Raw genomic sequence first — 68,103 nt, 5'->3', positions numbered from 1 at the left:
ACCACAAAACATCATCAATGTCCCACTCGATTTGTAGCGAGAACCTTGAGGACCTCGTCGGTCCCGAATGACTACTTGAATCCTCACACCTCTTCAATGAAGATGATTGCTTGGAACTGCCAGGGCGCTGGCAATGTGACTTTTTGCAACCATGCCTACGAACTTCATCGTCGGCATCACCCACAAATTTTGATCATTGTAGAGCGTCGTATTGCAGAGGAGCGGGCTCAAGCGGTCATTGATACCTTTCCCTACACTTAGTCTCAGAGGGTGGACCCTATTGGCTTCTCCGGGGGTATTTGGCTATTATGGAATAAGAGTACCTCCTTCAAAGTGGAAATTCTCACGCATAGTGAGTATACTTTGCATGCGCTTGTGAAGGTATTTTCTCTATCTTTAACTTTTTTACTTACTGCTATGTATGCGTCACCTAATTTTGCTAAACGAAAAAGCTTTTGGGACTATTTAGAAAATCTTGCTATAGTTGTCTCCTTACCTTGGGTTTTATTGGGCGACTTTAATGATATGATTTCTGAGGACGAAAAAATGGGAGGCTTACCTTTAAATAGAAATAGAATGGCTACTTTTAAAAACTGTATGGATAAGTGTGGCCTCATGGGTCTCGGTTTCCAGAAGCCTCGGTTTACGTGGACCAATAAAAGCCCAGTTTGGAATTGCACTAGAAAAGAACAGTTGGATAAAGGTTTAGGAAGTGCTGAGTCGAAAATGCTTTTTTCAACAACGTAAATTCACCATCTTCTTAGGGTTAAACCTAACCATTGTCCCATTTTGCTTATTATGGATCCCTTAGAGCAGAAATCCCTCAAGCCTTTTCGTTTTGAGTAGATGTGGCTTACCAATCTGTCCTGCCCCTCCTTAATAGAAGAGGGCTGGAAGGCTTCAGAGGAGATTCCGTCTGCTTTCTCCTCGCTCTCTAGGTTCCCTTGCCGTCTAGAGTTTTTAATAGATCAAATTTGCACCTAGAATAAATCCCACTTCGATAATTTGTTCTAGCGCAAAAATCCTCTTTTAGCATAACTTCGGGGTCTCCAACTAGCTTTAACCACCAAACCTTCAGCTTTTTATATTCTTTGAAGCATTAGCTGACCCAAGAATATAACACCATTCTCCATCAAGAATACTTATATTGGCAACTTAAATCTCGAATCATGTGGCTCAATTATGGAGATGCCAACACCAAATTTTTTCACCTTAAAACTCTTTCAACGTTGTAGCCAATCACGGGTAGTTACCTTAAAAGATGCCACGGGGTTGTGGCTTATCGGGGAACCATTACTTATGCATATTAATGATGCTTTCAAAAAGTTGTTCCAAGCTACTTCTGAGTATAGGCGCTCCCCTCTTAGGTGCGAGCCACATTATTGTAAAAATAGTCCTTTCTTAGATCATGCCCAGTCTTTGTCCAGTATCCCCCAACCTGGAGAGATTTTTAGGACTATTAGGGACCTCCCTCCCTTTAAGGCTCCTAGGCCGAATGGATTTCACGCTCTCTTTTTTCAGAAAAATTGGCACATTTTGGGCTAGAGTGTGATCCAAATTATTCAAGATATTTTTGAGCAGCTCCAGATTTCGCCAACATGGGGCCAAATAAATTTGGTCCTTATCCCAAAAGTAGCTCATCCTGAATTGATTACCTAGTTTTGTCCTATTAGTTTGTGTAACACTCTTTACAAGTTGGTGTCTCGAATTATAGTACAACGCCTCAAACCCTATATTGCTGAGATTATAAATCCTTGTCAAGTTGGTTTTGTGCTGTTCAAACATAGCTAAAAACACGGCTAAAACTTGCTAAGTTGTTCAAACACAACTAAAATCGTCATTCAAACATGACTCAATAAAAAGCTGTTCAAACACAGCTAAAAAATGTTAAGCTGTTCAAACATAGATAAAAAAAAATACTAAGTTATTCAAACACAACTAAGATCGTCATTCAAACACGACTCAATAAAAAGCTGTTCAAACACAGCTAAAAAATGTTAAGTTGTTCAAACACAACCAACATCATCATTTAAACATGACTCAATAAAAAGCTGTTCAAATACAGCTAAAAAAAAATGTTAAGTTGTTCAAACACAACCAACATCGTCATATAAACATGACTTGACAAAAAGTTGTTCAAACACAGCTAAAATACTAGATTGTTCCAAACGGAATCGGAATTGCCATTCAAACACAACTAAAGAAGAAGAGATGTTCTAATACAAGCTAAGTATAAAGAGTTGTTTCAACACAACTAGCATCGTCATAAAAGGTTGTCCAAACATAACCCAGCGTAAAAGGAGTTGTTTGCTACGACTAAAAGCACAAGGTCCCCAAACCTATCTGTCATTGTCAAAGAGATTGTTTAATTGCCCAAAACAATGGGCCTAAAAAAGAAATATTGTTCTTGCCTTACAAAAAAAGAAGGGGAAAAGAAAGAAGAACCGGAAGAAAGGAAAAACATAAAAATTACTGCTTATCAGGGACAAGATCTGTAGGGGCTGTAGTTGTGGTCTCTTCCATTACCTCAACAGCATCTGTGACTCCGTCCGTCACATTCTCTGCCATAACCTTGGAGGGACAATCAGCCAAAAGCTCCTTCTCAACCTCATCCATAACCAGACCAGAAAGGTCTAAGTCAGGGTGATGCTTTGCCATCCACTTCCTAAGAAGGTCAAAGCCCTCCACGTAGTACCCACATAGCTCATCAGAGTACTCGTCAGAGTCCTTGAACTCCTCTACTGTCATGGCCTTTCTACAACTTCAACCCCAGATCACCAATCTGCTTGTCCTTTAGCTTGCAGAAGTCCTTCTCTACCTGTAGGCTCTTCTTCGAGACTACCACACGCTCCTTGTCATTTTAAGCTTCAACAATGAGAATGACAACCTTGTTCTTGAACATCTCATTCTCACCAGATAGAGACTTGATCACAGGCTCAAACATGGCCACCTTCTTCTCTAAGTCCAAGAGTTTTCTAGAGATGAACAAAGACTCCCCCAAAACCTATGAAAAATTTTCCTTAGCAGAAGTAAAGTGAAGGAAAAGAAGAAGTAAAAATAACCTACGGGGCATACCTACACAAGCTTTTGAATGTGAGATGACATCACCTTACTGGAAGACTTTGCCATCAGAGGACTTAGGTCATCCAAAGAAAGCACCTCATGAGCCTTCAAAGCTATTGCGTCAGTATCATCCCAAAAGGTAGGAAGAAAAGATTTACAACCAACCTTCTTCTTCTTCTTCCTAACCTTCTCTCTAGCAAAGGTGATCACCTCCAATGACGAAGTGGAAGAGGTAGGGCGCTTGGTAGGCGAATGGGTAGGAAGAGGTGTTACCACAGGGTCTTTCTTAGAAATTGTCACCTGTCTTTTTCTTGGACTGAGGACCACTGACGATGCCGCCCTTGGCCTTCTTATCTTAGCCTCAACTAATTTTCGCTTACTAAACCTAGTTGTCATTCCTAGAAGGAAGAAGACAACATGTAAAAAAAATAAAAAATAAAAAATAAAAAATAAAAAATAAAAAATAAAAAATAAAAAAAGGGAAGGAAAAAGAGTGAAGAAGACAACATGTAAAAAAAATAAAAAATAAAAAATAAAAAATAAAAAATAAAAAATAAAAAATAAAAAAAGGGAAGGAAAAAGAGAAGGAAAAAAAAAGCTCGATATTTCAAAAAGGGAGAGGAGTGATTATTCTTTTTCAAAACTTCCAAATTCTTCTGAACCTTAGTAGATGGTTTTAGACCCAAAAAATGAAGAAATAAAGATTGGATGAGATGAGCTCGTCAAAATCCTTGACGGACTCCAAATATTCCTTTACTTTTTTAGCACAACGCTGATGCCTCTTCTTCGGATGAGGATGTTGAGAAACTGCAAACAAAAACACAAGTATGTCATATACCATTGTCACTCATAAAAGAAAAGAAAAACAACAGAAAGACGAGAAAGACGCACTAGACATGGGAACTACCCAACTACGAAAAAAACTTGGGGACTTCGTCCAGGTGCACACCAGGGACGAATTTCCAACCACTTCCAGAAACAAAAAAGAATTTTTTCTTCCAATTTTGGAGAGATGATGGGTAAGCGAGTGTTAACCACTGTTTTAAAAACCGGACCGGACCGACTGGTTCAACCGGGAACCGGGGGCCAATCCGGTCTGGTTAAAAGCTCCAAAACCGATCAATAACCGGTCAACAACCAGAAAACCGGCCAAAAACCGGTCAAAAACTGGGGTTGAACCGGAAATTATAAAAAAAAAACAGTTCTATGACCGGTTCGGTTTTTAAAACTATGGTGTTAACATAGAAGCCCTATCCTATGGCTTAAACTCATAATAGCCAAGGTCCTTCGATTTCCTCAGATGATAAAAATGGAGGAATTCATCCCTCTTGATGACATCACCATCATTGGCGGACATCCACACCACCATGCAAGAGATGATGATCTGCTAAGAGTTGGGCACTAATTGTGTTGGAGCAAGGTGCAAATAAGAAAAAAGTTCCCTAACAAAAGGATGAACAGGAAATGAAGTTCACTAATAAAATCGGCTTCGTAAAAACAAAATTCATCAGCATATGAGTGACAGGTTCTCTTTGTCACTTGGGATCCTAATCTTTACCGAATCAGGGAACTGAAACATATCATTGATCTGATGCTCGTCCTTTCTCGTAAAGGAACACGAGATATTCTAGGTTTTATAAGGGGTTGAAGGAAAAGTAGCTTTCGAAATCACAAGATCATCAAACGAGGATAACCCCATCTCCAGGTCACTAGACCTAACCTCAGACATTTTTAAGGACCTAGCTACCTTAGTGAAGTGGGAAACTAAAGGGAATACTAAAGAAAGAACAAGCTCGTATGGATAGTCCTCCCTCACGAAGAGACTGACCCAATCGAGACACCCTTCCTCCACAGACTCAAGTAAACAACCTAGACGAGCGAAAAGAAAAGCTATTGAAGGACAATCTAACCTAATAGAAGAATAATCTACCATGAAAGAATAGGAAAAAAAGTAGGAGCATGAAGAACTTACCAGGGAACACAGGACAGAGAAAGGAAGCTTAAAGGAGAAACAAACCTTAGGAGGAAAACTAAACAAGGAAAAAATGCAAAAGAAAGGAAACTGGAGGGAAAAATGCAAAATAATTGGCCAAACATGCACAGGAAAACCAAGAAACGTCTGCATGTCAAACGCATCCTGACCGTACACGTGGCACCTAACTGCTCAGACATCAAGTCGTCATAAATGTGCAGTACATGAAATGTGAAGCGTCAGATGGATTTGTTCTTATCTCGTCTAACAGACGACAATTCGAACAAAGGGGTAGTTGATAAGTAAAAAATTTATGGTCATCACTACGCGAAGATCACCATTTACCTAGAGAAGACGTTTCGCATTTAATACGATCATTGGTGAAGAAACGTAATGGACGGAGCAACGGTCATAGACTGAGTGATGTGCATGAAATATATACAATAAAGTACTCACATATCAACATATTTAGCCTTACTTTTATGTTATTTTGTGACTGATTATATAATACCTTTGTATTGCAGATAACAAGGGTTTTACATGCAAAGTGGGGCTAGGCCAATTGAATTAAGCCAACTTACATCCAGCCAGGCATAAATTCAAGAGAAGATCAACCCAATTAAATTTAAGTCCAATTGGAGTAAGGAATCAAAGGAAATTTGCACCAAATCCAAGTCCAATTCGGATTAGGATTCCAGCCTACACATCAGTTAGTATTTTTGGCATAACTTTCGGCTCAGATGTCCAATCGAGATGATTCAAGTTGGGATGGAAAGTTAACTTAAAGGGCTACAACTTTGTAGTTACCAGGAGCCCGAATTATGACATTAAGTGGGCCTAAATAGTCGGTTAAGTAAAGCCTAAAAATCTAAGATTTTCTCCAAACGGGAATTCAACTTGTAATAGGATTTCTTGACCTATTTAAAGGCTTTTTAGGGAAAAATTCAGGGAGGCTAGTACTAGGGTTGAGATGCAAAACAGGAAATTGGAGCAAGAGGCAGTGCCGCATGTGGCTTCTCTGTAACTTTTCTCCATTATAGCATTGTGACTATTTCTTTCTTTATTTTATTTTTCTCGTTTAATGTTTAGTATTTTATTCTTTTGTTTTATTTCAATTACCATGAGTAGCTAAATTTATAATTAGGGTTAAGGATGAAACCTTGTTAAGGATTACTAGTAATATTTATGTAATTTAATTTTTCCCACAATAGTTGTTCTTTAATGATTTAAATTGTTCTTGCTTCATATTAATTGACTAAGATGAGATTCTAGATATGAATTTAATCATGTTTTTCTCATGATTTAGGATTTGTCTTAGTTAATTGAATGCTTAGTTTATTAATTCTTGATTATAAAATTGGATATCACTTGTGATTTGTTTGGCTACGGATACAATTGATGATTTGGTTTTATACTTAAGAAGCGAAGAAGAACATGCTTTAGATTTTTAAACATAAGTTTTAATGATGACATTTTCCATGATAGCAAGATTGATTTCTAGATTATCATGCAATGGTTGGGAAAAATTAATGATCATAAATATATGTTGATATGACTTACAAGGCGGATTCCAAAACCTTAATTCCTTTCCTTTGATTGTCTACATCTTTTTATTGCTTTATTTATTTATTTATTTTTGCTTAGTTTAACTATTTGCTTAATTTTATTATTTGCTTAGTTTATTTAATTTCAAAATAACCAATTTTTATTAAACTAGATTAGAATTAATTTGGTTAAGGTTTGATTAATTTTCCTACGTTCATTCAAGTCCCTGTGGGTTCGACCTCGTTCTTGTCAAACTATACTTCGGTACGGTTCGTACACTTGCAAGTATTTTAAAATTTTACAACACTGAGCTATGAACTTAAGACAAAGATTCTATAACACACTAGTCATTGAGTACAAATGCAGTGATTCATCGCCCATTGATTAGGCACTCAGCTATAAAAGAGAAAGCACCAGAAACCCAAGGTACGCCCAATTACGCACAAATACTGTACGAAAATCACTCTCTAGTTTGTTTCTCTTAAAAATCTTTCTCTCTTACTGACTTAGGCATCGGAGGCGGTTTGGCTAACGCCACATCGGCGTGTTACTCTTCCACCCAGTTCATTTTGTAGATTTTCTTCCAACAGAGACGACCCCTATAACAGCTTCGTCCATCTGCTATGACGAGGAGCTCAACTGCTGATTTTTTGCATCATCACAAATCCAAACCCACAGTGGACTCTAAACTAAATCCACTCAAGACTCACTTACCTCCATCATTATATATTGCCACTACATCGTGTATTGCATCATCAAGACCTGGAATATCTCATCAACTCATGTAACAAAGTCAAGATTGTTGTTGATATATAGAGGCGTCAATCACTGCGTCAAAAGAGTTTATCTTGTTTGGTCTGTTCAACTCTCTCTCATGTGCTTGATATTGTCGTGGGTTTGTGGATTGTAGATGAGTGGATCAGTTTTCGTTTGTGATTTAGGTTGATGGAAATCAGATTGTTTAAATTTTATTTCTTCCCATCCCACCCCCTAAAATTTTGGTTTTAGAACATTTTTTCTTTATTTGGGTTTTCAAGTACATTGAATAGCTTAGACTAAGAGGGTCTTTGTGTATTTTTGTATTTCAACTTATTCACTAGTGGAGTGGTCTTGGCTTGGAGGGCCGCAAAGAGGTTTTTATGTTGAGTTCTTCAGTTTTCTATTTCATTAACACATCGGGTGTTATCTTGGTTTGCATTCTCTCTACCTTCTGCCCTTTAGCTTAATTGGATTGTGGAATTATAGTTATCCATACAATTGTTGAGTGCTTTGGTTGACTAATTGGTTAATGATGTAATTTTTCTTTAATGAAATTTTAGGGGGTCTAAAACAATATCAAATTTATTAGGTTGGCAGTTGCAATAGATGTCATGCATGGAGTTTGAGAACAATCTCATACAATTCATAAGTATTTATCCATGATTAAATAACCATTCTGAAGAAGCAAACAACGATATTAAACACTTCTAATGAAAGCAAATACATGAAAAGGAAGCAATTATATAGGTTGGCCTGACATTAATATGAAGGACTGATTTCTCCCTTTGGAACAGAATCAAGATCCTAATGGAAACTTTGATACGGATTGTTCAGCGTAGCAACATTGCTTGGACGTGAGAATACAACCTACAGTGTAGACATAAACCAAATATTTTTGAGATATATGACTAAGTATGTGCCACAGCGTTTTCAAGATAGATGCAAGTTCATAAGTCAATAATAATAGCAATTTGCCTAAGTGGAAGATGTGTGGTTTCATGAGTGAATATATTTATCCAATGGTAAGCTTTTATACAATTTAGCAATTTTTAACCACTAAGTGTGCATTTGGAATGCACTAAAAGCGTGCATTTTTGTGTTTTGCTGAAAAATGATAGGTCCCATGCACTGTTCACGGGACCTGCAAGTACGGAATTCAACATATTTTACTTTAAAACTAGGTTTTACGGTACTATTCACACATTTAAAAATTATTTTGCTACAGCATTTTCAATTTTCAATTTTCAGCAATAAGCGGTATTCAAACAAACCCTTAAACTCTTAAATAAAACTACGACTAATGAAAATGTGTGGCATTTTTTATTGATAAACTCTTCAAATCTAGTCTTTATCATTGAGATAATAAAATGGAAATTTTCTTCTTAAAAAATCAGAGGAAGATTCACAAAGTTTCCTAAATATGAGTTCATTTAGAATTCAATTGTGACACATTATTATTATTTAAGTTTCCCCATAATCTTAGTTAATTACAAATATACCTTCATATAATTAAAAGTTATAAAATCAATTTATATATTTAATAACAAATGAACATTAGAAAAAAATCATAAAAAATAAAAATAAAAAAAAAAAATTAAACATAAAATTGGATTGTTAAAATTAAATTGAAAAATAAGAAATAGTTGCGAAGCATTAAAGTTACGACAACATCTAAAACGTTTTTCTATGCATCTTGATGGGTTTTAAAACTTTGCATAACATCCAACCCAAAAAGTAATTTATTTTTTTATACGTTTATATGTGATTTTATAATAATATTTTAATGTTACATAAAATTAAACTCAATTAGAATTGGTTTTGTACGTGGGAGATGAAGGTTTATTTATTTATTTTTCTTTTTAAGTGAGGGAAAGGATGATTGTCCCTCCCGGCCAACTCCACCTATAATTATGGTGTCAATAGTGGTAAGAGGAGTGAAGGGAAGAAATGAAAGTGGTGGTGGGAGGCGTGAGGGGGGGGGGGGGGGGGGGGGGGTGGCAATGATGATGTGGAGAGTGGAGATAGGGAGAGGGGGAGAGGTGGTGGTGCTACTGGTATAAGCAGTGTAGAGGAGGAGATTGATGTTGGGAAATTAGGGAAAAAATAGTGGCAACAATTAAACATATTGTGGGAGGGAGGTGGTAGTGATAGTGGTGTGAAGTGTGCAGGGAGATGATGGTGCTGGTGATGTAGAGGAGAGGGTGAGAGAGATGAGGACGAGGCACATGCTTGTTCTAGAAAATAGTACTTTAGGCTTGAAGCATGAGCCATTTTTTACAAATTTTATATAATTTCTTGTTGATCATGAAAATTATTTCTATTAACTATTTTAGTTTGAATCAAATTTTTTTTATATAAATATTTTCTTAAAAAATACTTTGGTAAATGGCAGTTCACGTTGAAAGAAAAAGTAGCTTTAGTTAAACTTTACATGAATCTTAGCAAAATTCTACGAGTCATTATGTTCTTTTAATTATAGCATAATATCACTGTAGGCAAGAAACATACCTGATAATTTCCAAGTGTACGTGACTTAAAACCAGCTGCAGAATAATCAAAGTAATATTCCCACGTTCGTATGAACTTGTCGTCAAATCCAAGAGCAAGAATTTTGCTGAACACAGAAATTAAAGCCCCCGCATCAATTTTATATATATATATATATATAAAATAAAATAAAAATAAAAAACCATGCAGTTAGCTTGATATCATGATCAGTTTTGTAAAGTGCGTACAATAATCATAAATTTTCCATGTTCCCCATAAAAAGCTTCTTCCTTTTCTATTTTCTATAAAGTAACAAAAATATGTGCATGTCCTAATCTTCAACCTGTTACTAGAACGGCCGTTTTGCACTTTCGAATTTGCCTTACTTTGCAGAAAGAAATTGTAAATGCTCTGGGATGGCTATGTTTCTTTAGCATATAAAAAATTCTAAGCATGTCTCGGGTGGAAGGCTAATGGAACACGAGAGTGCATGATAACAACAAAGGGTATTTGTTAGGTTCTAAAGATTTAGAATTTCATGTATTTAGAACTTTAATGTGTATTATTAGCAAACCATGATCAAAACAAGTTATTTAGTCTTGTTTAGACTTGCTCAAAGTAGTGTTGTTTATGTAAAGTTGGAATCGAGCTGATGTAGAATTCACTGTGCATCTCAGCCTGGCTCAATTGATCAAAACTTAGGCTCGATCAATCGAAATTCGGGCAGATGCGTTTTTTTTGCAGAATTTCCAATTCAGCCATAATTCCTAAAACGTTTAGAGTTTTATGTTTTTGCCTTAGATATATAAGGCAAACCCTAGCCACGTTTTGGAGGTTCCTCATATTGCTGTTTGTGTGAATCTCTTGTGAGATCTGTGAGAAGCTTTCCTTCACACAAGCTTAGAATTATCAAGGAGGAGATTTCTTCAAGAACTTGATGATCATTCAGTTGTTGCCATAAGATCTTAAAGATACACAAGCAGAAGTGCTTATACTTGCTGGAGAATCCAAGAAAGAAGGAGTCCGTAGATTCGGAACTTGCATGTAGTCGTGTCAGTAAGTTCTACTAGTGGGTAGTAATAAGAAATCAAGCGTGGGAGCTTGTAAGTCTTATTGTATGAACTTCGATGCTTTCAAGATAATGGATTCAAGTTTACCATGAGAATAGCTAGGTTAAATCAGTCCCAGGTTTTTTACCGGTTTGGTTTTCCGGGGTCATCATATCTTTGTGTTATTTATATTTCCGTTGTTATATACTTGATATGATTGTTTGATTGTAATAACCTAGATTTGCATAATTTGACTAAATTAAACACTTGGCTAATTAACTATGTTAATCCGGTTATGTTAAGAGGTGTAAAAACTGTTCAGTATTGTTAAAATATTAAGAGCCCAAATCTCTTATATATCTTATGCCAAATTGATAATATATTTTTTCTGCAAATAAAGTACCTAACTGAAAAACTTATGTTTTTTTTCGCTAGTCTAACCACAACTTGGTGAAGAAATTATTTTAGTATTAGGAGGTGTCTTTCTTTGAGACAAGAGAAGTAAGAGAATAACATGATATATTAACTGTATTCTTACCTCTGATTGTCCATAAAATTTTTTCTCCACCATTTGAGTGTTTGACAGTAATGAATCCCTATGTTCTCCGCGTGCTCCACGCTACACTTACAAAACTTTGAATTAATTTTCTAGAGAAAAATAGTTTAACCAAATAATAAAATAATACCAGAGTCTGGATGCGTTAGCCATGGCTGATGTTATCCTGCTTAATGAAGGTAGGCATCCACCAGGAAATATATATTCCTTTATAAAATCCGAACTTCGCCTGTACTCGTCGTAACGTTGGTCTGGTATTGATGTGAACTAAACAAGGCAACTTCAATGGTTAGCAATATATTTAAACTAAACAAATAGAAGAGTTATAAAGACCAAGACGTTATAAAGACCAAGACATTATAATAAAAACTGGGAAAAAGCTATATATATATATATATAGGACATCATTTGTTTAATTACCTGCAGAACAAAAAGCCCGTCTTCTGCTAATAATGATTCACAGCAACCAAAAAACTCTTCCATATATTCATGACCGACATGTTCTATCATCTCACTGAAAAATTAATTAATGTTATCAAAAGATTATGTTTTTATTTTATTTTTATTTTTTGTAATGATTAAGGTTAGATTATGTTCAAGTTAGCTCATATTTGTTTTTGAGCCAAAGAAACATATGGATGTAGCGTAGTAGGGTAAGTGGAGTGGAACGTCATGAACCGATATAATATATAAACATTAATTTCAGTAACTCCAGTTTCTCATATAATGGATTAATTGCTTCTCACTCTTGTAGACGTAGGCACATTGCTAAACAACGTAAGATCATTTTGTTATTTTTCTTTCTTTAATCTTACTTAAACTGATTATATTCATTACGGATTAAAATAGTTGGTGGCAAAGGAACTCACCAGGATTTAATTCTGTCATATTTGTAGGTATCGGGCAATTGGCGGTAATCACAAAGGAGAAACTTAATGCGGTCCTGCAAGCAAAGTTGATTAAGGTTAATTTTGAAGTAACTAATTGACCTAGAGAAAAAGAATAATTTCATAAGATGTGCCATATTTAACCAGATGGTTTCTTGCTAGGACAAGAACCAATTATTATATGCAAATTGTAAACCTAATCAAGGCAAAACGGATTTATATATTCTTTGCTATAGGTGCATGTTAAGTATGTCAATGTGACCACAATAAAAGAACGATCGTGATTCTATTCTTTTACCTCAAAAAATGGTCATTGATTTAGTTTTAGTTTTCATGATGAATTTAAGATTATATATATGGTGCAACATCATTAAAATTTAATTCCACCAAATAAAGAGTGACGACTCCTTTTAAATGATGTAGCACAACATTTAAATTTAGATTTATTAATTATCATCTTTTTACCATAAAATAGGTCCAATATTATCAAGCAAATTTGATGATCATTCTCCATATAACAAAAGTAAATGGATAAAAGTTGTTAGGTATACACATGTGATTGAAATCTTACATTGAGTAATAATGGGAAAGGTGTATAGATAATATAATATAATCGGTTCCAAACTCAAAGGCTTTAAGCCTTTTGGGTCAAATGATCATCCTATATGTTATATTAACTATTTAATTAGATGTTTCAATTTTCAATGTGTTTTCTACCCAACAAGTGGTATTAGAGCACATGGGGTTGTGTGGCAAAGGTTGCAAGGTTATCAACATCACTTTCATAATTGGAGTGAAATGGTACATCACACAAAGCAAGCCCATAAAACTTACAAAAATGATTTTGGAAAAAGACCCAGCAAATGAATATTGCTATTAGTGCTAGATCATGTTGTAGCGTGAGGTTTCAATGGACTTGAAAGTGCAGGCCAAGTTCCCACGGATAAATGTGCAAGGTTGACACATGGTTCACATAGATGGAGTAAGGCCCATGAATGATGCATTGATAAAAAAAAAAAAAAAAAAAACCCATAAGGAAGGGGGAGCAAGTAAGGCCCATGAATGACGCACAAAGCGGTTTTGAAGCCCGCAAAGAAGCAAAGACTTGCACGTAAGGGGCTAAGAGATTGTTAAGTATACACGTGTGAGTGAAATTTCAAATTAAATAATAATAAGAAGAGTGAGTGATTAATATATCATAGTTGACCCAAACTCAAAGACTTAAACCTTTTGAGTTAAGTGATATCTCTATATCCTATACTATGTACAATTAGAAACAATTTTTTTTTTTTTACACCTTTTATGGTAAATGTCATTCATCAAATTAGTACCTGAAGGCCAGCATCCTTCACTTTCTTTTCCGCAAGTTTTAGTTGCTCTTGAGACAAAGTGATGCCAGTGTATTTGCATCCAGTTTGATTGACAACTTCAATAGCAAAGCTTCCCCACCACACCCAATTTCAAGAACTTCATGCTTCTCTTCAATTCTTGCCTAAGTTAATTGTAAAAAAAAAAAAAAAAGAAAAAAAAAAAAGAAAAAAAAGAAGGGAGATTAGTTTAGGGCAGGAAATTTTTTAAAAATTTGATATAACCCAGTAGGAAAAGTCTCACCTTTTCAATCAAAGTAGACATTTTTCTCAGCTGCGCAGCCTTTAAGTCCTCATCTTCCTTCAAAGAAATATTGTCATAAAGGTGAATTTAAGTTAAAGCTAAAGCTTAAAAAGGAGGTTATTAAATCATGAAAAAGTTAATTTTGATCCCGACCTTAAATACAGCGGTGGAGTATGTCATTGTTTCGTCCAGGAACAGAGCGAAAAGTTCATTACTCTAGATTCTAGAAACACAAACAAAACGGATAATAAGCTTATGCTTGATATTAATTATGTCACTAATCATGTTTGAATACTATCATTCTATCACTTATGTCACTAATTTAGGTTTATAACTATCATTCAACGAAAAAGGTTATCATTAATCTAAACATATAGTCTCATATGTCAGCACGTGAATTGAACTCACAAGCCCATTAATTAGCTTTAGTCTAGTATTTGTTGCGCGCATGAGAACCCTAAAATTTTAAAACTGATCAAAAGCAAAACACCACTTAGCGGACTTTCACAAAATAGTACTCTAACATAAATTTATAGATAAAATTTAGTTACAAAATTAATTGTAGCTTAAGGCTACAACATTACTCAATATTTTTTTTATTGGAGGTGAGTTTTGACATATCCATCATTAAATTACATTTTCTTTTTATATCCTTTATACTTACAAAATTTCTAGAAAATCAATGATCAATAACTATATCATTGATAAATTGTTAAAATTGTAAGTTTTTATAGTTTAAAATTATGCATAAAATATAATCTTATAAATCATATAGTAAATAATATCCAATTGACACAAAATTTACATGTATATTAAGAGAATAAAAAATATGTAATCCAACGTTTAGATTTTCAAAATATGTAGTAATATTAATGATATTAAATAAGGTTGTAGCCTTAGGCTACAAATAACTAATTTTGTTGGTAAACTTTGTCCATTGGGGTTAAAATGCCTCTACATTTTACACCATTTTTAATTTATTCATATTTGTTATTGAAATTTTCAGGACGTAGGTCAAAGGCCAAATCATGTAAATTCTTGGTGTTATCTTTTTTGTGTGTGTTTATATATTTTTATTTTGGGTTTTCTTCACTTCTCTTATATATTTTTTAGACATGGCAAAATAGGTAGAAAGTTGTTGACTTAACCTGAACCCAAAATTTTCAACCCGAATAAAAAATGGGCCAACTCACAACCCACCCTTTTTTGCAGGCCAACTCGACCTGGCTAACCTGTGACCTAACCTATTTTTTAGACTACATGCCAAGGTGCTTGGTGCATAGACATAAAGGCACAAAACACTGCACTGGCAGTACCTAGCCATTTTGTAGCCACTTGTGGTAGTGGTCATGTCCCTATTTATTAAAAAAAAAAAGTTAATTAAAAGGGAAAAAGTACAAAAGGAAAAAGCTTTTATAACTACTTGTCTACACTACTAAATGTGTAACTAGCACCCAAAAAAAACTAAAGTAAAAGAAAAGTTCAAAAGTCCAGTAAACTTTGAATCTGAAGTGTGAAAACTTTAAATATATAATTTTTAGTTCTCCTTAGAATCTAATTCTCTTTCAAGTTGTAAAATTGTAATTATAAGCATTTTGGCTGAGTTTTTAACATGGAAGATTTTGTTATCATGACTATAACAAATTTTAGTCATTCTCAAAACTATCAAATTTGGAAGGATATGGAAAGTTTTATCTTTTTTGTTTTGTTTATTTTTTTCCCCTCACATGTATAATAGTAATACAAATAGTCTAATAATAGAAGATGCCCACTTAATGAAGAAAAACGAAGGGTATTAGGTGCAATTCCTTTCCTTGATTTATTTCACTCATTCTCTCTAAAAAATTGGCATATTTTATTTATTTATTTTTTCATGTGAAAATATGGCTCAACCTAACCCACCCACAACCCAATTAGTCCAACTCGTATTCAACCCGTTTCAAAATGACCCGTTTTTTAACTCTACCTGTTCTCAACTTACAACCCGATTAACCCAACCCAACCTTTTGTCATATCTAATATTTTTTGAAATCATTCTAAAATTATAATATTTTCACAATTAATCTTGTATGGGAGTTTTATCTAAATGCACTTTCTCACAACAAATTGGTATCAGAATCAAGGTTCACTACCTATACCTTTGGATTGTTCCCTTTGGAAATTTTTCTAATTGGTTCATGGATCTAATTAGTGGGAAGAGAGGAGTCAAGAGAGTTCTCTACAAAAACTTTGGCAAATTCCTCTGAATTCTTTGGTAGTCAAGAGACTTATGACTATGGTTATTATTATTATTATTATTATTATTATTATAAACACATAAAGAAAACATTAGGAATTTATGTGATCAACCTTCAGCCTACATCCATGAGTGAAAATGAAGAGAAAATTTCATTAACAAATTTGGAGAATACAAAGATGGAGTAGATGCACTCTCATATAATCTAAACTCTAATACACCCAAATAACTTTCCTGGCCAAGACTAGGGTTGTACCTAAAACGAATGGTAGATTTTCTTTCTATTAAAATTTCTGCATAACACTCTCAAAAAGATTTCTCCGTAATCTATATATATATATATAACCGAAGTCGCTGAAACTCTCACAATTTTCCATGTTAGCAGATATTTAAATAAAATTATCATTTTATTTAAATAAAATTATTGTTGTTTAGTCCAAACTTAATAAGGAGTAAAACCCTGTTTCTCTAACAAGTCAAACTTAAACTCAAACTCATCATTATCATTTAAAAAAAAAAATATTTTTGATTAATCCAAACTTATTATTATTATTTTTTTAAAACAAAATTATTTAATTTTTTTTAACTACATAATGCAGGTTATTTCACTCGCATTAAGATTCAAAAGAAAAAAAGAAAGAGACTCATGTTAGGACTTTTCACTTCCCATCTCAAAACCCTAATTGGTCACGCTAGAACGCAGCCCATCTTGGTCTTCTCACTCACATATCTTTGCCTTTTAAGACGCTAGAATCGAGTGAATACCTTGATTAAACCCCTTAGTAAGAATAGTGGGACAATTGATTTATGCTCTTCGGATATTTAGTGATATGCCTAATCATGGGGGTACTCTAGATTTGTATATATATGGTACTCTGATTCATGGGTTATGTGGATTTGGGATGATTGGCGAATCAAAGGAAAGATAATCAAACAAATGGAAACAAAAGGTTGTTTGCTTAATTAGATATATCATCAATTTTTAGGGGATGAGCTTAATTATTTATTCCTTTTAATAATAAATATTTTTAGTGCAATAGTATTGATAAGTACAAAAAATTCAAAAGGTTGTTTGCTCAAATTTGAAGCTCAATGTGTCCTTCTCATATCATGGTCTTTGTTTATATCTGTCATTTATGTTTTCAAAGGCTATTGATGGGAAAATTAAGACTTGGCTGTGTAATATGTATTTGTTCAAAAGGTATTAGTTTTGTATAGCTTTTTGGAGTTTTGATTTATTAATTTAAGAGTTGTGAATTGCTTTGTAGATCTCAGTAATTTATATTTTCAAAGGTTGTTGATGGGAAAACTAAGACTTGGTTGTATAATATGTATGTGTTCAAAACTAATACCTTTTGAGAATTGTGAATTATTGACCGCATAAGCACGTGTTAAGTAGGTTTTGAGAATTGTGAATTATTTTGCAGGTTTCGGTAACTATGTACCTGTAGTGAATTATTGACAGCATAAACACATATGTCAAGTATTTTATTTTATTATGATCGTTCATTTTTTAAAATGATACCTTGCAAAATGTCTATAATAAACATATTATTAACTCAATTTCCTATTTCTAAATTTTAATAGCTTTCCCGTGCACTATACGGGTTTGCAACTAGTTTTGACTAAAAAACAAACATAACAAAGGCAAATAAAAGCACCCAGATCCAAGGTTGCAGCATCCATACAAATAAATAAATAAATAAATAAAAATAAAAACCTCAACTAAAAACAAGGAAGTGGCCATAGTCTTATACCAGCTCGTAATGACGAGAGATGTTCCTGCGTGCCTGTGTAAGAGTATTTTGCCTTGAAAAATGCTTAAGAAAATAGCCTGCAGATCCTATAGCAGCCGTGAATATCAATGGCGTCCACCAACCCCTATAGTCACAAATAAATAAATAAATAATTTGAGCAGTTGAGGAGATGATTAATTATAATATATATGCTTATCCAAGCTTCTAGCAAAGTCTGGCAGTTGCAATATCTACCTTCTCTTATTCAATTTCAAGATAGAGGACTTTGAATCTCTGCTAGCAATAAGAATCTGCAAATAATGTCAACAAGGTAAATTCTGAGGAGGTAAATACCACAAACGTGCTTTGTACGTATTAGGGTCATAGCAGTGCAGTTTTGGAATTAACTCAAACTCTAATCAATCTTACCAAAAAGAGGTTTTGAAGACCTTCGTTTTCATCTTTGAAAGAAATATCTCCATCAATAAATGCATCAGCAAGGCCTAAATCAGCCCGTGTCATAATCTGGTCAAAACAATCTAGCCCTCATCAGTGGTGATGAGGTAGTATAATAAAATGCCAATATAATTTGCAACCTATTAATTAACTTTGAAAAAAAAAAATTCTTGCTAATTTCAAAAATAGTTATATTATGTTGCAACTTGCAAGCATGGTTTTAAAAACCAGATTGATCAAAGAACCGGAAAAGAGAGTGATTACTGAATTTCTAGTCTGACCGGAATTGGACTGATGGTCGAACTGGTGACATCATTAATAAATAATTAATAATTTTAAAATTATAAAAATAAATAATGAGATATATCATAAATTTATAACTAGTAAAATAAATTTGAGTGCTAAGTTTAAGTAAAATATTTTTTTCTTTTTTCGCCACTTTCCATTCCAATTGTTCTGACTCGAGTTTCTCCATTAATGTAGTACTACTTTCCTAGAATAATGTCACTATTTTTTTTTGTAGACTCTTAGAGCCACTTTTACTTACCATTCAAAGAAACCAAACAATAATTGATAGTTTCTCACCAAAAAAAAAAAACAAACAAACAAACAAACAATGATTGATAAGTAATAGTGGTTCTAGGAAAGTAGTACTACAAATAATTGTAGCACTACTTTCCTAGAATAACGTTACAATAATAATAACGTTATTCTAATGTTTTTTTAATATATTGTATATTAAAAAATTACTATTTTTTAATGTTGTATATTAAAAAATTACTATTTTTTAAATTTAAATTATATTTGTGCTAATGTTTGTTTTATATTAGTATTATGGGTCATGCTAACGAGTGTCCTCAGGGTATTGGTTAACAATCCATTTTAAGAAAGTTTCAATACTACTTTTATGAGAAATGAAAAAAGTTGTCAAAACATTAAATTTTTTTTTTTATTTTTATAAAAACCTTTTTTAAATGAATTGTTAATCAATACCCTAAAGATATTCACTAAGAATAATGGTTAACATTTCCCTTATATTATATTGGGTCATGCTAACGAGTGCCCTTAGGGTACTGGTTAAGAATCAATTTTAAGAAAGTTTTGACATCACTTTTATGGGAAATGAAAAAAACTGTCAAAATATTAATTGATTTTTTTTTCTCATAAAAACTTTCTTTAATTGGATTTTTAACCAGTGCCCTAAGGGCACTCGTTAGCATTTCCCAAAAAAAAAAAAACAATTAATATTTTAACAGCTTTTTTCATTTCCCATAAAAGTGATGTCAAAACTTTCTTAAAATGGATTTTTAACCAGTGCCCTAAGGGCACTCGTTAGCATGACCCATAAACTATTATCTCGAGAAAATTAATTCAAACTTTTGTAAGTGTAGCGTGGAGCACCCAGAGAACATAGGGATTCATTACTATCAAACACTCAAATGTTGGAGAAAAATTTTATGGACAATATCAGAGGTAAGAACAATTAATATATCATATTATTCTCTTACTTCTTGTCCCAAAGGACACCTCCTAATGCTAAAATAATTTCTTCACCAAGTTGTGGTTGAACTAGCGAAGAAAGAACATAAGTTTTTCGAATGTGTTAAAAATACTGAATTAATGTATTGTATTTCTCAAGTAATGACATATATAAGAGTGTCTTTATATAGTAGGCAAGTGTGTTGTATAAGTGTGTGCTAAACAAGACAAGTAAAGTAGACCTAAAACCCACAAGCCTATTACACGTTAACAGCCTCCATCAAACTCAAGGTGGGTGTGAGACCAACTTGCGTTGTCAACTAAACCACAAAGACGTCCCTTAGGATATGGCTTAGTAAAAATATCTGTAAGTTGATCTTGAGAGGAGACTGAAATTAGCTTGAGAGTACCATAGAAAAGATGATAACTGATAAAATGACGATCAATTTTGATGTGTTTGGTCCGTTCATAGAAGATATCATTGTGAGCAGTATAAAATGGCACTCTAGTTATTACAATAAAAAAGAGTAGTAGAGAATGTGGACACACCTAAATTCTTGAGAAGCCATTGAAGCTAGAGGAGTTTAATTATGTACTTTATTTGCTGTGCAAATATATTATCAATGTGGCCTACGATATATAAGAGATTTGGGCTCTTAATATTTTTAACAACGCCCATTGTTGTTAGCATTCACTCCCGTGTTCCATAGCCTTCCATCGGAAAAAGGCTTAGATTGTTTTATATGCTAAAGAAACATAGCCATCCTAGAGCATTGACAATTACTTTCTATAAAGGAAAATTTTGTTTATAACCCCAGTCTATAGTTATAAAAGTTAGGCATTTTTGTAGTTGTACTATGATTATGTAATTCATTATAAATCTGGTTTAAAACATTAGTAATACTATTTTCATGTGTGTTCTAATAAGTACTACTATTTACTAAAAAAAAAAAAGGGATGTTCACCCACATTGGTTGTATGTGTCTAGTGTCCACTGTTTATAACATCAGTTTACAACTACAAAAGTTGGGTTTTTTTGTAGTTGTATTCTGGTTATGTAATATACTATAAACCCAGTTTAAAATACTAATATTATTATTTTCATGTGTGTTTTAATAAGTATTACTGTTTACTTAAAAAAAAAAAAAAAGTAAGGCAAATTTGAAAGTGCAAAATGGCCGCTCTAGTAATTTTAGTCCTTTATGAAGTTCGCTAAACATATAGCCGTATACCCTTGAAACTTGCTATGAAATTATGAATGTTAGACAGAAAATAATCATTTTTTTTTTTTGAGAAAAAATAATCAATTTTTGGAAAGCACATGCACATGCTTTTGTTACAGGTTGAAGATGAGGACATGCAAATGTTATTATTACTTTATAGAAAATAGAAATGGAAGAAGTTTGTTATGGGAACGTGGCAAATTTATGATTATTTGACGTACATTGCAAAACTGATCTTGATATCAAGCTAACTACGTGGTTTTTTTTTTTTTTTTTTTAAATTGATGTGGGGGCTTTAATGTCTGTGTCCAGCAAAATTCTTGCCCTTGGATTTGATGAAAATTTCATACGCTTGGGAATATTACTTCGATTATAGTGCAGCTGGTTTTAAGTCACGTACATTTGGAAATCATTAGGTTTGTTCCTTGCCTACGGTAATACTACGCTACAAAATAACATATTGACTTATGTAGAATATTGCTAAATTTCTTGTAATTTTTTATTTTTTTTAGAAACAAACTAACTGCTAAACACATATTGACTTCAGAAGAGTTGACAAAAACAAAAAATTGTTTAAAGAATGAATTTGAGATGAAAGATCTTGGAACGACAAAATTTTGACTTGACCTAAAAATTGAACATCTTTCAAATGGAATTCTTGTTCATCAATCAACGTACCCTGAAAAAGTCCTAAAGCACTTTTACATGGATAAAGCTCATCTTTTGAGCACTCCAATGGTAGGTTGGTCACTTGATGTCAAGAAATATCTTTTTTGACCACAAGAAGATGATAAATAAACACTTGGTCTTGTAGTATCATATTTTAATGCAATTGGTGCTTTGATATAGCTTGCAAATTACACAAAACTTGATGTAGCATTTGTAGTTAACTTACTAGCAAGGTATAGTTCTGCACCAACTCAAAGACATTGGAATAGAATTAAGCATATATTACATTATCTTTGTGTGACGATTGGTTTAGGATTATTTTATTCAAATGGATCAAATCCATAGTTAGTTGGATATGCTAATGTGGGTTATCTTTATGATCCACACAAAGATCAGTTACAAATAGGATATTTATTTACTTGTGGCAATATTGCTATTTCATGAAGATCTGTTAAGCAAACAATTTCTACTACTTCAAATCATGTAGAGATTATGGCAATTCTTTAAGCAAGTTGTGAATGTGTTTGATTAAGATTAGTAATTCAACATATTTGTGAAAAATATAGATTATCATCAATAAAAAAATAGCTCAATGATATTATACGTAGATAATGTTCCTTGTATCACTCAAATTAGAGAAGGCTATGTCAAAGGTGATAAAATCAAGGATATTACACCAAAATTCTTTTATACACATGAGCTCTAAAAGAGCAGTGATATTTATGTCAAGAAGATACAATCATATGATAATTTAGCTGACATATTTACTAAGCCATCACTGACTACGACTTTTGAGAAGATAGTACACAACATTGGCATGTGTCAACTTAATGATCTTTATTCCATGAACAGTGGAAGTTCTATTTACTCATAAGGGGGAGTAAATTTTTTAAAGTATATGTGCTGATTGTACTCTTTTTCCTTCACTAAGGTTTTTTCCCATTGGGTATTCCTTTGCAAGGTTTTAATGGGGCAATCCTAAGGCACTCGAAGTGATACAAGAATACTATTCTCCTTTTCTTAAGCCAATATTTTTTCCCATAGGGTCTTTCTTTGGAAAGGTTTTAATGAGACATATTCTTAGAAAGAGGTCATCCATGGGGGAGTGTTAGAAATAAATTTTGATTGGAATGTGTAATGTCTTTAGGGGAGGCATATATCCATAATTGTACTCAATATTGAAATTTTATCCATGTGTGTGTGTGTCGGGAGGGGGGGGGGATTTCTTATCACTTGAATACAAGAGTTTATCGATACATATTCCTTATTCTCTACTCACTTAGTTTTATACTAGCCTCAGATGCTCTTTTATATATATATATATATATATTGTAAAGGTTAATAATTTGCAACTATTATAATTTGAAAAACTTTTTTTTTTAAACAAATAAAAAGGATAAACTTCAGAGATAAGTAGTAACCGTAATTTCCTTTTTGAACGTGTGTTTAAATGTGATGTAGTGATATAAAGAGAAGTTATGAGTAGAAAAATAAGATGAACGTGTGGGAAAAAAGGCTAAATTTTAAGATTCGCTATGACTTTTTCTTTTTCTTTTTTTTTGGGGGGGGGGGGGGGTTTACTTTTATTCAGGTGAAAAAAGAAATAAAAAATGCTAACTTTTAGAGAATAAAAAGATTAACGTGGAGGAAAAAAAATCCGAAATTTTAGGAGTCCTCTTTTTTAATTCAAAATGAAATCTATTATTTGTTTGACATATATGACATTATTTCTAAGAGAAGTTACCCTTCATTAATGAGGGTATCTTTGAACCATATAAAAGTTTAGTTCCAATGCGAAAATCCTCTTATAGATAGTATAGATATTATCTCTTATTTCACAGTAGTTTCCTCATTTATTTTAAATTGTTTTATAATCCATTATAGTATATTTGGCTTTTTATAATAATAAAAAAATATAATTGTACATGATGTATTAATAATTTAACTTAGACTCCGTTTGGGAGTTCATAAGGGGATGGAATGGAATGGAATGATCAAAAGGGAATGGAAAAGAATGGAATGGAACGGAATGAAATTTAGTTAAGTAAGAGAAATAAATGGAAAAGAATGAAATGGAATGGAATTAAGTAACCTTGATTGGATGTTTTAAAATAAAGAAATGGAAAGGAATAAAATGAATGGAATGTAAGTAATCTTGTTTGGGAGCAACATGGAGGAAATGGAATGAAATCATTTTATGACAATATTACTATTAGACCTCTATTTTAAAATAAAGGGTTGAATATATAAGGGTATTTTGGGAGTTTTAGTAAAAAAATCATTAAATCTAATTTCATTCCCTCTTATTCTTTCCAATTTCGGGGGGAATGAAAATTTAAGATTTTAAGGGAATAGAGAATAATGAGTGTTCCCTCCCACCCATTCCATTCTCTCCTAGTTAAACTCCTAAATAAGGGAATGGACTTTCCATTCCCTCCATTAAAACTCCCAAACAAAAGAAGGGAAGAATATTCTAAAATTATTATTTTCATTATTTTCCATTTCATTCCATTCCCTCCTCCCAAACGAGGCCTTAAAGTCATTTTTATTTTAAGTTAGATTACTTTAAGTACAAAGTTTGGTTACAAACCTAATTATAGCTTAAAACTACAACTTCTTTTAAAAACATTAACCTTGCTACATATTTTAAAAATCTAACCATTGTATTGCATATTTTTTATGCTATTAACACATATGTCAAATTTTGTGCGAATTGGATGTTATTTACTATATGATATATAAACTTATTTTTTATGCATAATTTTATTTTACAAAAACTTGCAGTTTAAACAATAGACAAAATTTAGTTACAAAATTGGTTATAACTTAAAACTACAACGTATCTTACTCAATATCTTTTTATTGGGGGTGAATTTTGAAAAATTCACCATTAGATTACATCTTTTTCTTATAACCTCCATGCTTGCAAAATTTCTAGAAAATTTAAAACTACAACGTATGTTACTCAATATCTTTTGATTGGGGGTGAATTTTGACAAATTTACCATTGGATTACATCTTTTTCTTATAACCTCCGTACTTGCAAAATTTTTATAAAATTAAAAATCAATAGTTATGTCATCAATAAATTGTTTAAATTGCAAGTTTTTGTAGTTTAAAATTATGCATAAAATATAAAATTATAAATCATATAGTAAATAATATCTTATTGATACAAAATTTGACATGTATATTAAGAGTGTAAAGAAAATGCAATTCAACGGTTAGATTTTCAAAATATGTAGTAATTTTTTATTTTATTGAATAAGGTTGTAGTCTAAAGTTACAACAAATTTTGTAGCTAAATTTTGTCATTAAACAATTGATTGATAACATAATTATGGATCTTTGACCTCCTGAAAATTTTGCAAGCATGGAGAATATAAGAAAAAAATGTAACCCAATAGTGAATTTGTCAAAATTCACATCTAACAAAAAGATATTGAGTGAGGTTATAGCCTTAGGCTCAAGGAAGTTAGTTTCATACTGTACCGGCCAGTATGGCCAGAATTTTCCATACCGGCACCTTCATCGGTACAAGTACATTCTCATTTCATATCAGATTAAATACCGGCCATACTAGAGCTGTTTCGGCTGTACCGGGATAAATACCAAATTCTGGCCGGTAAGTGCATTTCGGACCAAAGCAAAAATCTTTGATTTATTTGTAAACTTTTAAGAAAAGAGAGAGTTGTTTTGTAAATTTTAAGAGAGGGGAAGGCTAACAAGAAGAAGCAAAAGAAGAAGAAGAAGCAGTTAACCAAGAAGCAACACCAAAATGCCATTCGTTGCTATTGTTGATCACCCAAGCTTCTTAAGCTTCTTTTTCTCAACAATTTTTCACCTATGGTTAGGGGTGTGCAACCAACCCACCGACCCACCAAAATTGACTCGACCCAACCCAACCCGTCAGGTTGGGTCGATTTTTAGGGTTTGGTGGGTTGGGTTCGGTTACAAAATTTTTTTTGATAATGGGTTGGGTTAGGTTTGGGTCATAAAATTCCAAAGCCGCCAAACCCAACCCGACCCACCCATATATTTAATATATATTATATAATTAATATTTTTTTTTAAATAACCAGCTCTTCCTCCTATCCTATATAAAAGTCAATATTAATGTATATTAGTTCATATATTAATATATAACTGAGTTGGAATATTAATTCATATATTAATATATATTTTGTTTATTAACTCAAGTGGTAGGTGTGATATATTTTTTCTATTCAATTTAATAATAATAGTAATAAAAAAAGTTGTCCAACCCATGGGTTCAACCTGACCCATGTGGGTTGGGTTGGACTTATGTGATGGGTTGGGTTGGGTTGAATTTTTTTTAACCCACCATGGTGGGTTGAGTAAAAAAATCCCCTAAATCTGACTCATGCACACCCCTACCTGTGGTCACCTCCTCTCCTTTATTACTTCTTACCTTTTTCCTTTTGAGAATACATTCAGTTAGGCTGTGGCGTAAAACCAATGTTTTATGCCAGCCAATAGACCCTTGCCACATGGACAATATTAAGTTCTCACTTAAATCCCTCTCCAAACAAACTCCGAATAAAGAACAAAGAAAGAAAACCATAGCCCTCGAACAAAAGTCACTGCCACAGCCCTCAGACAAAAGCTCCCTCTTCCATCTTTGCTTGCCCAAACTTCCACCACACCAAACACTGGAGCTCACTGCCATAGAGTTCGCCAGAGCTGTGCGTGGAGCTTGGAAACATACCGAAGGCGCCGTAAGCCACAATCCAAAGGTTTGTTTTTTCATGATTTTCCCTTTTCCCCATGGATTTCGAATTATTGATGGGTTTTTCTAGGTTTATGGATTTCTTTGGAGCCTCATGAATTATTTACGGTATCAATGTGATTTCTTGATTATTAATTTCTGAAGATAAAGCTATTCTGGCAAGAAGCAAAGCAATATGACGAGGTTATTATATCCGAATATGATGTAGAACCCTGTTTCATATTGGCTTTCAAAGTTCGTTGATTGCTTTTTGCCTCGATTCAAGAAAATCTTTCAATCGTTTAATGGGTCATTTATATATATATATATATATATATTTTAAATTGTTTTTGGTTAACTTAAAAAAACTTTCTAATATGTTAACACATCTTATTCTTTCTATGAATTTTTTAAACTAGCTTAAGGTCTCTGTGTGTGTGTGGTGAGGGGTCAGAATTGAAACTCCAAATTGATAACTTTAGAGGACATATGTTGATAAGGAAGAGACAGTTGGATTCTGAATTTAGAAGATAATATGAATAAAGCTTATATGCTTGGTTGTGGGTACTCAAATGCCATCACAATTGTAACAACTAATATTCTTTTAAATGCTTTTGTATCTATCATGGCAAAGGCATGCTCTCTCTATCTTTTCTTCACTTACCAATGAATAGAAATTATAGTGTTTTATTAATGGAACTTTTATATGAATGCTGGCACCAAAATTCATAGCCTGTTAATGTACTCATATTTCAGACTGTCCACTAAAATAAATATTCTGCAGATACAAAACATTGATAAAAATTAAGTGTAATAGCTGATTTGATACCTAGGAGAGTAGTATCTGCCAATGAAAATTTTGCAGGGAAAATTTTGAACATAGTTTCTATTGTCTGCTAATGAATACCATGTGTATGTTTGCTCAAATATCTTTATGCTGTCCTGTTTGATTTTTTTTTTTTATGCAAATCATTATATCTTTATGCAATCCTGTTTGTTGTGTATGGCTCTACTATAACAGCTTAATGCTCAAGTAACAGCTTAATGCTCAAGTCCATGGCATAAGGTGTAGGAGATGACTGTCATTTAACATAGATTATGCACAATTTTGCTTGACTAAATTGAATCTGATTTTTTTTTTTTTTTTTTTTTTTTTTAAACCTTGACTGAATTGTTTCCTTTTCTTTTTCTTGGATTTGTATTTCTTTAAATTTTGCTTCTTCTAGGTGCCTTTCCGAAAAGTTTACTTACGGTGGTAATTGAATTCTCTGCTGTCAACTTTAGCCTCTAGGACACAGCTAGTATCATTTATTTGATAGTTATTAAAATATTTTTAGTTTCAAATATAATTTACTCCTACTTGTAATGTCAATTTTCTCTTACTTGTAATGTCAATTTGCTCCCTATATGTACCAAAGTGCAAATAAGGATGTACTTGGAGCTGTTTTATGTAATAAAGTTTATTGAGTGGAGCTACATGTACCAATGTACCAATGTACTTGGAGCTATTTGATAGCTGTTTTATGTACTTGGAGCTATATGTACCAATGTCAATTTTCAGTTTCTCCTACTGTTAATGATAATTGTAATATTAGCGTAAAATTTTCCAATTAAATTTTAATTTTGTAGTAGAACAAGTTTGCCAAATTGGGCAAGTTTAGTATTGTAATAGCACAAATTTTAATTTTATTCTTAATTTTTGCTTATGAACTTTTCTTCTCTTTTGTTTTTTATAGGTCATATTGAAATATAAAATTACTTGAATTGAAAATATGAGTGCGAATAACAAGGAACTTGAAACAATCTCACTTTGTGATATAGTGGATGACTTAGTACATGATGAGTCAGAAATAAACGAAGATCAAAATAATGTAGACTTGTCATTGGATGATTCAAATCAACCTTTTGCATGCAATAGGCATTCAAAACCACATCTTGATATGGGATTTGAAAACTTAGAGGTTGCTCATGCATATTATAATGCCCCTTTTGCATTGAGATTTTTTTATTTATTTATTTTTAAACTTTTGCTTCAAAACAAGCTATGAACCTGAAATGTATCCTAATTCCATATATTCAAATGTACAAAGTATACTCAAAACACTAGTACACCATTACCAAACCAATTGATATATAAATAATCATTAGAGCATTTGTCCACAACCTATGTCAAAGATTACAAAACATGATTCTAAATTAGAAAGCATGTCAAAGAAGTTATGAGAATAAGAAAACCAGACCACAAGAAGAGATGATAAGAGCACCTTCTGTAAGCCTTATTATTTGACATGTGATAAATTTTTTTTTTTTTTTTTTTTTTAGATTTGAGATTGTTTAATGATGCAATTGGCTAAGCAAGTTTGGCATCTTTTTTGTGTAAGAACTTCCCTGGTATTCAAGGTATTTCAAGCAAAATATTTTCCATCAGGCAATATTTTTGATGCGGAGGTGTCTCCTCGATGTTCTTTGCTTGCAAAGTATATTGCAAGCTAAAGAAGGGTTTTGAGGGGGTGCTAAGTGGAGGGTGGGAGATGGAAGGATTATAAATATTTGGAGACATTGTTGGCTACTCTCTGATGGGGGTGGTGGAGTTTTATCTCCACAGCTAGACTCCTCTTTGCAGGTTATTAGTGATCTGTTTTTACCAAGTTCAAGAAATTGGAATGAGGAGCTTATTTGATGGGAATTTTTACCCATAGGAAGCTGAAGTTATCAAAAGTATCCTTGTAAGTTTTAGTATGTAGATGCTGATGCTTTGATCTAGCCTCTTTCTTTGATGGAGAGTATACGATCAAGAGCGCATACAGTTGCTTGTTATGATTCAGCATCAAAGTCAAGCCAGTTCTTTGAACAATGAGGTAGGGAAGAATCTATGGAATTTTTATATGGAAGCTCTAAGTTCCTAACAAAGTTAGGCCATTTCATTTGGCAAGCTATCTAAGATTCTTTACCCATGAAGTTTAACTTGCATAGGCGTCAGAGTGGTGACAGATGGTCTCTGTGAATTGTGTCGAGATTGCTTTAAAGATAGTGTTCATGCTTTGTGGCATTGTGATTAGGGGTGACAAATTTTATCCATACCATGAACTTGCCCATTACGCACCTTATTTAGATAAGTCTTAACCCAACCCATTTGAGTATTTAAGTTAAATGGATAAAAACCCATTTGGTTATTTAATTAGATAGGTCTAAATGAATAAATCTACTAATACCACTAAACCTATCTAAAATTTAAAATTAAATAAACCCACTAAACCCCTTCTAAAATCTAAAAATTAAATAAACAGTATAACCCCTCAGTCTCACTCTCCTTCAAATTTCTTAGTAACTAAACAAAAGGAAATTCTAGAGAGAGAATGGGGATGGAATCGAAGTTCACCAAAGGATTGGGTTCGTCTCGCTGAGCCCTAGTTGCAAAGTCATGTTTTTTGTCTTGTCGTGGTTTTAGTTTTAGTTAGTTTTAGTTTAACCTTTCGATTTTCTGGCTCACTATCTCTACTACGTCTAGCTCTGCCAGATCTCATTTTCATTCATTCTTCCCTCCTGGTAACCATTTCTTTTCTTCTTCTTCTTCTTCTTCTTATTATTATGTTATGCTACTTCTTTGTTCAATTTCTTAACAAACCTACTGTTTGTGGCTTCATTCTTCCCTTTAGGGTTTTTTTTTTTTTTTTTACTTTTCATTTTTTGAGTTTTTCTGTTTAGTTGTTGAGAAATTTTTGAGAAAATTAGGGAAAAACTGTATTTCAAAGTTTGGACTAAAGTTCAAGTTAGTTCTATGAGTATTTGTTTGTTTGCTTAAAAAATTGTTTGATTAGCTAGGTATTGGTCGAGGTGAGGAGAAGTTTTGTTTGGTTTGTGAGAAAGTTTGGGAAAATAAATGAAAATGAAGTGGTTGATGTTGTTATAAAGCTAAAAGATTTTAATCCAATTTTCAAGGGTCCTGTTTGGTTTATGAGAAATTTTCTAGTTGCTAACTTAATGGGAAAATTTAGTAACAAGTTATTTATTCATTTGGGTTATATTGGGTTAAATGGGCGGATTACTAATTAAATGAGTTGAGTGGGTAATAGATAATAAATTTATATATAAACGAGTCATAAATGGATAACTACACACCCGACCCATTTATGACCCAACCCGCCCATATGGCAGTTAGATTTCCGCTTTTCCTTTCTTCAAACCCAAAAATTCTCAACCTTTGAAGATCTTTTCCAGATCCTATGTTTGCATGGATCATCTAATCTGGTTGCCTAGTTTGCTATGGCTGCATGGAGTGTATGGGAGCGTAGAAACAGAATGAGAGTGAAGCAAAAAACATGGAGGGTTGAGGAAGTTGTTCAGCGGGCTTCGGAGCTCTTACAAGAATTTCAGGATGTGCATAAGAAGGCTCATCGGGTAGCTGATCATAGCTAGGATTTACGGTGGAAGCCACTTGATTATGGTCTTTAAAAGATCAACTTTGATGGGGCTTTATTTGCTTATCAGGTTAGTGCAGGTTTAGGGTTGGTCATTAGAGACTGGGAAGGGAAAGTCATAGCTGCATATGGTTAGAAAGTGAGGTATCCGGGTTTAGTTGACTTGGTGGAAGCCTTAGCTACCTATAGAGCAATCAGTTTTGCCAAGGAGCTCAGTATTCATCAAATGGTGGTTGAAGGAGACTCATTGCAGGTTATTCAGGCCATCAACAATGCCAGGCCAATTCGGACTATGTATGGACATGTTATTGATGATATCAAAATTTTGTCTTCCACTGTTTGTTGTAGCTTTTTGCATGTTAAGCGAGAGGGTAGTAAATTAACTCATGCCCTCGCTCATAGAGCAATTTTATCTGCACATACTAATGCGTGGTTGGAAGATCTGCCACAAGATTTAGATGATGTTTTCCAGTTTGATTTACTGTAATAAAGTTTTCTTAGCTTTTCTCAATATATATATATATATATATGCGCGTGTGTGAGAGCAAGGCAAAATCTTAGGAAGTAAATACCAGAAAAATGCTTTGTACGTATAGGGACAAACTGGCTCTGTTTGGAATTAATTCAGACTTAAATCAATCTTACCAGAAAGAGGTTTAGAAGACCTTCATTGTTATCGTTGAAAGAAATATCCCCATCAATATATGCATCTGCAAGGCCTAAATCAGCATTTGTCATAACCTGTTTAAAACAAGATGGTGAGAAAAAGTTTGCTGTATAATATAATAAGATTTTGAATTTTAAATGCCAATATAATGCGCAGCCTATTAGTTAATTTTGAAATTATTTCCGGCCAATTTCAACAATAATATGTTGCATGCATGTGACCCGTATAAAAATATTCCAACATAGATTAAGAGTACATACCTTCCAATAAAACTGCGGATTATTAACTTTAAGAACTATTTTCAGAGGACACTTTCTCTTGTCTCCTTCAAAGGTCAATGTTGTACCCCCTTCCTCCAATAAACTGCAACACCACAAGGCATGGTATATATATTAATAACATGGGTTTTGGCAGCATAGTTGAAAAATTGGGTGTTGCCAGTGGTGGTGGAAATTAAAAACCATCTGGGTTGAATCCTTCACACAAAAATTTCATAAAATCCTATTGAGAAACGTTCCGGAAAAGGAATTCCAATACATATTCTAATGGTCCTATTATTTAGTGGTGGCTCCAGGAATTTTTCTCAGGATGTTCCTTAAGAAACATAAATTACACAATCTAATAATTTGTTATATTGTTGTTTCATTAATTATAAAATTATTAATTGTTTTTTGGCCTAACATAATTTAATTTTTTTTTGTCTTTTATAATATATAGGTTAATTAAATTATTTTTTATTAGTTGCACTAGCACACATCTCATGTGTATTTACTTCCCCAATTCAAATATTCCACCCGGCCCCATGTGCCCATCCACCCCGCACTCTACTTAGCAGACAAGCCTAATGCCCCCAATAAAAAGTTTTCAATTTCAGTTAAATAAGCTGTTTCCAAATAAATTCTTAATAAATCATCAACAAGGATTGAACAGAGAAATAAATGCACATATAGAAGGAAAAAAAATCATTGTTGGACTAACTTTATTATATCTCAACTCCCACTTAATTTCAAAGTTTCAAACAAACTCAATTTTTACTTTAAAAAAAAAAAAAGACACTAGCAAACAAAGACAACTATTCACCATTAAAAAAACTGCTATTCAAATAAGCACAAAAAGACAAAAAAGAAGAAGGCAAAATTCAACTCATAGAGCACAGAACGTGGGAGCATATCAATCCACCACTAGACACTTCTACTATTTTCTTTAAGTCATTGTTTAAGTCTCTTAAAAAGAGAAAGAACTCTCTCTCTCTCTCTTGTATTAGATAGTTTAAGAGATTTTTTTGGTGCTCGTTGCTCACTTGCTAATGAGTGTGAGAGAGAGAGAGATACTAGATCTAGTGAGTTTGGGCCAGGGATAGGGCTAGCAGCTCTGCTGCTACCATGCTGTTGCTATTGCTGCCTTTCCCTTCACTACTTTACTTCAACCATCAGCTGCTAAGTCTCTTGGATTGATGGAATAACATATTAGTTTTGTTTTAAATTTTTGAAAGGCTGGGCTATTTGTTTTTGATAAAATTTGGTTGATTGGGTTAAATTTTTTTTAGCTTTACTATTTTGTGATTTATGTTGTTGTGCTAAATTTTTTGGGCTTACTAAATTTTCTTTTATAGATTAGATCCATAAATTCTTTTTATGGCCTTTTAAAGTGCCAGTAATATTGTTGGGCTTTTTTATGAGCTTGCTCTATTACATTTTTTTTTTTTTTTTTTTTTTTTTTTGCTTCAAAGTAGAACAAATAAATTTTTTTTTTTTTAATTTGAGGGTGTTCCTAATTTTGCTTGATGAGAGTGTTCCTAATTTTTTTAAAGGATAAACAAATAAAAAAAATTTAATTATTATATATAATTTTTTTTTTCAGTTCAGGGTATTCTTGAGAACACCCTGAGCTTAACGTGGCGTTACCATTTGAAGCTGGAATTCAACAACAAGGCTATGGTATCCTTTGTACAAACAATAATATCCATTTTAATTCATTCTAGGGAGAACTTAAACTAAAGCCCCATGGCCAATTACAAAATACCCTCACTAATATTATGAACACAACCTTTACACCATTTTAAAGTGGTTGATTGTAATTTGCAAGTGGTGGACAACTAACACTCAAAACCCATTGTTTTTTCTCCACTATTCACAATGGACCATTTTAACAATTATAATTTTTGTATAAAGAAAACATTGTGTTCATAGACCTTAGTATTATCGAAATCCTTACATAATCAACTCACATAGCCTTAACAAAAAGGAAAAGGCTAAAGAATGCAGAGAAATTAACCTATAACAGCAGCTCGGGGGCTGAACAAAAAACATACCCAGAATAATATTTGAAACCATCAAATTAGACAGCTCTTGCATGATGATAAATTTTCAGTGTCCTCTCGTCAGTACCAGTCCCAGAACCCAGATGATTATAGACTACATACTATAACCGAATTTCAGAGAGTGCATATATAAAATGTGTATTATATATATCACACACACACACACACACACACATACTAGCAGGATATCAAAGTTAGAAGTAAACTAAACTCACATTAAAAATCCAGCAGAGATAAAACGTCCAAGGAACCTAGTGACAATAAGGCGCGCCCCTGCTTCTATGAGAGATGGTTCCATGTGTTTTGGCTTGCTTAGAAGAGCACTCTGTGCAGCGGCCATGCCTGCCTACCAACAAGTATATCCAGTAAGACACCTTCCCTTCAAACTAATGATTCTCTTTAAAGAAATTTATAGAACTTAGAAAAAGGCAAACAAAAGGTAATAGACTAGATACAATTTTTCTCCTAGGGAAAATTATCAGTGATCAAGGGTAATGATTATTGTACACAGTATGTACATACACATATATAAAAGAGTCATTTTGATGTTTAGGGCAATAAACTAAAGTTGATGCTTACCAAATGTAGTTATATATATATATATCTTAATGTCTCTTTGTGATTCCAGCCATAAGGCCCACTACTTCAACTACAAACGGAGCTATTGTTGGACGTGCACCACCTCCCTCCAAGATTTTTTTTTTTTTTAATTTTTTTTAATACCAGTATGTATTTACTAATTTTAGTAAATGGGTTCAATAAAATTACACTTAATCCCCCTTAACAATATCATTGACATTTTTTAAGTTCATAAAAAAATTTTATTGATATAAAATCTAGAATAAACCAACAAGCGCAAAAAAAATTATTCCAATAGAAAATTACCAATAACAAACTTAAGCCTAACTAACAACCCAAAACAAACCCATGCAAGACTAAAAAAAAAAAATGTGATAGAAAAAAAAGATAAAGAGCCTGTTAAAATGTGTATTTTAAAAAGTATATAGGAAAAAAATAAAATAACTTATTACTTTCTAAACAGTATAAAATACAGTACAAAAATATAGTTAAACTGACGGAGATGCTCTAAAGAATAAAGACACGAGAAGAGAGACTGAGACTTAAAGCAGGGAGGAGCAGCAGCAGCCCAGCACCGCCCAGATTTTCTCTCTCTCTCTCTCTCTCTCTCTCTCTCTCTCTCATATATTTGATCTCTAGTGCAAAATATTGCTGAACTTTTATTAGTTTATCTGATAATCTGAGTTATGATTTCTATTTTGAACTAAACACAAATATGAAAGATTCAAAGAAAAAAGAAAAAGAAAAAGAGGCAGAGAACTCTTCACTACACTTACCGGAAATAGCAGAGAGAGAGAGAATGCATCTAATGACTTAATGCTTCATCTTTCCTTCTTTGATAAAGGTTAACAGCTAAAGTAACAGTTTTTTATTTTATTTTTTATTATTATTATTATTATTTTTAAGTTGCGTGTTGTGACTAACCCATCCCATGTGTTTTGCATTTTAGATATATATATATATTTTTTATGTATTGTGCTTATCTCTTAGTGTTAGTTGAGATTTAACAAAATTAGTTGATTTGTAGTGTAGTGTTGTGTTGTGGCCCCCCAAAATTTTTTTTTTTCTCCTACAAAATTGGTAGGGCTAGTAGGATATAGCCCTAACAAAAAATTAGAACCGGACCCCAATTATTTCTAAGATTTCTATTTAGTCCAATGGATTTTTAGTTGGCCTCCTCAATTGTCCAAAACATTATTACCTGTCTACCCCAATTATTCCTAAGATTTATAGTTTGTCTAAAAGATAATGACTATCCGTTGATCTTTTCAATTGTCCAAACAATATATAATTAATCTAATGGATAATAACTCACTCTCTAACATCATTGACAACCCATTTCCCAACATAATTTCAAAAAAAAAAATTTCACCTTTAGATACCTAAGGAGCTTTGTTGTAGTTGCTAGTGCCAGCCCATTGCCCCATTTTCTTTATTCTCAACACAAAAACTCCTACCTCAACCAAAATTATTAATCCATTTTTTGTTCTGGTGCAACATCATCTTCTTGACTCTTTATAGAAGTGAATATGCAAGTGCATTTTATTCTCTCTCTTTTATCAATCATCATTGTTATTTTACCATTAGTATTATTTTTGTTTCTTTCTTCTACCATTATTTGTGTGTTGATATGCATATGGGTATTTAAGATTTTGTTGTTCACATTTTCGTATTGCTATCTTTATTACATTAAAATTTGTCGAGCATAATTTTGATGTGTTGACAAGAAAATAACCTAAAAAAAAAAAAAAAATTGGTATTTGTTTATAATAAACTATATAATTTTTGTATGTTCATTAATATTTAAGAATATAATAATATATCAAAGTTAATAACTTTGTATTCAATATGAACTTTGGTTAATATATCAATACTACAATTCCGTCCTCCAAGTAAAATTTTATGTGTGTTAGAACCCCTTTCTTTTTTCCTTTTGTGTGTGTGTGTTTGTTTCTTTAAAAAAAAAAAGAAAAAAATTTTCTAGCTACACCCCTGATTGACCATTTATATTTAATTTGTATATGTCAATGACCTTATACCTAAATTGACACCACATTATGTACAAATTAAGTTAACAACATATTTTAATTATCTCAAAAAAAAAATTTATAATTTATGGAAAAGTCAACTATAATGATTATCGTTAGTTAGTAAGAGAAGAAGAAAAAGCTAGGTAGCATCGTTAACTCTGGCAGAGGAGAAGAGGGGAGAAAAGAATTACTCGGATTTCAAATTGACAGCTAGATCCAACTCCACGGCACGACCCATAAAGTTGCTCCTTTTTAATTTTTTAATTTTTTTTAAGTTATCCTCCCCTGATTTTTGGAAATTTACTAGTAAAAAAATGAATACACTTTACCCCCACGCAATGATAACTTATTTAAATCCCCAAATCCACAAACACATTTTAGACATTAGGCCAAAACTTGCACAAGTTTTACCATTAAAAAAAAAAAAAAAAAAAACACCGTGAATGGTGCTGATTCTCTTTATCGTTTGCTTCCCCAACCCCGAGTTTCGAGCTCACCCAACTAACGTCGCTTTGAGTTGGCAACATCAAAGTTGAAATAAGTCTGAAATGTTTTTGTGAATTTGGGGATTTAAGTGGGCTATTATTGTGTTTGATAATGTGTATTCACTTCCTCAATCATTAGCTTTGTGTGAAGTTAATGGCATGCTCTCCATTGTTTCGGTTTTCTATTCCACCACTCGGCACCTATTTATTAGGTAAGGAAAATGTTTTTACTTTTTATGCAATCTACGTTGTAGACGTTTTTATACAACTTACCATGTGGCGGTAAAAAAATTCATCCACATGTACTTAAAGTCACATGATATTTTTAATGAGTTATGTGACTTTGTGTATATTTGGAAAGCGCATTTTTCAGCCAATATATTTGACTTTTTCCTGTAAACAGTACACAATGTGCACTGTATACGGACCTACAAATTTCATTTTTTTACAACTTTTTTATTAAAAATAGGTCCCACAATACTATTCACATATTTAAAAATTATTTTGCTACAGTGTTTTTCAGTTTTCAGTTTTCAGCTGTATCCAAACGGACCCTTAGTTAAATAATAGGTATGAATGGTTTTGTTTTTTTTTTTGTTTGTTTTTTTTTTTTTTTTTTTTTTTTTTTTTTTTTTTTTTTTTTTTTTTTTTTTTTTTTTTACACCTCCAAGTAATGAGTTGCATAAAATTCCTACAATCTAGATTGCATTGCAATAGGCAACAAAGCTCTTCACGCCTAATAGAGAAATATGTTTCAAATATTGTATATAACTCGATATTGTCATTTAATAACCCAATACAACTTAAGGGTCATATGTACATATATGAAAAATTATATTATGTTTCGAGTGTATATGCGATCTCTCTCATAGCAGCTAGATCCCACACAGTTGTGAGACCCAGCTGCTATGATAGAGATGACATATACACCCGAAACATGATATACTATCTCATACATATATAGTGAAGTTTGGTAACTTACCATTATAATGCACGATCTACTAAAATATGATATTCTTCTTCTTTTTTTAACCTAATATATGATACATAATCGTTTGACTCTAGTATTAGATTAATATTTAGTTAATTTAAGTGAAGTTTTCTACATATTTTTTTAAAAAAAAATCCTAAAATTTGTACATAAATGGACTTTCTGAAAGAACTCATAAAAGTTTAATAATAAAAAAATTAAAAAAAAAATACAGCCTTACTTGTCCAAATTCAATTGGTTTATTATTCTCAATTAAAAAAAAAAAGTTTTATTAATGGATTTTCTGGAATGACATGTGCAAGTTTTCTACAAATTTGTACACCAAGTACAGCCTTATTTGTCCAAATTCAATTATTTTATTAATGGATTCTCAACAATAACAACAACAACAACCAAAAAAAAAAAAAAAGTTTTTTTAATAGACTTTCTAGAATGACACGTGCAAGTTTTCTACAAATTGCTACACCATTAATAATTTGATATGAGTACTTCAATTAATACATCTCTCTCTCTCTCTCTCTCTCTCTCTCTCTCTTATGATGGAGTCCAATATAATGAGAGGGGTGGCGCCAAGAGTTAATCAATTGGTCACCTTGCCTTGAATTTATAGATGAGTCATTCTAACAAGTGCCCTTAAAGTACTGATTAAGAATTCATTTTAAGAAAGTTTTAACATCACTTTTATAGAAAATAAAAAAAATTATTAAAATATTAATTGTTTTTTCTCATAAAATTTTTTTTAATTAAATTCTTAATTAGTATCCTAAAAGTACTCGTTATTTTTCATAATTTATAACCAACAATAAAATAATACCAGCTTCCAGATGCGCGAGCCATGATAGATGTGATCATGCTTAATTAAGGTAGGCGGATGCGTCAGCCATGACTTAATTTTTTAGGAATATATATTTGCCGGCAAACGCCTACCTTATTTAGTCATGGCTGACGTATCCGCCTACCTTAAGGAATATATATTTTACTGGAAAATATATATTCCTTAAATAAATAAAAAAATCCGAGCTCCCCCCGTACTCGTCGAAACTTTGGACTGGTATTGATGTGAACTAAAGAAGAGACAATAACAAGCCTAGCAATATAAAATGGCCATTTAGTCTCACATACTTAGCAATATAAAAAGGCCAATTTGCGCATGAAATTATTGACGGGAGTGTAAACGAGTGTGAATTGATATTTTCTGTATTTAAATTATTCCCATAAAAGAATTATAAAGATCAAGTCGTTCTAATAAAACTGAGAAAGAGATAGGACTCCATTTCCATTTGTTTACTTACCTGCAGAACAAAAAGGCCATCTTCTGCTATTCACGGGTTATGTTGAAGTTTGCCATCACTATCTACAAGCCCCTTTAGCTCAACAAGATTCTATTGACTGGACAGAACAACCAGCTAGAACGTTAATTGGGCTGCCACCTCGACACAAATCTCTTTAACCGACTTGATATGACAACAAATTTTTAGGCCTTCATATGTCCCTTCCTACCAAAATCCTCTCCCCAACGTATGCATTATGTAAGATTGAAATTTATCAACCATCTTGTTGGCTTTATTCCATGCTAATTTGCTTGTAATTTAGCACTTAGTAACCCTGTATTTATGTGGGATTATTGTAAGGGTAGTGTGTGAGAAGATGTGAAGAAAAGCTCAAGTATGTGCAAGAAAGCCGAGTTTCGCGGCTAGGACTTGCAGCTTACTCGTGACTGGCAAGCTGCCAAATGCTGGCACGTGAGATGCATACAGGGGAGTTGAAGGATCGTGCCAGCTGTCGCACAACAGGACAAAAGTCCAGGTTGGCCAGGCCGTTACGTCACGACTAGAACTTGCGACTTGGACAACCAGCTAGAACGTTAATTGGGCTGCCACCTCGACATAAATCTCTTTAACCGACTTGATATGACAACAAATTTTTTAGGCCTTCATATGTCCCTTCCTACCAAAATCCTCTCCCCAACCTATGCATTATGTAAGATTGAAATTTATCAACCATCTTGTTGGCTTTATTCCATGCTAATTTGCTTGTAATTTAGCACTTAGTAACTCTGTATTTAGGTGGGATTATTGTAAGGGTAGTGTGTGAGAAGATGTGAAGAAAGCTCAAGTATGTGCAAGAAAGCAGAGTTTCGCGGCTAGGACTTGTAGCTTACTCGCGACTAGCAAGCTGCCAAATGCTGGCACGTGAGATGCACACAGGAGAGCTGAAGGATCGTGCCAGCTGTCGCACCACAGGACAAAAGTCCCAGGTTGGCCAGGCCGTTACGTCACGACTTGAACTCGCGACTTGGACAAGCTGCGAGGTCAAGCCGCCAACCAGCCCTGTTTGACAAAAACTGTCTTTTCATATTCTAAACACACACCACTATATATAGACCTTATACCCACTAAATTGAAAGAGCTTCCAGAGAGAATTTTGTGAGAGAAACCCTAGAGAAAAACAAGATTGCCTCATTCCCAATCTTTGCCTTAGAAACTCTAAAAATTCCTCTTCTTTCTTCCTCTCCATTGCTACATTCTTGAGAGGACTTTAGTCAAATCCTTATCTTACCACACCCACTTTTGTGAGAAGGTTTATTTGGTGCTGTTGGGAAGTAGTTTGGAAGGAACCAATATACATTGGTTGATGCTATGGTCTAGTAGCGCAATCCGGTAAGCTAGAAAAGAAAAAGGTTCGGCGCAACCTCGTTGAAGCAGGAAACTTTGAGGATTTAGGTATCTGGGTAGATTAGGCTTGGAGGGTCTATTGCTATTCATGTATCCCAACTATATTTTCTAGTGGATTATTGACTGCTTGGAGGGCGGCGGTGAGGTTTTACGCCGAGGGCTTCGGTTTTCTCTTCGATAACACATCGTGTGTTGTCCGTGTGTTTGCATCTTCCTTCCCTTTATCTTTGCCTTTTATTTTCTGCTGTGGATGTGATTATAATTGGGTTAGATTGTTTATCAATTCTGTGTTTGACTTATGTTTATGTTCCACACATTAATTGTTTGATAATAAGCTTGAATTGATATTTTGTAATTTGGGGTCCAAATGTTCAAAGGTGTTTTACATACATTTTGAACTTTCACATTATAAATACTCATTCACTTAGCCAAAAAAAAAAAAAATGTAGGGCAAGCTCCATATGCGTTGTACAGAGCTTTGCATTCTTATATCTATTCTTCTCCACTAGTTTTCTGACTTAATTAATAGAGCCTCCTAAGCCACCTGATTTTTGGTCCTTGGATGGCTTGAGATCTTCTTCTTAAACATGTGATTTGTTCGGTCAAGAGCTCCGTCCGATTCAATTTGAAAGATCCATCACAATTCGGTCAAAGTTGAGGTTGTAGCTATGGTTCAATCCCTTGTGTCTTCTGTCTATATTATCTCAAAAATAAATAAATAAACAAATAAAGATTGATATACTATGCCTTGTTGTATTATAGTTTATTGGAGAAAGGGGACACAATATTTACCTTTGAAGGAGACAAGAAAAAGTGTCCTCTGAAAATAGTTCTTGAAGTTCAAAATCCCCAGTTTTATTGGAAGGTGTGTACTCTTACTCTATATTGGAATTATTTTATAATAATAATCAATTATAACCATAGTTTTAAAAATTGGCAGAATCAACTGATCCAACCGGTTCAATTTGGAACTGAACATCAATCTAGTTCAATTCTTGTTAAAAACCAAAAATTGCATAAAAACTAGAAAAAACTGCAAGCCGGTGGTTCAACCGTGAAATTCGAAAGCCAGTATGGCTGAACCAGTTCTTGAACTGTTCTGTTTAAATTCCAAAAAAAAAAAAAACATACATTTTCTTTAAAAAATAAAATAAAAAAATGAAAAAAAAATAAAAACACATATGTTTGCAGAGAGAGAGAAAGAAAGAGATAGAAACAGAGGTAAATATTAGAGGATGATCTTGATTTTTTTTTAAAGTGAATTATCTTACTTGGCCGTTTTCAAATCACTGATTCTTGAAATTTTCAGGGGAAAGAAATAGTTTGAGAGATGGAAAAGAAGCCGATTCGAAATTTAAAGGTGGGGGATTTGGAAAGCTTAAAAAATGAGGGGGCTGGGCACTGGCCGCTGGGTCATTAAAAAAAAAAAAAAAAAAAAAACACAAATAGATAAAAAGAAGTGAATAGGTGGCGTAGTAGGTGGATTTAATAATTTGATGGGGAGTGTTGAGTACTTGACTTTTATGTGCTAAGTTTAAGTAAAATATTTTTTCGTCTCTTTCTATTCAATTGTTCTGACTCGAGATTCTCCATTAATGTAGTACTACTTTCCTATAATGACATTACCATTTTTTTGTAAACTCCTAAAATAACTACCACTTACCATTCAAAGAAACCAAACAATAATTGATAGGCACGTCCTTTTTTGCTGGAAAACAATTATAGCCCTGTATAATATAATAGGAAAATACTAACGAGTGTCTTTAGGACACTAGTTAAGAATTTAATTAAAGAAAATTTTTATAAGAAAAAAAAAAGTAATTAATATTTTGATAATTTTTTTATTTTTCATAAAAATGATATTAAAATTTTTTTAAAATTGATTCTTAAATAGTGCCCTAAGCGCACTCGTTAGTATGACCCTTGATTGAATTGCAAATCATGTGAGTAGAGTTTCTCATGCAGTAAAGTTAAAGAGTTGGGATTGAGTACGGTCCATTTAAACTTAGGTGGCAAACACCACCTCTAAATTATTGTAAGTCAATTGGGCTATTAAAGCTATTGGGCATATATATGGAGTAGGAATAATAATAACAGATGATTTTAGTCATATAATTGCGGGGTCCACACAAAAGTAACCAAGGGTCTCAATTTTAGTACCCTCGTCTCTCATGGCTGCGTCCAATGCAATTGCCATGGGGATACTGATGTTTTTAATGCAACTTTGAAATGTATGTAGTGCAAGTGCTTCAACGCTTGCATAAGGCCAATTTAACTAGCAAAAGTTTGGTCAACTCTTGAGTGATTGGCTAGAGGAGTAGTCTGTTTAGCTTATGTAGCGATAGTTTCTATCTATCGATATCCGGTAAAAGTTGAACTAAAAAATTAATTAAAAAATAAGTTCTAAGGTGTAAAATTGTGAAGCCAACAAATCTAATGTGGCATAATATTAAAATGTTAAAAAAAATTCAAAAGTTTCTGTTTTATTTTTATTTTAAAAAAATAATAATACTTATTAGAATGCACAAACACGAAAGTAATATATAAAGTTTTTTTTAAAAATCTTATATAATATATTATATAACTAGAGTACCATTACAAAAGACATTAACTTTTATAGTAGTAGTTTGGGATTATAAGGATCGAAATTCTAACATATCCAACCAATGTGGATAATATATATATATACTATAATATTAAGTTGAAGCTAATAATTGGTTTTGATATGTTTCTAGAGTAATAAACTTTTTGCTCTTTTCCTGGGCAAAACAATGACATACTCCAACTAGAGTACCATTACAAAAGACCCTAACTTTTGTAGTAGTAGTTTGAGATTATAAGGACTGAAATTCTAACATATCCAACCAATGTGGGATAATATATATATACTATAATATTAAGTTGAAGCTAATAATTGGTTTTGATATGTTTCTAGAGTAATAAACTTTTTGCTCTTTTCCTGGACAAAACAATGACATACTCCACCGCTGTATTTAAGGTTTGGGTCAAAACAATAACAAATTTACCTTAGAAGGAAGATGAGGACTAAACAATGACATACTCCACCGCAAGCAAAATGTCTACTTTGATTGAAAAGATGAGACCTTTCTACGGGTCATGTCAAATTTCTTAAAGATTTTCCTGCCCTTAACTAGTCGCCCTTTTTTTCCAATAAACTTAGGCAAGAATTGAAGAGAAGCACGAAATTCTTGAGATTGGGTGTTGCTGGGGAAGCTTTGCTATCGAAGTTGTCAATCGAACTGGATGCAAATATATTGGCACCAGTTTATCTAAAGAGCAACTAAAACTTGCGGAAAAGAAAGTGAAAGATGCTGGCCTTCGGGTACTACTTGATGAATAACATTTACCATAAAAGTAAGTATATAAAAGCACATATATAACAAAGAATTTATAGATCTCTTTTGCCTTGTGGTATATAAAAATCACGTATGAAATCATCTTATGAAATTTTTCTTTTTTTTCTTAAGGTCAAGTCTATCCTGGCGAGTTCCTTTGCCACAAACTTTTTAATACGACCTTAATCATTACAAAAATAACATGATCTAATCTTGGATAGCATTTTTCAGTGAGATGATAGAACATGTTGACCATGAATACATGGAAGAATTTTTTGGTTGCTGTGAATCATGTTGGGCTTTTGTGGAGCCTAATTGTGTTTAATTCGGTTGACGATCCGACCCGATCCAAATAATGTTGCGTGGTTTTTAAGGGGATATTTTTTGAGGCTTAGTCCATGAAGTAGAGGCTTGGGCTAACAAACCCAAGCCATAACCCCGGGGAAAATTTTTTGGCCCATTTTTTAGCCCATTGTGAATCCTGTACGCAGGATATAAAAATGCAATTTTCGTGATTAGGGTTTGTCGTTGTAGTTTTTGAGAGAGAAAAAAATTTTATTGTTGTACTTGTATTCTTTTCTTTGATAATAGTAAAATCCCTGCAATTTTGTGGACGTAGGCAAATTGCTGAACCACGTAAATATTGTTTTCAGGGACGTAGCTACCTTTGGACTATGGGGGGCAACGGCCCAGTCAATTTTTTTTTTTTAAATAATTTTATATATATGTACTAATTTTAGTAATTTTGTTCTATCAAATTACATTTTTTTCCCTTAAACAATATCATTAATTCTTTTAAGAGTAATACTATACTCACAAACTTTTTTACAAACTGTTTTGGTAGCAAAATCTTATTGGTTTGCACATGGGCCCATCACTCACATCATTTTTTTACTTACTAGTAATTACTTATCACATTAATAATTTATTAAAAATTTTGTAGCGCTAGTATTTTTCTCATTTTAGTGACTATAAAAATATTAATAGATTTAAAATCTAAAATAAAATATACAAACCCAAAAATAATAGCTCAACAACAAAAATTACCAATAGTAAAAAAAATAAAAAAGCTCAATTAACCAATTTTATTTAAAATAAACAACCTGCTCTTTAAAAAATTATAAACAAAAATAATTTTGTTCTTGCCTTCACAACAAAAAAAAAAAAAATCTCAACAGCTAAATAGTAGTAGAGTTAAAAGTTGAAATGGCTGCACATAGTTAACAGTAAAGCCGCCCCCTTTAACTTAAAATTCTAGCTCCGTTCCTGATTGTCTTGTGCGTGTGATTATTTTTCTTTAGCGTGTATTTTCTCTATTTTTGTTTCTCATAGATTGAAAATTTCGGGTTAATTCCCTGCAAATCATTATTAGCAGAAGATGGCCTTTTTGTTCTGCAGGTAAGTAAACAAATGGAAATGGAGTCCTATCTCTTTCTCAGTTTTATTAGAACGACTTGATCTTTATAATTCTTTTATGGGAATAATTTAAATACAGAAAATATCAATTCACACTCGTTTACACTCCCGTCAATAATTTCATGCGCAAATTGGCCTTTTTATATTGCTAAGTATGTGAGACTAAATGGCCATTTTATATTGCTAGGCTTGTTATTGTCTCTTCTTTAGTTCACATCAATACCAGTCCAAAGTTTCGACGAGTACGGGGGGAGCTCAGATTTTTTTATTTATTTAAGGAATATATATTTTCCAGTAAAATATATATTCCTTAAGGTAGGCGGATACGTCAGCCATGANAAATTAAGATGGTGAGAGGATAGATAGAAGCATTTCAAGATGAGTTATCAAATCAGGCAGAGAGGCAGAGTGCTGAAACAGAGCATATGCTGAAACAGAGCATTTGTGGAAGAAATGATATTACACTAAACGACTACTACATCTTGATACGACTTGTAGTTTTATACTTGGATTAGCTGGTTAGTATGTATGGACACGTGTACTGTGGTGTGATGAGTTGATCAATGGTAGTTAGTTATTCCTCATATTTTGGGATTAGTTAGTTAGTTTATTTTCTGATTCTGCTATATAAACATCTTGTAATTCATTGTTGATTATTAATGAAATATCTCAGATTCTTGATTCTCCATTTCTCTCTTTCTCTCTAGATTCATTGCACATTCTGTTTTCTTATAAAGAGCATTGGTTTCTCCAATCAAACTATCTGCGGCAGCCATTTCAAGGCTCTTGGCAAAGAGAAGTAGAAGTTACAAGCGATTGGCAAAGAGAAGTAGAAGTTACGAGTGATTGGCAAAGAGAAGTAGAAGTTTACAATTTATAGGAGGGAACGTTAGAAATTTAAATTATATCAAATTACAATTTACAATTTGCAAATTATAATTTGATATAATTTAAATTTCTAGGTTCAGGATGTCTAAATTTTTATTCTACAGGTCAAATTAAACCAGAAAAGGTAAAACACATATTCTCTATGCTTACAAAATTTCAAGGTGATAAAAAATTAATAGCCATATCATCAATCAATTGTTAAAATTCAAGTTTTTGTAGTTTAAAATAATGCGTAAAAGATGAGTTTATAGATCAAATGATAAATAACATCTGATTAATATGAAAATTGGCATGCATATTAAAAACATATATAACATGTAATTCAACGGTTAGATTTTTAAAAGATTAATTCTATAACAAGTTATTAGGTAGTGCTTAAAGTTATACCAAGTGTAACTTGTTATAGAATTCATATTTTGAAAATCCCACTGTTAAATTACATATTCTATATGTTTTTAACAATCATGCCAATTTTCATGTCAATTAGATGTTATTTACCATTTGATCTATAAACTCATCTTTTATGCATTATTTTAAACTACAAAAGTTTGAATTTAAAAAATTGATTGATGATATGACTATTAATCTTTGATTACCTTGAAATTTTGCACGCATGGAGAATATACAAAGATAATGTAATTTAACGGTAGATTTTTTAAAATTTGTATCTAATTAAAAAATATTGAGTAGTGTAACATTGCTTAGAGTTATACTAGGTGTAACTTGAATCTAACCTCTCATATATATATATATATATATTTTTTTTTTTCAGTTTGGGGGGAGGGGTGGGGTTTTGAAACCCCTGGGCTCCAAGTGGAGCCACCCCTAGATACCACCTTCCTCCCGTAAGATGCCTTCCCTTCAAACTAATGATATTCTTGAATGAAAAGTATATATAGAACCCAGAAAAAACAAAAAATTATAGATTGGACAGTCTGACCTTGACTAGCATTTTTTTTTTTTTTTTCCTTATAGGAACTTGACTAGCTTCTAATAAACCTAATGGCGAGACGAATAGATTAACAGTAAAATGTTATATGTAAACTAAGGAAATTTTTATAATAATATAATAAAAAAAAAAAAAGAGTAAACTCATAAAAATAAAACGGAAATGTTTAGTCTACTTTAATATTACTTTTAAGTTAAATTAAGTAAATGGTAAAGTTTAGCTATAAACTTAGTTGTAGCCTAAGTAAGGGAGTTAATACTGTACCGACAGTCATTTCAGTTTGGCCGAAAAAAGGAAATATTTTGGTACCGATAAATACTGGTATACCGTTTCGAAATTACCACTATATATATATATATATATATTTTTAAATGATAAATTTATATGTCACTCATCTAATCGATAACAACAATAATAATATATACTTTAGAGAAACTGATAATGTAAATATATTTTAGTGTGTACCAGTTATATAATATATATATATATATATATATATATATATCTCTATATCCCTCTATGTGACTGTGGGTGGGTGAGTACTGGAGTGGCAAGTTAAAAATAAGTCTCATCAATTTACTTAGTATTAATAATAATAATAATAGAGACAAAGTCCCATCACATTTCAAATTAGTATCAGATTTTCATGTGGGCTTGGGGTCTTGAGCAGATAAAAAGAGAGAAAACTGCAAAGTGAAGGGTAAAAGCAAAGAGAATACATTCAGTCAGGCTGTGGCGTAAAACCAGTGTTTTACGCCAGCCAATAGACTCTTACGACGTGGACAATATTAAGTTCTCACTTAAATCTCTCTCCAAACATACTCCAAACAAAGAATGAAAAAAGAAAACCACAGCCCTCAGATAAAAGCTCACCGCCACAGCCCTTAGACAAAAGTGAGGCTGTAAACGAGTTGAGCTTTATCGAGTAGTGCATGTTCAAACTTAGCTCGTCAAGAAAAATCAAAAGCTCGAGCTTGGCTTGAGTTTACGACAAGCCTAAAAATAGTGTTTGAACTTGAACTCATGGAAAAGCCAAAAAGCTTGAGCTTGACTTGGCTTGGCTTGATTAATTAGTCAAGCTAAACTCAAGCTTAATATCAAACTCAAACTCGAGCTCAAGTTAAGTTTTTGAGCTTGAGATCTAAAAGAATTACATTATTAAATGCTTAAATCTCTAAAATTAAGAAAAATGAAAAATAAAATAGTATACTCATTTTATTATGCATCTAGTCCTACTTATGATTAGCCATTATTCAAATTAATAATTTACATAATTAAATTCATTCATTAATCATTCCTTGTCTACAGTTTCAGTAATTGTTCAAAATATAATTTTTACATTCACGTTAAATGGTAAAGGACTAGAAAAATACCTATTTGTAACTATTATGAATGAGAAAATACTAACATATTTCATAACTTTACTTTATATGATTGATAGGGAAGGATCATATGTGGTCTACTTAATTATTTATTTATTTTTAAATGTAACTATAATCTAAAGTGGTTCTTGATCAGTTTAAAGAAAGGAAAAAATTAAGGTAATATAGGTTGTGGTCCCATGTTGGCAATGTTATTATTAAGATATGTGTAATGATTATATTTAGCTAACACATATAAACTTATAAATGAGTCTATGCTTGAATTATTGTGTATCAAGCCTAATAGCTCACAAGCTTGTTTGTGAACAAATTTTTTTGCTTGGTCTCGGCTTGTTTATTAAACAAGCATAAAACTAAGGCTCAAGTTTGACTTATTTATAAACAAACAAACATGAACAAGTTTTTTATCAAGTCAAGCTCAAGTGGTTCATGATCAGTTTGGTTCATTTACAGTCCTAGACAAAAGCTTCCTCTTCCATCTTTGCTTGCCCAAACCTCCACCACATCACACACCCGAGCTCACCGCCATAGAGTTTGTCGGAGCTATGCGTGAGAACGAATTAAGAAAACCCACAGCCCTCAGACAAAAGCTTCCTCCCTCTTTCATCTTTGCTTGCCCAAACCTCCACCACACCACACACCAAAGCTCACCACCACAAAGGTCGCCGGAGCTATGCATGGAGCTTGGAAACATACCGAAGCCGCCGTGAGCCACGATCCAAATGTTTGTTTTTCATGATTTTCCCTTTCCCCAATTTGGATTTCAAATTATTTATGGGTTTTCTGGGTTTATGGGTTTTTTTGGAGCCTCATGAATTATTTATGGTTTTTTTTTTTTCAAACTCATTTGGAAAGCAAGTTGCTTCAACATCTATAGATGTTCCAAAAGGCAACATAGGATTCGGATTTGAGTTCCCAAGTTTCTCCTTTGGTGGATCTATGGAGCTTATGGTTGTCCCCAAGAGGAAGATTCCTTCTCACTTCTCACTTCATTTTCATTTCAATGAGTAATATATCAATCTGGGTTTGTTGTTTTGAATTTAGGTTTAGTAAAGTTGTGTTTGGGATTTTGGGTTTTAGAATTGAAGTTTAAGGGTTCTGGGTATTGCTAGTTTTGTGCTAATATTGCTCATTACTAATAGCTTGAGGCTTGTTCCTCAAAAAAAAAAAAAAAAAAAAAAAAAAAAAAGCTTTTATGAACCAGGGTATAGTTTCATTTCCATAACATTGGTTAAGAGGTTCATTTTCCTGTTGGTTGTCCCATCCACTTCTTTGTGTTTTAAGAGCCACAATTTTGTTATGTAGTGCTACTGTATGACTTCACATTTCACTCTTCTTTATGTCCTAACAGCAACAATTGTATTATGTAGTGTTGTTATATGATTTCAATATGTTAAAAAATGTTGGCTCACAATAGGTAATCATGTCTAATGACTATTTTGGCAAGTATTAGTGTTTGAAAACTTAAGTTCCGACCCTCCCCCCATGGCGAGTTTTTAGGCAAGTGTTGGTTTTTAAAAAACTTAAGTTTCTATTTTTAGACTGTTTAATGTTTGCTAAATAAAAGCTCTTGGCAATATTTTTTGGCGACAATCTGATTTCCTTGCTGCAATGTATGTGCTAGGGATTTTTGATTTTCTGTCTTGTGGTTGAGCATTGTAATTCACTCTCAGTCACTCTTTACCCCCTTTTTCTTTCCCATTATGTGAATGCTTTATATTTTACAATGATGTAAGGTGTCCAATATATTGGTAAAACAAATACAAAACTTTTGGATTAGACATCAAACTGACTGATTATGCTTTGAGCAACACTCTCTCTAATGTCTTTTTATTGGATTTGCCAGGGTTTTTGTTGGTTAGGTTGTTGGGGTTTTTGTTGCTAGATGCACAGAATGATTGGGAGGTTTTGTTGATCAGGTTTGCTTGGTTTTTGTTAAATCATAATGGAGTAGAATGGATTTAAGTAATGGAAAGGAAAAAAGAAGAAAGGAATGGAAATGGGGTTCTGTGTTTTACATAGAAACCACATGGGGTTTATGTATTTTTCCCTTATTTTGTTATGGTATTACTATTAGTATTATGCCATTTTTGGATAAGTAATGAAACTTTATTGATACCAAAAAAATAGTTACCCAAGCATAGTATGTATACAATTGGGGACATTATCCATGTTTCTAAAGGAAATTATGATATCAAATTTATGGTTTTTGCTTTCTTTCTTTTTTTGTTGTCTTTGCCAAGATCATCATTTTCTTTCATTTATAGCACAAAATATTATGCTTTTATTTAATTTAATTTGTTTCACTTCCTTGCCATAGATTTGTGGTAACTATAGTTGGTGTTAAGGGTCCCTCTGTTATTTTTTTTCTTTAATTTTTAATTTTGTTTACTGAATCCTTGGATCTCATTTTGTTTCAATTTTGATCTATCTGATGACTAAGTTTTATTGTTAAGTATAAAGCTTGCTGATTTTGCTTGGGTTTTAAAATTGGGATATTGGCTATGGCCGAATGTGCAGTGATTGAACTGAAAGTGACCTGCTTGTAGTTGGTGTGTGTATAGGTCTCTTGGCTTTGGCATTAACCGAGAGTAAGTTCCAAATTTCAAAACATTGGTTGATTTGAATGCCTAATGTGAGTTTGGTAATCATCAGGATCATAGTTGCAACTTGAATGAGCTTTCATATGTAATTGTTTCTTATTAGGATACCCCTTTGCTTATATGGACAATAACGATAGAGATAAGTAACCACACATTTAATGGCTTTGAGTTATCAATTCTTGAGCTAAAACATTTATTTTTGTTGTAATTGTATAAGTATTCTGCTAGATTTTGTGGTGTTTGTATCCCTTACTTTGTAGACTTTGTTAATAATTTGAATTTTAGCTTGTAATTATTTATAGGGAGTCTATGTATGCTGCTTGTATATATTTATCCACCAAAAAAAAAAAATGTATGTTGGTTTTATATAGATTTTCTTGTTACTAATACAGTTTGTATCACTTGTCAAATAATAAGTTTACTAATATGGTTTGCTGCTGACTTGAGTTTGTATGATCTCATGCTTGAAGGTGACTACTGATCTATTCCTATCTCTACAAAATCCAAAGAAATGTCTTTGCCCCTTTTGGAACATTGGTTGAAGACATCCAATGGAGAGCATCACACTTCAAAAAAGCTTTTAGTTTTACAAATTCTTCATGTAATCAAGCAACTCATGTAATAGCGAAGGGAGCTCTCAAGAGAAATTCTAAGGGAATTTGGGTGGAGGAATGCCCTCTTTCCTTCTTAATTCTATATAGATAGACAAATATATGGTAGAGTAGGAAGATATTGTATATGCTCTAGAACATGTCTTGTATACTAGAGATTTGATATTGTTTCAAAAGCCTTTTAGTCGGAGGTGTCTTATATTGTACTGAGTAAGTTTTCTCCTATTGTATAGTTTGCTTTGTTTTGAAAAAAAATTCTGCCGTTTAACCTCAAAAAAAAAAAAAAAAAAAAAAGGGTTTGTATCACATGTCAAATAATAAGGCTTACAGAAGGTGCTCTTATCATCTCTTCTTGTGGTCTGGTTTTGTGTTTGCAGGAATTAGATTATTTGAGGAATCCTCTTGGTATTGATCAAATCCATCTCTGCACGACTGCCTATTTATAATTGAACTCAAATCTCTACTAGTCAAGCCAAATATCTGTGTAATTAGTCGTTAAGTGGTTTTTTGATTCTCATAACTTCTTTGACATGTTTTCTAATTTAGAATCATGTTTTGTATTCTTTGACATAGGTTGTGGACAAATGTTCTAATGATTATTTATATATCAATTGGTTTGGTAATGATGTACTAGTGTTTCGAGTATACTTTGTACATTTGAATATATGGAATTAGGATACATTTCAGGTTCATAGCTTGTTTTGAAGCAAAATATCATAAAAAGAAAAATCTAAATGCAAATCATGAATGTAAACAACAAAAGTTTTTTTTTTTTTTTTTTTAAGATATGATTGAAATTCATTTAGCAGCAAAGAAACAGTACAAAACCAGTCAACACAACAGATTCGGAAGCAAGGAAAAACAAAAGGACTAGCATCAATCTAGATCACAACTAAACTTAATTACAAAGAGACCTCAGAGCTTACAAAAGTTACTACCAAAAATCTCACTTGTTAAATTCATAAGAACCTCTTATCACTTATACAAAAGTTGCAAAAAAAATTCAACATGAGATCATTCACTTGTTAAATATGTATCACTAATTGTGCACTTACTAGACTTTGTATCACTAATTGTGCACTTACTGTAACCGAAATTTGTTAAAATAAGAAAAATAAAAGACATTTAACAATTCTTTTATAGAATCAAAATTACATGGATACTTGTTTAAATTCATAGGCAGGTCATGAATTTCCAAATAATACAAGCCAACTAATACTTCTGTACCATACAAACCAAAATTTAACATAATAACAACTCAATTTAGAATAAAAATTGAACTAAAACCTGTCACAATTTAATTTAGAATAAAATATGTCATGATTTAGAATACAAAAAGAGAATTATAAGATTACAAAGACATCTAAAATAAAACCTGTCACAATTAAATTTTTTTTTTTTTTAGAAAGTTTCTAATTGAGAATACATTCACCTGAAATAAAACATGTCACAATTCAATTCATAAAAGATCATATGATTGACCATACATCTTGAAATAAAATTTGTCACAATTCTTTTGGGAAATTTCTAATTAAGAGTACATTCATCTAGAATAAAACCTGTCATAGTTCAATATACAAAAAAGAGGACCCTACGTTGGGAATACAAAAAAGATGGTTCTATGTCTATCCACCACAATTTAAACATTATATAACCAAAAAATATTTGCTTCCCAATCCATTCTCTTGGACACAAAACTTGTTTGTACATCAACTTTCTTGGAATTATTGTAATGGATCCTACATAAAAGAATGTACAACAAAATACAAAAAATAAAATTAGAATGAACACAGTTAAAAAAAATTCAATATATTCTAATTAAACGCTAAATAGTCATATTGTAAATGATGACTGGTTTGGACGTATATGCATAGTAGATGATGATGTAGAAGGATATGTCACAGTTGGCAAAGAGTCCTAAAGATGATTGACAAATAAAAAATAAATAAATAACAAAAACATCTATTACAGAACAATTTATACTAAGTAAAAAAAATCAAATACATCATATACCTATACAAAACTTGTGGAGCACAGTGTATTTGCTATGACTAACGGGTTCAACCTTGCCATCAAAGACTCCTAATTCAAAAAAGTAAAGGTTTATTTTTGAAAATATCAGCAAATGTATGTATTATCTTGAAACTGAATATATTGTAATTAAATAACCTCAGTTTGACTTTGTTGTTGATGCACTGACTTCCAATGTGGTGTCAAGCTTGTATTTGCAACATCCCTACAAGAAGTAATTTTATAAACCAAAAATTTAAATACTAAATTAATACTACAACTCAATAAGGTCATGTAATTACCCGGAATATTTATGTGTTGGACAATTGGTTCTCACATGGTCCGTTTCTTTGCAAATGCTACATTTTCTCCTCTTCATCAATTGTTTTTCTTTTGGATGCTTTTGTCTCAAAACTTTAGGCCTTCCCTTTGATGAAACATATGGAGGGTCTCGTAAAGTAATTGGAAGATTTGATAATACTTGATTGTTAAAGTTTGTCCAAAATGATTGTATTGCTTCTCTGATTGTGACCCTACATATGCAACTTCCAAAAATTGAAGCATCAAACTATTTCTCATCATGGTAGAAGAAGCCTAAGGCTCCACCTGTACAACATCACTAGATATGTCATGTACAATGTGCTTCTTGGCATTAATTGTCCATCTTTCTAAAATATAGTGTGATGGAAGAAAGTGCACAAGAGATTTCTTCACAAAAACATCTAGGATATGCCTACAAATAATACCAACAAACTAAAACATATGGCATGTGCAAATAGTTTTTGTCTCAACAATATCACGAGTCACTTCGTAAAATGGACTTTCTTTCCCATGAGCTACCACCCTATATACCTTCTTCACTCCTTCTTCATGATATTTGGATGCCTTATATTTTTTACTACAAAATAATTCTTCTTGAAATTTCATAAACATCTTTCTTGTATAAACTTTTGCTGCCTCTACTTCCAACTTATAACATGTTTTCAAAATTGGCACTGAATTTTTTGTCTTTACATCTTGTTCTTTCTCTTTAAGATAACGTGCATTCAAAGCTAGCTTATATTGATATACAAAATCACTTATCGTTGTACTTGAGCAAACATAATCTTTAAAAATTTATTCATGCTTTCACTCCTTTAAGTTGTAGACATCCCGACACAAAATGAGCTTCGTAAGTATGATGGAACCTATCTTTCACGCCGCATATAAAGATTTCCCAACCAATCATTATCTCTCAATCTATATTTCTCCATAATCTTACTCCATTCTAACTCAAACTCTTCAATAGTGATTGTATCATCGATGCAATGGTAAAATTCTTCCTGAAAATGTGGATATTTATTATATATATGGGACAACTGTTCTGGAACTTTCTGTAAAAGATGCCACATACACAATCTATGAGTTGCATTTGGAAATACATCTGCAATTGCCTTAGTCATAGCATTGTTATCGTTTGTTATAATTGTAGAAGAAGGATTTTTAGGCATTACATTAAGCCAAGTCTTCAACAACCATGTATAAGATTCTACTATTTCATTGACAAGCAAAGCACATCCAAACATCACATATTGATGATGGTGGTTAACCACTGTGAAAGGAACAAAAGGCATCTTATAACGATTTGTTTAGTATGTAGCGTCAAAAGTAACGACATCTCCAAAATATTGGTATGTCATTTTTGACCTCGCATCTGCCCAAAAGCAATTACCCATGCACCCATATTCATCAATTTCAATTACATAAACAAAACCTGGATTTTTACATTGACTCTCAATAAAATATTTGTACATTCCTTGGGCATTTCTATCTTGAAGGAACTTTCTTCTTTTACTACCCAAATAATTTTGAATATCAATTGGAATACATCCAACATTATAATCACCACCAGATTCTTTACTTAATACAAACATTATCTTGCTTGGGGCTATACCTGACTCATTGAGTGTGTCTATAAGATTCTTTTGGGCACTTGTTATTACTCTATGCCCACGAAGCAAACTTGTACTCTTAGGGGTAAGAAGCTCATGATTATGACCCTCCACAAACTTACATACAATCTGTGTATCATCAGCTTTCTTTAAACCTATCATTGTTTTGCATCCCACTATTGTTTTGCATCCCACTCTTGTTTTTGCACACTCTGGACCTGTTCTTTCATTGTCTTCATTACATTGACGAAAGAATCCTTCCTTCAAATAAATATATTCAAATCCAACCCTTATTTTATCTTTATTCTTTCGAATATGATTTACTCATATACTAAAACCCTTTCGCCTTGCATATGCATTATAATATGCACAAGCAGCCTCTAAGTTTTCAAATACCATGTCAAGATGTGGTTCTAAATGCCTATTGCATGCAAAAGGTTGATTTGAATCATCCACCATATCACAAAGTGAGATTGTTTCAGGTTCTTTGTTGTTCGCACTCATATTTTCAATTCAAGTAATTTTATATTTCAATATGACCTATAAAAAACAAAAGAGAAGAAAAATTCATAAGCAGGAATTAAGAATAAATTTAAAATTTATGCTATTATAATACTAAACTTGCCCAATTTGGCAAACTTGTTCTATTACAAAATTAAATTTTAATTGGAAAATTTTACGCTAATATTACAATTATCATTAACAGTAGGAGAAAATTGACATTGGTACATATAGCTCCAAGTACATAAAACAGCTATCAAATAGCTCCAATTACATTGGTACATTGGTACATATAGCTCCACTCAATAAACTTTATTACATAAAACAGCTCCAAGTACATCCTTATTTGCACTTTGGTACATATAGAGAGCAAATTGACATTACAAGTAGGAGAAAATTGACATTATAAGTAGGAGTAAATTATATTTGAAACTAAAAATATTTTAATAGCTATCAAATAAATGATACCAACTATTTCCCAGAGGCTAAAGTTGATAGCGGAGACTTCAATAACCACAGCAAGTAAACTTGTCAAAAAGGCACCTATAAGAAACAAAATTGAAAGAAATACAAATCCAAGAAAAAAAAAAAAAAAAGGAAACAATTTAGTCAAGGTTTTAAGTCAAGGTTTAAAAAAAATAAAAATAAAATAAAATAAAATAAAAAGGAAACACAAATTGAAAAATTGAAAGAAATATATATAGGAAACAATTCAGCAATCCTATCATACAATAAGTAACATTCTTTTGAATCTTCTAAAACTAGGTTAGGTAACTACCAACCCAAAAAAAAAAAATCAGATTCAATTTGGTCAAGCAAAATTGTGCATAATCTATGTTAAATGATAGTCATCTCCTACACCTTATGCCATGGACTTGAGCATTAAGCTGTCATAGCAGAGCCATACACAACAAATAGGACTGCATAAAGATATAATGATTTGCATAAAAAAATAATCAAACAGGACAGCATAAAGATATTTGAGCAAACATACACATGGTATTCATTAGCAGATAATAGAAACTATGGTCAAAATTTTCCCTGCAAAATTTTCATTGGCAAATAATACTCTTCTCGATATCAAATCAGCTATTACACTTCATTTTTATCAATGTTCTGTATCTGCGGAACTTTTTTTTTTTTTTTTTTTCTTTTTCTACAACTGATTCCCAATCTACAATGCAACTGTAACATAAAACAAACAGTTGGTAAAATAAAGATTCCACATAGCAATTTATTTATTGCAATCAAACGTGTCAAACAACCCGCAATATGATATAACCAAAGCTAAAGCTCCATTATCTTTAACTAGTATGTAACCCCGTGCTACCGCACAGGACTGGTTAATTGTAATGATGCTATTGGCCAATTTTTTTGTTTTTGTTTTGTTTTTGTTTTTTTGGGTTTATCACACGGATGATAGAATTAAATCAAACAATGAAAAATATATATTGCATTTTATTATTTAAGTAATGCTATATTGTCTTTTTTTTTTTTTTTGGTTTATCATACATAGGATAGCATTAGATAAAAAAAAGAATAAAAAAAAAAAAAGAATATTACATTTTATTATTTAAGTGATGCTACAGTGAAGAAAAAAGAGAATATTGCATTTTATTATTTAAAATATATAAAGGGACATTAAAAAATAAAAACTGATAATTGAGCTTGGAATCTTCTTGGAGGCGCCAATGAAGCGCTAATGTATGAGAGTGTGAAGCACGGAAGAATGGGATTGAACATTGTGTTTGAACCCGGCCTTGCTCTGAGAAATCCGTAAGGAGTAGGAGAGGGTAGTGTGTGGATCTAGTTGGTAGAGGTTGAGAGAGGAGGAGACATGGGATGACGATATGGAATTAGGAGGAGATGATGCTTTACTTTTATAGTCTTTCTCGTTGGATTCCTTGGTTCTGGTTGTAGGATTAAAAGAGCTCCAGACTCTATTGAGATCACCCATAAAAGTGTGCAGGTGAGATATTCTTGCTTAGGCCAATGAGTATTATCATTGTGGTTTTTTTGGCTTCTGTGTTAAATATTAATGCATCATTTATTTGGGCACAAAAATTAGAAAATTTAGATAAGATACATGACACGAAATTAGAGTCCAATTTATAATCTCCATAAAAATGTACAGGTAAGATGTTCTTGCTTAGGCTAATGAGCATTATCATTATGGTTTTCTTGGCTTCCGTGTTAAATGTTAATGCATCATTTATTTGGGCACAAAAATTAGAAAATTTAGATAAGATACATGACACAAAATTTGAGTCAAATTTATAATCTAATTAGATTTTTTTTTTTTTTTTAGTTTTGGTTAGGATAAGTGGCGCAAAATTGAGAATCCAATTGAAATCTAATTGGATTTTCTCTCTGCTTCACCTATTATTATATATATAGATTAGGAACAACCTCCATCATCGGATTTAGGTATGTAGGTGCATGGATTAGGCGCAGATGGTGGAATTGGTGCTCGATTTTGTGAAACTGACACATAGAGTGACTTAGGCTTTGACTTCATGTCATAAAGAGGCCTCACGGCTTCAAGAGGCTTGCTGTTAAGTATCATCAGCAAGGCCAAAGTCACTGCCACCTTTACAATGTTGGAGATAGATTTCCCCCGTAACATTTTTTGCTTCATCAAGAAGGAGGTGTGTATTTTGAATGTATGTTTTGTTAATTTTAGATAAGAAAAATTTGACCCATCAAAAAAAAAAGATAAGAAAAATTTGACCGGAGTCCTTGTGTTTTGTTGAGCTACATTCATTTACGGGTTGAACCCTAACACTTTGGAATCTAATCAAAACCCATTAAGATACCAAAATATAGGGAAAAAAAAACCATAAATAATTCATGAGGCTCCAAACAAACCCATAAACCCAGAAAAACCCAGCAATAATTCGAAATCCAAATTGGGGAAAAGGGAAAAATCATGAAAAACAAACCTTTAGATCGTGGCTCACAACGGCTTCGGTTTGTTTCCAAGATCCATGCACAGCTCCGACGAACTCTGTGGCGAAAAGCTCCAATGTGTGGTGTGGTGGAGGTTTGGGCAAGCAAAGATGGAAGAGGGATGAAGTTTTTGTCTGAGGGCTGTGGGTTTTCTTAATTCGTTCTCACACACAGCTCTAGCGAACTCTGTGGCGGTGAGCTCTGGTGTGTGGTGTGGAGGTTTGGGCAAGCAAAGATGGAAGATGGAGCTTTTGTCTAAGGGCTATGGTTTTCTTTCTTCGTTCTCTATTTGGAGAAGGATTTAAGTGAGAACTTAATATTGTCCACGTGGCAGGAGTTTATTGGCTGGCATTAAACACCGGTTTTACGCCACAACCTGACTGAATGTATTCTCTTTTAATTTTGTGTTTTAGGTTATAACGTACTCAGTGACATCATACACTTAGTGGGTGAAGAGAATCCACCCCAAAAAAAAAAAAAAAAAAAAAAATTAAGACAAATTTTAAATATAAAAACTTATAATCTAATGTGTCAAAAAACAACCACCGCAAGAATCACCAAGAGAAACCCACGCTGACAACCTTACATGAAACCCACGCCGACAACCACCAAGAGAAACCCACCGCAAGAACCACAAAAAAACCACCACCTATCTTGCCGACAACCACACTGATCTAAAAACCCATCACTCCAATCTCGCTGACAACCACGCCACCACACCGATCAGCAAACCCATTACCCATGGCAACAAACCCACGCCGATCTTGATGCAAACACACCACCACACCGACAAGCAAACCCATTAATGGCAGGTCACTCAACCTTGCCAAGAACGTAGATTTCTAATTTCTTTCGGTGTGCCGAAAATATATAAAACTCTTGTTGAATCTTGGAATTTATAGCCAGCAAGATTTACCACACCACACCAACAGACATATAAGAACGGAGAGAAAATAGAAGAGGGAGAAATGGAGAGAAAATAGAGAAGATGAAGAAGGGAGAGGAATGGGTACAAGACAGAGAGAGAAGTGAGTCAGAGAGAAAGAAAAAGAATGAAATAAAAACGAATATTTTATTTTTACATTCGTAAATTTATGATGGCACTGTATCACGATAGCATTGGAGCTCAATTGTAAATTTTTTACAATTACCAGACTGGGTAATGCATCATTTTTGCGCCTTGACGTTAAAATATATGAACATATGGCATATGAAAGACCGGATGTGAATGCTCTAACATGCAAGTGGGCCAATTGGTCATAACAAGAGGGCCTGTGCAGAAAAACTAAGTACACTACGAAGTTAACACTTTTGGAAATTGGAATTGATCACAAATGCTTTTTCATACTTGGATTTTAAACAAGAGAGGTGTTTCGTCTATAACATTTTTACAACAAATCATAGATAGTTAGTTGTTATTGGTTCTAATTTGAACTTACAACTAAATTACTTTTCTACCCCACTAATAACAATTTGCCATCTAAGATTTTTATGAAAATATTTTGAACATAACATTTCTCTTTAAGTAAAAGATATGACTTTGAATGTATGTCGACTTTTTATATGTATAATTTATGATAATTTAATTTATTATTATTACTTTTGGTTAGCCATTTAAATCTTGGTTTTGTTTGGAAAATTATATTATACATAGGGATGGCAATTGGGTGGATTGGGTGCAATTTGGATTAGATCATAAATGAGTTCGGTATATAATTATCCAATTATCCATTTATGACTTGTATAAATATAAATTATACATTTTTTTTTATAGAGAATTTCAACTTATGGCTTCCGCTTCTAATGATGCTTTTATCAAAGACCAAGATATTAATTAGTTTTTGTTTCGATTTTTTGGTATATAAATATAAATTATACACTTCTTAAAACCGAACACACAATCTTATTCCGCATAACTATTAAGCTTGCATAGAGTCCTCAAAATTTTACAATTTTTGTTGTTGTTATCAACACCCTCGACATGCACCTTTACAACTACACCATTTTTTCATTTCACCATGCATCTTCTTTTTATTGTTATTGATTATAAAGCGCGCGGTAGGTGATAGACTCTTGGGGTAGTTTGTAGTTTACATATCGGATAGACTTTGATTACTATTTTAATTACTGTTTTGATCTTATTAAAAAAAAAAGATAAATTTTAAATATAATTGTTTAACTTCCTTAATTAAATTCAAATATTTGACTGTATTCTTCTTTAAAAAAAACACTATTTATATTGCATTAATTAATACAATCATATACTTGAATTTAATTAAAAAGACTAAATATATATTTATTTTAGAATGATATAAGAATTACAAAATTTAAACAAAAACTTATAAACTGATAATTACCAAACAAAAAAAAAATTCAAACATTTATTTATTAAAATGTTTAAGTTGCCTAGAATACTTTTTTGTGGTTTTTTTTTTTTTTTTTTGAGAAACTTTTGTGGTTTTTGGTAGTGGGTTTGGTGGTTTTTTTAATGGGTTTTGGTGGTTGGAATGGTGGTGGCGTGGTGGTGGGTACTATGATTATGGTGGTAGTTGCTAGCCGGTGCCATGGTGGGTTTGTGTGGTGGTGGCTGGCTTTTTTCGCTTGGTGACGTGGTTGGGTTTGCTTGGTGATGGTGGTAGCTGAGTTTTCCTGTGGTGGCTTAGTTTTTTTAATTATGTTTTATGAAGAGGAAGAGAGACAGAGAAAGAGGAGAGAGATGAGAGGAAAAGAGAGAAATAGGTGGTGAAATTAATATTTTAATGAATAGTTGAGATAAATAAGAAATGAGACGTTAAAGATATTATAAAATAGTATAATATAATTGATAAAGTAATTTTTTGAGATGATAAAATAGAATAGTAGGAAAATTGCGAATGTGAATGCTTTAAAGCATTCAATTACAAAGGACTCAAAGACTTATATTTAAAACTCCATCCATCTTAAAAGCCTGGTTTGTGAAAGATTAAGGGGGTGTTTGGTAGAGTAGTTTGAAAATTGTTGTTTATAATTTTTTGAAATACGTGTGGGTGAAAAAGTGTGTTGAAATGCGTGAAATGCTGTTTAAAAACTAAAAAATGTTGTTTGAAAACACAAACCAAACGGGCCCTAAATCTAATAAAATGAAAAGTTTATTTAAAGATTAAGATTTTATTTCTTAAATTTTACAATGTATAAAATGTCACGTCATTTAAAATGTTAAAGTTTGTTTCACTAGTTATAAAGTTATATTCATATATTTAATTTGAATCATGAAATTATCCATTTGAACCCCAATTAATGGAATAAAATAATGGAACCATCAAATTTGACTCTTCTACAATTTAAATGAAAATTTTATCCTTAAAATAATAGCTAAGGTTGACCATATAGCTAACATATAAAAAATTATATAGGCGTGCATAATATTATTATCCGTCATGTATTTCTTTATAATCAAAATATTTGATTAAAGGATTTACCTAATTTTATTATGGATCCATTTAAACGGGCATATAATGGATTGAACTCCTCACCAATTTGAAATAAAACTTTATCTTTAAAATAATAACTATATATATATATATAGTTATCATGATCGATGGTGGAGTACTATGTACATCTATATCATTTTTTATATAAAAAAAAAAAAAAAAAACCAAAGGACTTCTGGGCTGAGGATGAGTCTTAAACCTTTCTAGGGTTTATATTTTTCAATATATATAAAAAAAAAAAAAAAAAAACCAAAGGACTTCTGGGCTGAGGATGAGTCTTAAACCTTTCTAGGGTTTATATTTTTCAATATATATCACGGCATTGAAGTAGCTCGATAAGCCAAAGCCAATCAGGAAGTGTTAAGGATCCTACATGTACGAGCAAAGTACTATTCATGTCCATTAATTAATTATATATAAAATGATGAGGGCATTGATATATGAACGGTTTGAAAACACCATGGAGTTTGTCTAATGAGAACATAATATTCAGATTATTATAAGCCTTGATCAAATACAAACCCTTATCCACCATGAGATACTTGTCTAATGGTATATATATGTAGAATTCAAAACTTAGCCCCTATAATTATTTGATGGCAATGATAAATCCACATATCATTTTTAATATATTAAAAACAATACATCTCCAAACAATTGGACCATGAACATAAATTGCACGAAATACAAGCTAAGCCTACATAGCCTCAATTCACGAGTCTTTTGGCTAAAAATTGCAAAAAACAGAGTTTATTGGTGTTCTAGGTACTATTCAAAGTTATTTAGTAAAATGAGGAGAGAGACCGAATTTTGACAATGGTATTACCGAAATTGCAAAAAAAAGTACAATGTGTCAAGGGAGAGCGAAATTTGAATTTCAGTAATGAGATTACCGAAATTCTTGTCCTACCCGTGGACTACCAGGCCTGCCTGTGAAGTGCCAAAATGCATGCTAGGGAGAGTGCCCGGAAAGGAAACCAATTGTGACAATGGCATTGCCGAAATTGTATGAAATGGAGGAGAGAGAAAATATGAATTGTGGAATGGGAGGAAAAAAAAATTATGGCAACCAAGTTGCCAAAAATGGAGGGGAAAAAAATGCTAGGTCCACAATATTTTTCGCAACAAATTACAAGTGGTTAGTTATTATTGGTTCAAATTTGAACCTAACACTAAGATTACTTTTTTGCCCCAATAATAACAATTAGTAATAACCTGTTACTTAGAATTTGTTATAAAAATGTTGTGAAAATATTGTGAACGTATTATTTCTAAAAAAAATTGTTGTGCCGAAATAAATAAATAAATAAATAAAAAGTCACAAATTGTTTTGTGGCAATGGCATTGCCGAAAAAGTGGTATTGCCTTTTTCTTTTCTTTTTTCCTCTATTTCGGCAATGCCATTACCACAAATCAATTTGCCACTTTTTTTTTTCCTTCTATTTTGGCACCACAATATTTTTAGAAATGATATGTCCACAACTTTTTTACAATATTTTTACAATAAATCTTAAGTGGCAAGTTGTTATTGATTGTTATTATTGAAACAAAAAAGTAATCTTAGTATTAGGTTTAAATTTGAACCAATAGCAACTAACCACATGTAATTTGTTGTGAAAAATGTTGTGAACATAGCATCTTTTTTTTTCCCTCCATTTTTAGCAACTTAGTTGCCAAAATTTTTTTTTTTTTTTTTTCTCTACAATAAGCAACTTAGTTGCCAAATTTTTTTTTTTTTTTTTCTCTACAATTTTGGCAATGCCATTATCACAATTGGTTTCCCTTTCGGGCACTCCCCCTAGCATGCATTTCGGGCACTTCACGGGCAGGCTTGGCAATGCACGGGTAGGACAAGAATTTTTGTAATCTCATTACCGAAATTCAAATTTCTCTCTCCCCTAACACATTGTACTTTTTCTTGCAATTTCGGCAACACTATTGCTAAAATTCAGTATCTCTGCTCACTTTGCTAAATAAGTTTGAACAGTACCTACAACTCCAATAAACTCCATTTTTTGCAATTTTTAGTCAAAAGACTCCTTAATTCATTATCCTTCTAAATACTAGTTTTGCACCATGTTGAGGCTTTAAACTTAACAACAACATTGGTGCATGGACATATGCTGGTGACAATATAAAAGAATATTTCTGAATGATCATAGCTAAGGCTACCTTCATCTCAACCATGGCTAAATTTTGAGCTACACAGATTCTGGGGCCTAATCCAAATGGAAAATAAAAGGCTAAATAATTTCAAGGCTCAGAAAACCTCAATGGATTGAATTTATGTGCATCTTTTCCCCATATCTCAGTATCATGATGGACGGAGGTCATGATCATAAAGAGCTGTGTGCCAATCGGAATATCAAGCTTCCCTAGCATAACTCTTTTGGATGTTTCCCTCGCCAGCAAAACAGGCGGAGGGTAGAGAGTAGAGACGAAGTGTTTCATTGAGTATCATGCTTACCTGTAGAAAATGAGCAAGAAACTATACAGTAAATACCTACAGCTATGAAAAGCATGGTTTGTCATGTATTTAATGGAAAATAAATATAGTTGCATAAAAATATGTATAGTAAATATTGGGGATATAATACCTTGAGGAGACTTCAATTGAAGAGTTAATAAAAACCTATTACAGCACTACTTGATCTAAAAACTTGAAATAATGAGTTGAATCATATTATATTAATCATTTACTTTTTTTAGGAGTATTATCAAATTTGAGACTTAATTTACTACTTAACGAAACATACCATTAACCCATTAATATTCCAAAAACAGGACAATTAAGTTCATTCTTAGTGTCATTGTTATTGTTATTACTTTTTTATTTTATTTTTTTGAGTAAATTATTGTTATTACTTGGGTTGGCAAATAAGCCAAGGTACAATATAGTACCTAGTCATTACTGGGGTTAGTGAATATTTATACAAAGCGTGAGTGGCTGTTATACAATTATACTAGAGAGAATACAAACGTGAGAAGCATTAAAATTGACATCGTATCATGTAAAAGGGAAGCCAAAATTACCAACAACTATATATGAGTCCCAATTATGTTCTATATCTTAATTATTTAAAAAACTATGTTCTAGGGAAGCCAAAATTACCAACAACTATATATGAGTCCCAATTATGTTCTATATCTCAATTATTTCAAAAACTATGTTCTATAAAACAAACATTGTGTTACATTATCAATGAAATGGAAACTTCCCCATTTATGGTTTAGAACTGGCGAGGCAAAATATGTATAAAAAAGAATCAAAACTCTTCAGACGGGCAATTAATGTTTTATTATTTTTTTTTTATACAAGATAGAATTTCTACTCTAGCCTAATCTAAGTGTATATGTGTGTGAAGATTCCTCCTGGAGACTTAAACCCTGGCCCTTACTTCCCACACCCCCCCCCAAGCACTTATACTTGTAGAGTGACCATTGCACCAAAAGTGTGCGGTGGTAATATTTTAATTTGAATATAGGCAACTCAATGAGAAATTTAACTTACTATCTTAAAGTAGCTCAAATTCTCAGCAGTTGGATGCTCATTGTGTCCACAAATGCGGAAAACTTCTTCCCGTGCCTTAGTTTGCCACTCTTGATGCTGTGCTAGCTAGAAGGATGAGTGCCCAAGTCAAAAGATTAGCACTTGTTTCCTTTCCTGCAAAGTAGATGGTCTTACATTCATCTATGATTCCCTCCTCCAATTTTTCTTCTTCACCGTTATGATTCTTATGAGAAGACATTAACAAACTGAGTAAATTTCTTGAATTTTCTCTCACTTTGCTATTGTTCTTGATCACCATCTGAATGGATTTTCGTGTTTCCTTATCAAGTCTCCACCTCTCTCTATTATTCTTTGTAGGCAAAAACCTGAGAAAGTACAAGGCAAAAAAAAATCATTTTTTGTATACATTTTAGGTGGCAGAGAGGGATTCAATTCAAAATATCTCTTTTGAAACACCTAAAGAACATTGGCATGCAAAAATCCTTCCTATATAGATAGAAAAAGTAATCAACAAGACAATTAAACACATCTAAGAAAATAGTCAAATACTTGAAGAGCTCTGAATACTAAAATGTTTTTCATCAGATTTTTCTTTTAACTTTTAGTTTCTTTATTTATGTATAGCTTTTAAAGCCTCACTTTGTTTAACTTTCAACAAATAAGAAATTTATAGTTAAAAAAAATAATGTCCAAACGCACGTCCACAATTTGAAAGTCAGAATAGCAAGGTAAGAGTTTGAGAATCTTAAATATGTTCACCTGAAACCAGGAATATAGACACTTCTTATAGCTTGAGAGACAAGGTGCAATTGCTGCTCTTGTAACATAAAAATTATCTTCCCCTCCTCAAAACTGCTTCCAAACACAGTTCTAGATATAACGTCTGCCGAAAGACAGTGAAAATCTTTCTGCACATCAACCTGGAATTCATCTCTTCCTCCTCTTTCTTTCTCCCACTCCTGGAGCATCTTCCTGGTACTACCCACGATTTCTGGAACCCAAGCCTGTGACACCATTTTGATACTTGGGGTGATTGGTCACATAGCTAATAAATTTTTATTTGAACTTGGCCAAGTGATTCTCAATATTATATGTTTACACATTTGCCTTTAAATGTAATGAACTAATGCAGAATTAATACATCTTAACTAGTCAATTTACAAATAGAAAAATAAAAAAATATATATAAAATCATTTAGTCTCACATAGTTATGTAAATTTTGTAAGTAAAGTTAGCTTAATGGACGTCCTTAGTCAAACTTAAGTATAAGAGACCAATAATTTTTTTTAATATATATATGAGGGAGTGATGTCTAAATTTTATGGTCATATGATTTCACTTCCTATCCATTAGAGCTATCTTTAAAAGTCCCATTATATAGTAGATTAATCTTAGAAGGTTTGGCTTACCTGTAGTACTTTTTTAACTAAAATCTCTTTTTTTTTTTAATGAAAAATTATTATATCATCCACTAACTAAATAAAATGTGAAAATTAAAACTCACTACCACTTGTCATTGTATATTACACGGTGAAGTATGTCATGGTCCAAAGACATCGGCTTTGACTGAGCTTTGCGTACATACGCAAATCTCAACTGTGTTTCCAAAGATCAAACGGTAACCAGGGCCTTGTATGCCTTGTTTGCGGAAATGGGCTTGGATTTTCCATGGAACCCATATGATTGAATGTAAGAATTTTAAGAAAAACAAGACGAGGAGGAGAACGAAAGTCACTAGTAGAAGAAACTGCATAGTTGGAGCTTATAACAAAGAAAAAGTGTATTTGATAAGAATGGTGAGGCAGTAGTTCAGTAATCAGATTCAACACTAAGCAATTATTTAAGGTTGTTTAAGAGAGGAAAAGTGTAATTCTTTAGCTTCTTAGTGATTTAAAGTACAGAG

At 32.5% G+C, this 68,103-nt stretch overlaps 1 non-coding gene and 2 pseudogenes across 1 annotated transcript; 1 reads left to right on the top strand and 2 right to left on the bottom strand.

Annotated features, from left to right (window-relative positions):
• Positions 1-8,143: 8,143 nt before the first annotated feature.
• LOC112038548 (uncharacterized) lies at positions 8,144-35,298 on the bottom strand (annotated as a pseudogene).
• On the top strand, positions 26,648-26,726 carry LOC112038568 (small nucleolar RNA R160). Its single transcript, XR_002885850.2, has one exon. It is a non-coding gene; the product is annotated as a small nucleolar RNA R160 (small nucleolar RNA).
• Positions 35,299-64,728: 29,430 nt separating the features above from the next.
• Positions 64,729-67,215, bottom strand: LOC112018065 (cytochrome P450 734A1-like; annotated as a pseudogene).
• Positions 67,216-68,103: the final 888 nt, after the last annotated feature.

This window comes from Quercus suber, unplaced genomic scaffold (assembly GCF_002906115.3).
Source record: "Quercus suber isolate HL8 unplaced genomic scaffold, Cork oak 2.0 scaffold_37, whole genome shotgun sequence".
Classification (NCBI taxonomy): domain Eukaryota; kingdom Viridiplantae; phylum Streptophyta; class Magnoliopsida; order Fagales; family Fagaceae; genus Quercus; species Quercus suber.
This window is presented reverse-complemented; position numbering and strand designations above follow the sequence as displayed.